Raw genomic sequence first — 66,280 nt, forward strand, 5'->3', positions numbered from 1 at the left:
TCTCTCTTATAAATAAACAAATAAAATCTTAAAAAGAAAAAAGACATGGGGCACCTGGGTGGCTCAGTGGGTTAAAACCTCTGCCTTCAGCTCAGGTCATGATTCCAGGGTCCTGGGATCGAGCCCCGAATCAGGCTCTCTGTTCAGCGGGGAGTCTGCTTCCCTCTCTCTCCGCCTGCCTCTCTGCCTACTTGTGATCTCTGTCTGTCAAATGAATAAATAAAATCTTAGGAAAAAAAAAAAAAGAAAAAAGACATGTAAGGAGCTAAGTACAGCACGTTGTTAGCCTCTTATGAGTGTTACCTAGTTATCATTATTATTGTTACCTCAAATTCATGTTATTCATTCAACCAACCTCTGAGCACTGCAGTTTAGCCCCCCAAGAGCAGATCAGGAACCCCCCACAAAGGGGTAGTCAGGGCTGTGACGCTGACAGGGCCCAGCAGAAGGGAGGGACCTAGCCTTGGGACCTGGGCTGATCACTGCTGCTTCCCAGAGGACAGAAAGTCAGTCAGTTCCCCACCTGTGAGGAGGAATATCTTTAAAAATACGAAGGCACAACCATCACTGTGGTAAAACCCTCAAAGAGCAGGGTCCCTCTGCTTAGGGAGGAGGTCCACAGACGCTTAAGGTCCCGGGAGGCTCAACTCTCCCCCCTACCCTGTCCATCACTCCATCCTGGCCTCATCCTTCTTCTCGAAAGTTCTACCCCTTCGAGCTCCACTGCCTCTGCCTGCTTCCCAGGCTGGGTCTGAGCCCTCAGGTGAGGAGGCCTCTGCTCTGAACTCACAGTGCACTCGTACACCCCCTCTAGTAACTCTCATCACCGCGTCACACCCGGGCCCCATTCACCAGAACATTCCAAGAAGACAGGGACCGAGGAGGAGAGAAACATGTGCTATGAGGGCAGCACTGAGACAGCTGGCATGGACGACAGGCACCTTAACCAATTCATGCCACGGACTTCGCTAGGCAGCCTCCACTTCCGGGAGGTTCTAAGTCAGGCAAGCCAGTACCCATGACCTTTGAGGGCAGACAACTGGCCAGTTAACCCCCCTGTGGTGGGGAAGTGCCTGTGTGCGGGCGGCCTCAGGCCACAAGAGTGGGGTCTGCCAGTGCCCCAATGACCTTTCAGTTGGGTCACCGCTGCTACCAACACCACTAATGCCACCAAACCACCAAAACACCTCCACCAAGACTGCAACCACCATCATGTCGGAAACAAAGACTGACTTCCCAGGAAATTGCCGTGGAGCAAAGAGGGGCAATGAAGAGAACAGACCTTAATCTGACATTTAAAAAAAAAAAAAATGCTTGCACAAGAGTAAGCGCTCAGTAAATATTGGGCATCACCATCACTAATAGTAACAAGGGCACCCATCACATAGGTACTCAGCAAACAGCAGCTTCCTGGACCTGGGGAGTGAGAAGTTGGAGGCGGTCGGCCAACAGCCACCTACACTCGTGCATGAGGAGTTGGAGCTGTAAGGAGAGGGACAGCCATGACCCTTCAGGACACAGGTGGGGAAGCTGGGGCCTAGACAGGGAGGCCTCACCCAAAGTCAGAAGCAAGGTCTGGGGGCGCCTGGGTGGCTCAGTGGGTTAAGCCGCTGCCTTCGGCTCGGGTCGTGATCCCGGGGTCCTGGGATCGAGCCCCGCTTCGGGCTCTCTGCTCAGCAGGGAGCCTGCTTCCTCCTCTCTCTGCCTGCCTCTCTGCCTGCTTGTCATCTTTCTCTGTCAAATAAATAAATAAATAATCTTTAAAAAAAAAAAAAAAAAAAGAAGCAAGGTCTGTCCCGAGAGCTATGATTTCCTCCGAGAGCCTTGATTTCCTAGACCAACACCTCATCCTCATGATAAACTCCACCTGCCCCCTGCCCGAGGAGGGAGGTGATGTGTGATACCCCTGGATTCCAGGTAGCCTACTCACTCCCAAGGACAGTTCTGTAAGGGTGGGAATTCAGGCTGAAGCTCGAGGGCCTTGCCAAGGCCTTGCCTCCACATGAGGCAGGTGCAGCTTCTTGACTTGATGGAGCCCGGGAAGCCGGCCATCCTGCAGATCAGGAAGGGAAAGAGGGCCCAGGGGAAGCCCAACCTGGCCCCTGGTTCCCTGCGCTTTTAGTAGCTGTGGGCATCAACATGGCCAGCTAGCCAAGCAGCCCCTGGCTTCCCTAAGGATCTCAGCCCTTGACACACGTCTGGTCTCCCTGGCCATCTTCCCTCAAGACCCTCTTTCTACTATCTCCACCCCTCCCCGTCGCCCACCACTCCTCGGGTCAGCGAGACCCTGCAGCATGGCAGTGCCATTCACCGCAGGCCTGAGTGACCCCTGAAGCCCACGCCCTTTCCACTTGGTTTCACTGCCACCTGGGGGTCCCAGCTGCTATTTCTTATCAGTGCCCCTAGACCTCTTCCCCAGGGACAGAACTTTCTGAACTTTCCGCCTTCCACACCCCCTTTCTGGAGGAGCCTTGTTCCCCAAGTGGAGATAGTGATGTCGAGGCCAAAGAACAGCTCCCAGGGCTGGAGGCCTTGGAGGTGCTGTCAGGCAAGGGCAACTGTCACAGCCAGCTCAGCCTGAGCACCTGCTTGGCAGGAAGTTAGAAGGGGACTTTGCTGGAAATCTGCCTTTAATCTTGGCTTCCTGTTTTCTGCCCTGGGGGACCGCCCAGAAGGTCTGAGTTTCAAACCATTTCACACCAGCTTCTCTAAACTGTCATCTCAGAGCCCAGGGGGAGGGGAGGAGGCAGGAGGAAGAGAGGAGAGGTCCTCCACCTTCTCAAGGGACCCTGGGAACACAGAACAGTCCTGCCATAAAGGTGCTTAAACTCTGGACTTCCGGCAACCAACCACCCATCCAACTCTGCGGAGAGCTAGCCTTGCTCACGTTGTTAAAATGTAGCCAGGAGGGCGCCTGGGTGGCTCAGTGGTTTAAGCCGCTGCCTTGGGCTCAGGCCCTGATCTCAGGGTCCTGGGATTGAGTCCCGAGAGCCTGCTTCCCTTTCTTTCTCTCTCTCTCTCTCTGCCTGCCTCTCCATCTACTTGTGATCTCTCTCTGTCAAATAAATAAATAAAATCTTTAAAAAAAAAAAAATGCAGCCAGGAGTCCTGAGCTCCGTGCTCCCCATCCTGCATTTCCAGACTCTCTTTTTTTACTCCCCCCACCGTGGAGACTAGTGGCCCAGCCTGGGAGAGCAAGTGCTGGAGCCTACCAAGCAGAGCGGGGGTGCTCCTCTTAAATTTCCTCCCCAGTCCTAAAACCCAAGGACCTTCCTCCTGGGATGATTTCCTTGCCTACAGTCTGCTGAGTTCTGAGGCCATTTGGAGCTCCTCAGACCGGAATCCCAGTCCTGGGAGGGTAGGACCCTGAGGAAGTTCTTTACTTCATTCAAGCCTCAGTGGCCTTGTCTGTAGAACTTGGCTCCAGACGCCAGCCCGACATCTCCACGTCTCACAGGGGCCTTACAGCTGCTTTGTTCAAATCAGCTCTTGAGCGCTCCCACACTTGCCCTCTCCCAAGTCCTCTGCACTGTGGCAAAGGAGTCCCATCTTTTCCCAGATGCTCCAGCCATACCCAAGGATTAGGCCTGCTTTCTCCTGTGGCCTCACTCCCCACCAACAGCACCCGAGCAAGAGCTGTCATGTGGCTCCTCTTTGTCCGTGGGAACCCATGCCCATCACCTCTGGGTCCTCACTGGCCTTATAATAAAATCCAAACTCTGGGGCACCTGGGTGGCTCAGCCAGTTAAGCATCTGCCTTTGACTCAGGTCATGATCTCTCCTGGGATCAAGCCCCACATCCGGCTCCCTACTCAGTGAGGAGTCTACTTCTACCTTTCCCTCTGCCCCTCCCCCTGCTTGTGTTCTCTCTCTTTCTGTCAAATAAATAAATACAATCTTTAAAAAAAAATAAAATAGGGGCACCTGGGTGGTTCAGTGGCTTAAAGCATCTGCCTTCAGCTCAGGTCATGATCCCAGGGTCCTGGGATCAAGCCCTGCATTGGACTCTTTGCTCAGCAGGGAACCTGCTTCCCCCCACTCTCTCTCTCTCTCTCTGCCTGCCTCTCTGCCTACTTGTGATCTCTCTGTCAAATAAATAAGTAAAATCTTTAAAAAAAAAAAAAAAAACTAAACTCATATAATAGGACACCTGGCCCACAAGGCGCCCCAGGATCTGGCCCCTTCCTCCAATACCTCTCTTCCCCACTTATGGACTGTGTCCCCTTGGCCTTCTGACCAACCTTCAAGCTGCTGAGCCTCTGTGCCTGGCTCCGCTAGTCTGTGCTCTTCCACCCAGCATTCATGACTTCCTGTCTTCCGCCACAGCATCTAATCACCCCATTTGCTTATCCTGCTGGGTGAGAGCCATGGGGGCCTTGCTTGTGCCTTCATCTCCAGCCTTCAGGACTGTAGCAAGCACTTAGTAGGTGTTCAATAAGGGTTTGTCAAGTGAGTGAATGCTAAGGGACTGGGAAAGTAGGAAGTTAGCTCTCCCCCTAGAGTGCACCCAATGGGCCAGGGTACTTAATTGGTTTGTCTCCTGGACCTGGGGTTCAGGGAGGGTAAAAAAAAAAAAAAAAAGTATTTCATTCTGCTGTGGAGAGGCAGAGCCAAAATTCAAATGCAATTCTATTTGACTCCAAAGTTCACACTCGTGGCCGTAGCAAACCAAGGGAGAAAATCAAATGTGTGGGGGATAAAGGAAGATGGCTTGGTGACAAAACTGGGACAAGAATTAGAGCATTTTCCCCAAATCCCCACAGTCCTTTCCCATTTCACCAGCTGACCCCATGGGGGGAGGGGAGCTGTCAACTTCTCCCTTTCAGAAGCCTTCTGCAGAGCTGCTACTTTCCTCCAGGCTGAGAGGTGGCCCCAAACAGCTCTCCCTTATCATTCCATCTTGACCTCAGAGGAAAGAAAGGGAAACCAACCAGGGCTGAGCACCCTCCCCGACCGCCACCCCCAGGGCGGTTATCTTGCTGAATCTGCAGCATCTCTCAAGAGCATTAGGATATTTTGAGCCTCATCTTACAAAAGAGGAAACTGAGCTCAGAGACCTTAAGTAGTTAGCCCAAGGTCACACAGCTAGTCAGTGGCTCAGCTGAGATTTAACTTAAGATTTGAACCCCCAATCCGTGCTTTTTTTCCATTACACCACAGCACTCTCTGAGACTGGATATCTCCTCAAAGGGTAGAGGTGTGACTACTACCTCCCCCTTTTTAAAAAATAATTAAATCAATTTTTGAGAGAGCTGGAAGACTGCCCATGTAGGGGGTGGGGGACAGAGGGGAGGGAGAGAGACTCTTAAGCAGGCTCCTCTACCCAGCACAGAGCCCAACACCGGGCTCGATCTCATAACCCTGAGATCATGACCTGAGCCAAAATCAGGAGTCGGACACTTAGCCGACTGCACCACCCGGGCGCCCCTATTTACCTCCTTGAAGGGCTAGCCCCTTACTGGGAAGCTGGCCCAGGGGTGCAGTGGGTCACAGGGCGAGCCTGTGGTTTGTCTGGGGAGGCACACCCAACTCGTGCTCCTGGCATTTGAGGCTCTTTGCACACTCAGCCACGCTGTCTCTCCAGCTCACTCTCCCCAGGGCCCATTACTGTCCCTCTCATTCGTTCAGTCTGGGTATACTACGCTTTGCCAGTATGCTTCATTTCCCCCACCAGACAGTGCCCCTCCTCTCTGCCCACCCAACCCTGATTCTTCCTCCAAGGCCCAGTCCCTAAGAAGTGTCTTGATGCCTCCTACCTACACCGGAGTCTGGTTTCTCCTCCATCACTAACCACCGCACCCCGCCCCCGCAACACACACAACCACACACACTGTCTGCTTCTATAGCTCAGAGCAGACCACTTCCCTGCTCCTCATTAACTATGACATGTAACAGTGGTACTTAGCTGAGGGCTGATCATGTGCCAACCAGTGCGCACTAAGCACTTTAAATGATTTAACTCATTTCCTCACCACAAAGCCTTAAGAAATTGGTGCTATTATTTCCCCCATTTTACTAAATGGGGAAACCATAGCACAGAGTTTAAGTAACTTTCCCAATGTCACACAGCTACTGCCAACAACTTCATTGCCTCCAGGCTGAAAATAAAGTCCAAGAAAGTCCCACGACGTTCGTTGGCTCTCTTGTCCCTGCAGAGACCCCCATCTCCCCCCACTCTCCTGAACCCACCCAGCAAACTGCAACCATACTGAGCTATTTAGGGTTCCCCCAGCCTTCAAGTGTTCTCATCATTCCCCGCCTTCCTCCTGGCTGTTGTTCCTTACCTGGGCTCCCAGTCCTACTAAGCCTTCCCGATAGCCCTCCCCTCTTTCCTCTTCCTGTGGACCTCCCACACCACCTCTCCACCTTTCTCAGCAGTTTCTTCGCACTTGTTTGTTGGCCTGTCAGTTATCCTACTGAGAACCCCCTGACAGTAAGGTGAGGTGGCCTAGCAGACTTCAGAGCAGAACCTGTCACGTTGTCAGAGCCAGGAAACATTTGAATGAGTGAATGAATGCTTACTAGTAGCCGCGAATGAGGCCTACTCTTCACTACAGATCCGAGGACAGAGGCCCAGGTCACGCCTCAATCGCCTCTGCATCGTGGGACCGGAGCCCAGAGAAGGCTCTGAGGTCGCCCCACTGCGGCCTGGTGGGCCCTCGCGAGTGGGACCTTCGCGAGCCTTCAGCGCGGGCCCGCAGATGGGGGCAGGGCGTGGGCGCAGACACACCCCCCGCAGTGCCGCCGGTGCCCAGCAGGGGGCGCCGCTCCTCCGGCCCACGCCCCGCCGCGCGCCGGGCAGGCCCCCTCGCGCAGGCGCGCTGCCGCGGGCGGAGGATCCGGGCCGCGCTTCCTCTCGCCAGGCCTGTGAGCTTCCTCCCCGCGGAGCCCCGGGCAAGCCGAGCTTGGCCGCCGCCGCCGCCGCCGCCACCGCAGCCGTCCTCCCGCTCCTACCCCACCCCGCACCCTGCCCGGGGGGCCTGCCGGGGTGGGGTCCGAGCGGGGCTACCGCCCCCCCCCCGCGCCGCCGTCGGGGCCGTCCCCCGGCCAGCCGTCCCTCCCGCCCCAGCCAGCCCGTGGTCGCCAGAGCCTCCGGGGCGTGGAGCGCGGGGAGCCTCCACGGCCCCCGATCCAGCGTCCGGGGCAGCCCCCGGCAGCCCGCGCGACGTTCCAAACTCGAACCTCGGTGGCGGCGTTCGGAAGCGGAACTCTGCCGGGGCCGCGCCGGCTACATTGTTTCCTCCCCCCGACTCCCTCCCGCCCCCCTTCCCCCGCCTTTCTTCCCTCCCCGACCCGGGCCGCGCGGCCATCCCCCTGCCTCTGTCTGGCCGTCCCTCCTCCCCTTCTTTTCGCACCAATACCTCTTTGTACCGCACCCCCCGGGGACCCCTGCGCCCCTCCCCTCCCCCCTGGCCGCATGGACCGTCCCGCAGGCCGCTGATGCTGCCCGCAGCGAGGTGGCCCGGACCGCAGTGCCCCGAGAGAGGTGAGTGCTTGGAGAGTCTGGAGGGGGTGGGCGTCTGAGTGCTTCCCGAGGGAGTGAGGGTGGAGGTCGCGCGTCCCGCTTCTATTGCTTCCGTTGCAGCTGCGGTCACGTCCACTCCCATCCCCCACCTCCCTTACCCCCCTCCTTCCCGGTTCGAATTCTCCCGGGAGTCACTGTCAGCCCGACTGGGAGGGGAGCTCACCAGGGAGGTGCTGCCCTGGGAGCCCCACGGACTTATCTCAGGCCACTCTGAGTCTGTCTGTCCGCTCTTTGCCTCCCCGTGTCAGGGCTGTGTGGAGCCTGGAGGGAGGGGGCAGCGTGGGTCAGGACCCTGGAGAATGGACACTTTGCCGTTCCCTGACTGTCCAGGCCCTCCCTGCAGGTCTTCTGGCCTGCCTTGTTCTGAACCCTCCCTCATTCCCTCACCGAGGAGCCAGATGGCTCTTCTTAGGAAGCCCAGGGCCCACCACCTCCCTTGAACTTGGCCAGAGGTTGAGCCTCTACACCTCCCAAAAGACCAGGCCTAAGCCAAGGGACCTGTGACCCTTGGGTGGGGAAACTGGGCAGGGCGTCTATGTGGGTGGACATAACACTGGGCATTAGGACGATGCCCCCACCTTCTGGCAGCCTGGTCATTTCATTCTCCCAGACTCCTCAGGGCCCAGGCCAGGTGTCAGGAAGAGGCGTGTCCAGCCACCAGAGCCTTGGAGCATAACTAGAGGTTCACCTCCCCTCCCATTTTGGGGACTAGTGTACTGAGGCTCAGGGGATGGAGTTGCTACCCCAGGTCTCTGGCAGAGTCAGGCTGTCTGTCCTTTCATTCTCTGCTCCACCGAGCTGGACTGCCGTGGGTGGAGGGAAACCAGGCAGGTACCTTCACCCACCAAGGACCCAGGCCCCCAGCTTGACCCAAGGGACCTTGTGGGGTGAACACGTGCTTCCCAAAGAGGGCTTCCGGGCCCAGCTCTGCCAAGGTCTGGGCTCAGGCAGCATCGGTACTACCCATGGGATTTCCCCTGGGTGCCCAAGGTGGGTCCCACCAGCAGGGGATGTGATGGGAAGGGGCGCCGTGTCTGGTGTGGCCCTGGCGCTCAGCTGAAACAGCCTGGTGGTCTGTCCTGCCCCAGGCCTCCCACACATGTGGCCCAGCTGGCCTAGGAACATGAATGGGATCCAGATGGGGAAGGTGAGAGCCCCGTTTCCACAGCCTTGGCACAGGAGTGTTGCCAGAGTGGGCACCATAGGGGCTCTTTTCCAAGCTCCCCACACTTGGGTGGTTCCAGTGTCTTTCGTAGTGGGGCCCTAACAAGAAAAGGGCAGAGGCAGGAGGGAGGCTGAGAGTGTGGTGGTATCCTCTTGCTCCCTGGAGGTTAGGAGGTTCCCTGGAGGATGTTGAACTGTGTCTGGGCCTGCTTGGAGCCACTGGTAGTTTTGTCCTGCTCAAGACTCTGCCCTTGATGTAGAGTTTTTTTCCAGTTGCCCCGACATGGGTGGTGGAGGGGACCCAGATGTGGTGGGCCTGTGAGGCTCCCCACACCCAGCCCTAACTTCTTTCCAGCCTGGGGCCTGGGGTTGAGGCCCGAAGGTTGGGGGCTTTCCTACCGACTATGAGCTGTATGGAGACGAACCCTGGGTCCCCAGGCCTTTGTAAAAAAGGGTCTGGCTTCAGGTTAGCACAGTTGCAGAGATGTGTTTTTTATCTGGGGAGCTTGGTGTCTTCCTGCCTCTCGGAAGTGGCTTCGCTTCTCTCTGTGTTGGCTTCTGGGTGAGGAAGGACCAGATGATGGTCCCCAGGACCACTGCAGGGGGCACCGGACCTCAAGAGGCTGAGCCACTGTGGAGCAGCCCCGAGTACAGATGGGGGCTGAGGCCCAGGATTCACAGTGTGGGATGCAGCTGCCCGAGCAAACTGCCAGCTGGCCTCATAGGGCAGAACAGCCTGGGTCCAGTTCTGGCCTCTATCTTTTGAGGCATTTTGAAGCCTTGACATGTAGTCCCCAAAGAAAGAGGTGTTTGGTCCGAGGGTCTAGGAAAGAGAAGGTAGGGAGAGCCCTGCAGGTGCCTGAGGGACTGTTCAGTATCTGAAAGGCCGTCCCATGGAAGATGTCCCAGAGGTCATGGCTGGATCGGGGTCGGGGGGCAGTCAGATCCCAGGGAAGCAGATGTGAGCTCAGGAGAAAACTATGTACATATTACTTTCTTAATGCATAAAGTAGCAACACAGCACCACAGAAAACTTAGAAAACACCACAAGAATCACAATTTCTTCATCAGAGGAGCAACTGTTTGCATTTTGGAGTTCCCTCCCTGTCCTTTCCTGACATGTTTTTTCCTTCCTTGCTGTTGTCATTTGAATATGTGCACCATGATACCTTTTTTCTTTTCAGTTCTGTGTCTCTGGGCCTTTTCTCATGCTGCCACACAGGGTGTAACTTTGCCACTGGATTCCAGGCCTCCCCCAATCCCCCTGACTAATAAGCTCGTTGTTCTACACCGCAGTGGGCGCTCCAGCTGGTGGGACCACAGGCCCCCAGAGCAGCCTGAGGTATGGCAAAGGGCGGGCAGCTCGGCACCCAGCCGATGTGGTCCTGAGCCCAGCGCCACCGTTAAGGCTGGTCACCTCAGAGATGGGGATCCTTTGTCATGGGGTGGCCATACACGGGGCAGAAGGCGATATGAGGAGTCCGAACGAACTAACCAAGGTACTAGAAGGTACCCAGCACCATCCCTAGCCTCGGGTAAGCACTTTGTAAGGAGAGATTGTTGTTGTTCACAGAGTACCCACTGCGGGCTCCCTCGGTGTGTAGGGACGACACCTGGGCCAGGGAGGACTAGTCTTGGTTCATGGAGCCCTTCGAAACCCTCTGTTCTTGAGGTACTGGACTACACCGGCCAGTGCCTGTCCCACCTCCTTGGCCTTCGCCCCCCATCAGCACGGCACTGGCTGGTCCAGGACTTGGACCTGACCCTCCCTGTCCGCCTTTGGTCTCCCGGCTCCAGAGCTGACTGGACAAGGCCTCTCCTCTGAGAGCCTGCCTGCCTTCTGCCCCAAGCGAGCTAATGCTACTTCCTAGGCCACCCCAGATTTCCCTAGCAGAGCTGGAGGCCTACTTAGCTTGGGAAAACCACTACTTGGGCAATGAGCCCAGGCATCCTGAGCCCCAACCCAGGGATGGCATGCCAGCCTCATCTCCCTACCCTCTCCCAGTGGCGGGGGTAGGGCGGGGAAGGGAAGAAAACTGGTGGTGGTTGGGGATGGGGTGTCAGGGTTTCTGGCCTCCCAGATGGGAGTTGGAAGGGAGCATAGGTGCTCCACAAATCAGTGGGGAAGTCCTGTGTGTTAGCGGCCTCCTCTTCGCCAGGTGCTACCTGGTTCTGACCTGAGTGTGTACAGCTGTGACATCCCCTGCTTCCTCTTGCTGGGCTTCTGCGGAGACCAGAGTAACTGGGAGTGCCCTCCTGGAGCCATGCCTTGGGCAGTAGGAGGAAATCAGTCTCACCTTGGCACTCCTGGGCTTGAGAGGCCATAGCCCCAGGTGACCTTAGGGTAATCCAGGACTAACCTAGGCAGGGCCATGTGGCCCATTCAGTGCAGAGATCCCCCAGGCACCTGATCTCAGATTCTACCTGCTAGAGTTCGCCTGTGGAGTGTCTCCCTCCTCCCTGGTCTTGGTGCAGGGGAAGTGGGCATTACAACTACCCTCCTGTCCCACAGCTTAGGCTGGGATGAGGTCACTGGGTGGGGTCCCCTCCAAGATGCTGGCCTGGCTGGGGCAAGCCCTTTGGGTGTTTCTTGGTCCCCCCGCCTTGGTTGGGGACAGGATGGGTGGAGGAGCAGGCTGCCCCCAACAGCGGGCAGGGAGCACTGCCTTCCTCCCTCCTCTCCTGTGGGTCCCTTCATTCAAGGGCTGGAAATAGAATCCGCTAAGTAATGATTAAAGTCAAATTCAGACCTAAAAATAAAGAGCTGGTAAAGGAAGAGCTAGTGTGCTCCCTGCGTGGCTGAGGGGAGAAGCGAGCAGGGCGAGGCTAGCTTCCTGGGAGAGGCCAAAGCCCACTGGGGGATTAGGACTCCTCCACCGGTGGGGAGAGGGCATCTCTTTTATCCGGCACCAGTTGGGTAGTCTAGCCACACCAGGGAGAGAATCCCATTTTTCCCCTGGGGAGACTGAGGCCCAGAAGGGGGAAGTATTTTGTCCAGCCACTGCCCAAGAGCTCTCTTTGGCAGGCACCCAGGGACCCGAGGGCCCCACGCAGCCCAGTTCGTCCTTTCTGCCTGTTCAGTTTCTCTTCCTGGTTTTGAGGTACTGTGATGAGAGGAGCTTCTCATCACACACCAGCTATGCACGCCTCGAGGGTGCTGGGCCTCTGACCGCAGCTTCCCTCCGTCCCCCTGCCCCCCCATCTCCGCCCCTTCCGTGATCAGGGCCCAGAGCTGCAGGAACAAGCAGAAGAGAGGCACCCCCCCCACACCCCTGCCTATGCTGCTCTCTGCACAGTTGGAAGTTTTGTAGGGGTGAAAACCTGGGTGTCATCTGATGCCTGCCCACCCTGCCCTGGCTGCTGCTTCTCAGGCCTGCCCAGCCCCACCCCGGTCTCTGTGTTGGTTCTGGGCACCTGTGCTGGCGTCCTGTGCCGTAGGGAGACTGGAAGGGAAAAGGAAGGAGGAACCCTGAGAGCTCCCCTGCTTGCCAGCAGAGACCAGACTCAGAGAGGAGTCGGGGGAGCCTGTGGTTCAACTTCCTGTCATGGCTGGTGGGGAGCTCAGAAGCTGGGGGGGGGGGAGGGTCTGCGTAGGCTGGAGCAGCCAGGAGAGCTTCCTGGAGGGGAAAGGCCATGAAAATCAAAAAGTTTTGAGCTCCTTGCTTGGAATTTCTGCCTTCTCTAGAACCCTAGGTTGCTGGCTTCACTAGTAGCTAGATGGCCGTGGGCAAACTCTTGGTTTCTCCGTGCAAAGCAGAATATGGCACACGATTAAAGAGTGGGCGCACGAATGTAACCTCTGCTTCCCAGAGCAGGAGGGTCAAGCTCTAGGCAGATCTCTCTTCAGCTACCTGCTCTCACCTAGCTGCCCATTTTCAGAGGGTCATTTGTCCTGCGCAAGGAAAGGCTGGGGTTTTTCTCCTGACTAAGTTCAGACAGATCGGAGTTCAAATCTCTACTCTGCCCCCTTGGAAACTGGACAACCTGTCAGCCTGGTTCCTCCTGAGTCAAACAGCGATCAACAGTAAAACCTCACAGGGATTTTTGAGGATTAAGTAAATAACACAGGGTTGGGCCATTGGGCCGTCATCCCCGTGCTTTCATTCCCATGGTCTTGTGCCCATTTCATTTCATTTTCATCACCCATCCTGCCAGGGGAAGGTGTTGATGATCTCCTTCTCCATCAGGTGTGTAGCAAGACTATAAGTCCTTTGTGTTGGGCCCCCATAGTTTTATCTTTTGAGCTATGTGTTTTGTGGGTCACAGTCCTGAGACAGACCAAGAATCTGGGGGCCAAAGTTCTAGGCAGTTCCTGAGCCTCTGGGCCTCAGCCCCCCACCAGTAATGTGCATGGGAGACTTCAGGATAAAGCACAAGGATACTCATGATTAAGTGGCTGTTGGAAGTCAGCACTGAGAGGCTGTATGTAAATGTAGGCAAATGGCCATGCAAAGCCTGCAGCCTGTGCTGGGGGACAGGGGGACAGAGGCCTGTGTGAGGGCCCTGGGGAAGGCCCGAGTCCCTGCTGCCCAGTGCATGTAGGTAATTAGGCTCCTGTGCGGTAATTAGAAACCTTTCTGGGCCAGAAGTGTCAGCCTCACACCGCAGCAGTGCCCGGGGGAGGCGGCTTCCCATTAGCCTTCTCTCACGCCAGCCCCCATCTCTCCCAAACCACTAGAGGGGATTTCCGGTCCCAGGAGTCACTGGGGGCAGGAAAAAGGCAGTGAATTGCTATAATTTCATTTCAAACATTTTTTAGCAATTAAGTCACCCCTACCCATAGGGCAGGGGTCCTGAAGACTGAGGGAGGCCTAGGTTAGTGGGGAGGGAGGGCAAGCAACACACCCAGGAGCCAAAGCAGGGCCATCCTTCCAGCCCTTCCCTTACCCCCAGGGACATTTGGGCGTCTCGGAGGGTCTTGCGTGCCAGACTGCAGTGCCTGACCCTGAGACACGTGTGCAGTGGGTATGCTGAGCGCTCTGGGCCGCCTTCCTGGGTCAGCGGGCCCCTCCAGCCCCACAGCCTCACGGCGTGGTGTGTGGCCTGGGCCTCATGGTGCCCTTAGCTTGAGTGTCCTTTGCAGAACCAGAGGTGGGGCTGATCTTACTGCTGCCAAACCAGCCCAACTGCTGGGAGCCCCGCCCTCCTCAGGTGCTCCGCTGCCCTATCTGAGGGGCGTGCCTGAATCTGGAAGCTCAGTTTTGCTTGTTATCTGTTCTGTGACCTGTCAGAACTTCCGGGCTGGTCAGAACCTTGGTGCACCCCCACCGTGAGCTGCCTTCTGCCGACATTAACTCTTCCATACCACAGTTTGGGTAGCTTAATCCTGGCCTAGTCTAGCACCTGCTCCACGCCCTCCCCCCTGCAATTGCTTCCACTGAAATCCTCCCAGTTCCAGCTCCCCTCCCCTTCTTCGTGGAAGCTTTCCCAGATTGCCCCTGTCTCTTCTGTCAGTGGGGACTCCAAGTACCCCTGGCCATGACTGGCTGTCTGGTAGCCAGGAGGACAGAAGTAAGGCAACATTTTGGTGGTGGCCTTAGGCTGGGCCCACAGGGGAGATAGATGAGTGGGTCCTTTCCTCCTTTCCATCCTGGCTCACCTAGCAGGGGCTCTACCAGTGAGGCTCCAGGAACCTGGCTCGAAGAATAAGGTAGAGTGAACCTGCTTGTTGCTCTGGCAGCTGCCCCTGCCCCCAGACTCTCCAGCTGGGTCCTGTGGCAGAACCAAAGTCTCTGGGGGCCACGGCCTGAGTTCCCCCCAGGTCTCTTGTGTACTTCCCTTTTCAGTGGATATTTTTAGCTGGGTGTAAACAGTTACTGAAGGCTCCCACGCCCCACTGGGCAGTGGAGTTTTGGTGAAAGGGGCAGGGCAGGAGACCCTTGACCTGCCCCAGCTTCTGGTACATGCTAGGCCGTGGTGGTCCATGGCTGCCCCCAGGGCAGGGCAAGAGCAGCCTGGGAGTTTTTGGGCTCCCAGTACTCCTCTCTTCCCCCCTCCCTGCCAGCCCAGGCTACCAAGAAAGGCCTGCCTGAGGCTGCAGCCACTGACCTCAGTGCTTGGGCACAAAGCCCAGCCTGTTCCCGGGACCCCAGCACAAGGGCTGCTGGGAGCAGAGTTTGGGGCAGGAAGTCAGAGTGAAGCGCTGACTTCACAGAGTTCCAAAGCCCCTGTCCCCTGGTCCTTGGCGGGTGTGCCGACAGCTGCTGTCCCTTTGGGGTTAAATATAGTCCCGGCAGTTAGGGGACCTTGGTGTGGCATGGCCTAGCTTCCTCCTTTCCTTTGTTGGTTCATTCATTCATTCGTACTCATTTACTGAGCAGCCACTCTGGGCTCAGCCCATGCTGGGGACATGAGTCAGCTCCCAGCCTTCCCCCCGCAGAGATCCCAGGCCAGGATCAGTGAGGTTCTCACCAGAGCTCAGGGATGTGTGAGAGGCCTGGAGCCGCGAGCACAGCTGGGGAACCAAGGAAGGCTCTTGGCAGGGGGGTGGGGTTCAAAAAGTGGTTTATTTTCAATCTTATTTTTAGGGAGAGGTTAGTAATAGATACATGCGGTTTTCGAAAAAAGAGAAAAAAAAGTCCAAAAGGACAAAATAGCAAATACACAGTGAAAAGTAATTTTCCCTTAAACTTGACTCCCCCCACTTCCCAGCCCAGAGACAACTCGTGTTGCCAATTTCCTGGCTTTCAAGGATAATCCGTGTGTATTTGAGTTTAGGGATGATTTGTATGTCCCCTGCACCGTGTCTTTTTTCACAGCCTCGTATTCGTAGTATTTAAACCTACTAAAAAGCCAAACTAGGGCGCCTGGCCAGCACTGTGGGTGGAGCCCGCGACTCTTGATCTTGGGGTCGTGAGCTTGAGCCACGTCTGGTGTAGAGTTTACCAAAAAGATTAATAATAATAGGGGCCCTGAGTGGCACAGTTGGTTGAGCGGCAGACTCTTGATTTCCACTCGCGGCTATGAGATCAAGCCCCTCTTCCCGCTCTGTGTTCCACGGGTAATCTGCCTGTCCCTCTCCCTGTCCCCGCACTTGTATGTGCCCTCTCACATGGTCTCTGAAATAAAGAAATAAAATCTTTAAAAATAATGACAATTATCATAAAAAGCTGAAATAGTCATATAAGGAGTACCCACACATCCTTCACGCATATTCACCCGATCTTAACATTTGGCCGCATTTGGTTACCTCTTTTATATACGTACATGTGTAATCATGGGGCTTGGCACTGGTTCGTTTGAGTGTCAGTTACAGCCATCTATCTTTCATTTCCAAGTCCTTTAGCATGCACTGCTTACATAATCGGAGCACCGTGATCACGCTTAAGAAAATTGCTGTTAAAATTCCCTAATATTACCTAACATTTCCATTTTTCCAACTGTCATCCACTGATTTTTATAGCTACTATTTTTCTCCCTCTGAGCCAGAATCCAATTCAGGATCATTCATTGAATCTCGTTGTCCTGTTGCCTTCTCCCTTTTTTCCAGCTTTATGGAGCTATAACTGACGTACGGTATTGTGTGAGTTTAAGATTTACAGCAAGGGGAACTGATGTATGTGTGTTGCTAAACAGTTACCTCAGTGGGCTTGGTCAACACCTGCTCACCTCCAGTAAATTCCATTTTGTTGTTGTGTCCTGTGTCCTGTTTCATCAAGAACATTCTCTAGCCCCTATTCATTAGTTTTGTCTTTTCTTTAAAGATTTTATTTTTCATTTGTCAGAGACAGAGCATAAGCAGGGGGAGCAGCAAGTAGAGAGAGAGGGAGAAACAGGCTCCCCGCTGAACAGGGAGCCCAATGTGGGACTCGATCTCAGGACCCTGCCATCATGACCTGAGCTGAAGGCAGATGCTTAACCCACTGAACCACCCAGGTGTCCCCTTTGTTTTGTCTCTCAAGACACTAACTTGGAAAGTCCCGGCCAGTTGTTGAGTCTGTGCCTGATGGCATCTTCCTGGTTTTAGTCAGGTTGACGGGCACTGCGGGAATCCTACCCCGAAATCCTAGCAGGAGGCACTTGGCATCATTTCTTTAATCATGGGTGATGCTTAATTCGGTTGCACGGTTAACAGTATATCTGCCAGGTCTGCCTGTTGTGCAGGGGCTGCTGCTTTCTGAGTAATCCTGAGTGTCCCTGTCTTGTTCCCCCCAGAAGCTTTTTCTTAAGCGACTTCAACTGGCTTTTTGCAGTTTCCACTTGCTTCACCGTCTGGTGCACTGTGCTCTCAGCCCCTAAAGGTCTGTTCAGGCTCCGTCACCACCAGAACTGTCATTCCCTCTTAGGGGTAGCTGGCTGTCTTTTCACGTGGTCCCTCACTGATGGACATAAAGATCATCTCCCAGTCTCTTGCTGCCACAGACAAGGATTTTGTAGGCACACGTGAAACAGAAGCAGTTCCTCAGGTGCGCCCCGGAGGTTGAGAGGAGGAAGGAAGTTCCTTGGGGTAGAGAAGAGGGAGCGAGTGGAGAGGGATAGCCAGGCAGGGAGGTAGGAATAGCAGGCAGGACACAGGTCTGGCTGAGGTGTTGGAGAGCCAGCCAGCAAGTCCCAGAAGAGTCAAGTGACTTTCCCAAGGTCATATACACACAGGAAATTGGTGGCAGGTCCAGAAACAGGACTGAGAGTTCCCCAGTCCCAGAACAGTGTTCCTGTACTGCCTCCCCAAAGTGGCCTGAAAGGCACACAGAACCCTTGTGTGCCAGGCCCAGGCAGGCTTAGAGGCCTAGGTTTGCTGCAGCCCCTCCCAGCCATTCTGGCTCTTCTCTCTGACCCGGAGGGGCTTGGCCCCCTGCTGCGGGAGGGAGACTGCTAAGCCGCCCTGGGCTCAGGCTTCGGCTTGGGACTTCACCAGGGAAGAGCTGTCAGGGCCCACGTCTTGCACTCGCAAAGGCAGGTCTCGCTCCTGGTGCAGGAGATGCCCACTCCAGTCTCCTGAGGCGGCCCTGATTGCTGCAGGGTTTTCACCAACACATTGTACAGATGAGAAATCAGGTCCTAAAGTTTTAGCCAGCAGAAAAAAGGGGAAGGACCAGCTCCTTCCCCTGTTTTCCAAATCTGTGGTTGCAGCCCCCTGAGAAACCCCCCTACCACCACTGCAGCCGGCCTTGTCCCTCCTCTGGGCCCCGCTTCTCTCCTCCCCTGCGCTCTCCCAGGCCCACAGCAGCTCCTGGGGTGTGGTGCAGGGGGCCTTGGGGCATCTGACACCTGAGCAGGACAGGGCACTTGCTTAAGGTTTAAACCTCAGGCAAGGCCACCTTGCCTCCTTGACCTTGCTCAGGGTCCTTGTTGGTAAAATGAGGTAAGAGTAGCCTCCGTCTTACAGGATTTGATGAGCTGTAGTGTGCTAGGGACCGGGCCTTGCACAGAATAGTGCTCAGAAAACAGGGCCTATTATTATTTGTATTATTATCATCAAGTCAGTGGGGAGGCGGCCGCTGCAGCTGCAGGCTGGGAAGGCAGTGTTTGCAAACTGACAGCCAGGAGGATGACTAAGGGTGCCCTGCCCTCCCTGGTGGTGCAGTGGTGGTGAGTCTGGGGATGGAGGAGTGGGGGAGACATGGGGATGTGGAAAGCTAGCAGAGCCCCTGTTCAGAAGGGCCTGAAGATCAGGGACCCAACCAGCCCTCATTCGGGAACCCTCATTTGGGTTCTGGGCTGTCCATCCCTAACTAGCTATAGGACTTTACCCAAGCTGTTCAACCTTGTGAGCCTCAGTTTCTACTTCTATAAAATGGGGGTAAGAAGAGCTCACAGCTCACCACAGTTTGTGGACCACAAGAGCCCAGCGGGTGGTTCCTGTCCCCAACTCAGTCATGTGAATGTGTGTTTGGGGTTGGGGGGGGTGGGGAGGCATATCTGCTCAGCCTTGTTGGGCCCCAGTCTCCCTGTGCAGACAGCAGAGATCCATGGGCTGGCCTCTGGGGACAAAAAGCACTGTGTATCCTGGGAGGAAGGGTCGCCTTTTTGTCTGCTGGGGGCAGGAGTTATGTCAAGCCCTGCGCCAGACCTTTTCAGTCCAGGGGTCTTGTTCTGCTCTGTCCGTAGCCTGCGTGCATGCGGGGCCTGTCCCTCCCTGCCTGTCAGGGTGAGGGATCTGAGGCTCAGAAGGGTTGAGTCATTCTTCCGAGTTGCAAACTCAACAGAGCCAGGTCTGCCTGACCAGAAGCAGGAGCAAGGCCTGGAAGGGGTGCTGGTTCTCCCCAGCCTCTGCTCTCCTCAGCCACATGCTTCTCTGCCAAGGCCCTGGGAGCAGAATGTGATTCCTCACTTAGGCGTTTGAAGCCCCTACTGACCTGCAGGGTTGATGCCAGGCAGGCCACCCACCACCACCACCAAACTAGCCCCCGCTAGCAGACTGCCAGTATGCCTGGATGGTCGGGGTGTGCTTGCCAATCCCTCCCGTGGGCTCACAGCCGGGCCCTTTTCTCTCAGTGGTCCCTGTCTACCTGACCCCTTGCTCTGCTGTCACCCCAGACCGGGGCCACCTTTTCTGCTTGTCTCCTGTCCCTAAGCTCTCCATTCTTCAGGGCTCAGTTCTGGGGCTCCCTCCTCCAAGAAGCCCGCCAAAGCCCTGCAGTCCTTATTCACCTCACACGCCCGGGCACATGCGCTCAAGCGTTGCCTCCCCCTACCTGGCCTGGGGGAGGTGGCATTGTAGCCTGGCCCTAGACCTTGTCCATCCTGTCCGATGAGCCTGGGAATGGGACTCTTGGAGGTTTCCTCCTGACATACTGCAACCGTGGAGGAATCGGCAGCCTGTCTGAGCCTCAGCCGCCTCAGTCTCCTGTCTGGCAGCAGAGAGCAGGAGCCCCAGGCCCGCTGCTTCCTGAGACAGGAGCTGGGGCTCGGGGCTGGAGGAAGATGGCCGTGCTGGGGGGGCACCAGGCTAGGGCCACAGAGTATGTGCATGCGGGACAGTGTGGCTGCTGCTTTTGGAGTGTGGCTGGGCTGGAGGCTTCTTGGAGGGGCTCCGCTTTACTGGAGTAAACCTACAGTCCCAAAAGTGCCCCCATCATAAGGATGCAGCTCAGTGAGATACCACAAGGGAAACTCATCCCTCTTCCGGTGGCACTAGCCTTCCCGAGGGCAGTTGCCATCCCGCACCGTGGACTTGGCCAGATTTTGAACTTTATGCAGTATAAATGGGATTTCACTGCCTGTGTTCTTCTGACCCGCTTCTTAGTTAATACCACTCGGGAAATTCGTCATCATGGTTTCGTTACTCAGAGTGTTGGTGTTTGCCACTGAGCAGAGTACCGCTCTGTGAAGCTGCACGGTTTGGCAGCTGACCCCCAATGAGCGACTGGGCCGCCCCCAGTGCGAGGCTGGCAACAGATTGTGCTGCGCGTGTGCTCTCATGCCCATGGCACTGGACACCTGCCCTGTGTCTGCTTGGGTGTGTACCTAGCAGTGGGGTGACTGGGCTGTGAGGTCGGCATACCTTTGACTTCAGACATATTTCCCAGGCACGTTTTTACAGGCAGCAGAACTCAGAGGCTCACAGAGAACAAGTGATTTTCCCAAGTCACATTGCACCTTCCCCAGCTTCACAGAGCTGCCTCGAGCTCCCTTCCCCCGCAGACCACACAGCTCACATCCGGATCTAGGGCTGGGAGAGGGGTCAGGTGGCACTGGTGCTGACCCCCCCCCCCCCCCGCCTTCCTTTGCCTCTGTTGGCCAGTCGGTCGGGCTGGAAGCCTCCATGGGCCTAGGGTTGGGGACCCCTCTGTCCCTGGCACGCTGTAGCCTTCATGCTCCTGCCTCTCCCTATCCAGCGCTCTCAGGCTGCTGAGGCTGGAAGAGAGGATGGATGGCCCTTGCCCAAGTCCCAGCTCTGGAGGTCTTTGGTGCTTGTTCACATCTCTGCGGGGAAGGAATGGAAGCCCAGTGATTGGGTGGGGCCAGCTCCTCACCCCCTCCCTGGTCTTTCCCTTCTCCCTGCAGCTCTCATGGTACCAAGTGGCAAGGTGGCCTTCCTGTGACACGGGGAAGCCAGATCTTCTGAGAAGATGTCAGCAATCCAGGTACCACAGGGGTAGGGGTCTAGGGCAGTTGAGTGTCCCCCCACCTCTGGAGGGGTGCTGAGTGGAAGAGAGAGAATGAGGGCTTGCTTCAATCTGCTCCCCTTGGCCCAACCCTGGCTTTCAACAAAGGAAAATTCAGGGGGCGCTATTAGACCCAGGGTTCTCAAGATGGGAGTAAAGATCTGGGGGTGGTGGGGGAATATCAGCTGGAAGGCACCCAGAGTTCTTGGGGGTAGGGGTGGGGAGTGCCTCTCTTTGGCTCAACAAAGGCAGGCCAAGAGACTCTAACCTTGAGCGTGGGTGGGCAAGTGGGTGGAGATAGCCTCCGGGCTGCCTCCACCTGCCCACCTGTCCTATCCTGCAGGCCGCCTGGCCTTCCGGTACAGAGTGCATTGCCAAATACAACTTCCATGGCACTGCTGAGCAGGATCTTCCCTTCTGCAAAGGAGATGTGCTTACCATTGTGGCGGTCACCAAGGTAATGGGGGGGCCTCACATGGCCACACCTTGTCTGGCCTCCAGGCGTTCCTGCTGGGTCTGGTCTCCCCTGCAGGTGACGGTGGGCCTGAGAGTGTGTCTGGGCTCCCTCTCCCCAGGACCCAAACTGGTACAAAGCCAAGAACAAGGTGGGCCGTGAGGGCATCATCCCAGCCAACTACGTCCAGAAGCGGGAGGGCGTGAAGGCTGGCACCAAGCTCAGCCTCATGCCGTGAGTACTGCCCAGGAGCGGTCGGGGTCTGAGGTGTGGGGTGGGAGGAGTAAGGGAAGCCCTGGTTCCCCCTAGAGGAGTCAGGGAAACAGAGAGGCCGGAGTAGGAGTGGGAATGTGTGAAGACTTCGAGATAAGGGGAAGGGCATGGGTGTTTGACCTCAGAGGTAGGGGGTGGGCCTGGGAGGACCAGAGGAGGAAGTGTGGGAAGCAGGAGATGAGGGCCTCCTATGCCTGGCTGAGCTGTTGGGGGCTGTGGTGAGGGGCGGGGCAGAGGGAGCACCTTGGAGAGTGGAGCCTGGAGGGCGCATGTGGGGGCTGGTGACCTCGAGCCGCTGTGAGCCATGATCTGGCCTCCCCCCAGCTGGTTCCACGGCAAGATCACACGGGAGCAGGCAGAGCGGCTTCTGTGCCCGCCGGAGACGGGCCTGTTCCTGGTGCGGGAGAGCACCAACTACCCCGGGGACTACACGCTGTGCGTGAGCTGTGATGGCAAGGTGGAGCACTACCGCATCATGTACCACGCCAGCAAGCTCAGCATCGACGAGGAGGTGTACTTCGAGAACCTCATGCAGCTGGTCGAGGTGAGCCTGGCCAGCCTTCCGGTTCCATCCCACCTCTCCTGGCCCCTGGGAGCCTGTGTGTCCTCTGCCTTGACAAAGCTCCTGCTCCGTGCCAGGATTGCCCTCTGACCGCCCACAGTGCTGCCGTAGGGAGAGTGGCACTGTCTCCATGTCACAGCCTAGGAGACAAGTTCAAAGCAGTGCAGGGATCTGCCTCAGGTCACACAGCTATAAATCAGCGGTGCCAGGACTAGAAGCTGAGACTGGCCAATCCCAGGGCTAGGCTTCCTTCCAGGCCTACAGAACTCCATGCCTGTCCTCCTGAGTTGCACCCTGATGGCCCCAGGCTCCTGCACCCGTACCGATCTGCCCACATGGTCCTGCATCTCCCAAGGCCAGTGCTGCCAGCCCTGTTGAGGCCATATCTGGCTTCCAGAAGCCCCAGTGGCCCCCCAGATGCCTCCTGCTGCTGGGGAGGGTCCCGGGCACATCTGTACTGAGCTAGGGCTTGCCTTCTGCCTCAGGATGCTGATGAGGCCCGAGGCCCGGAATAGTAGCAACAGCCCCGTGTCTGTCCAGCATCTGGATGTGACTGGGAAATGGGTCACCAATCTTGAGTCTGGGGCCTCCCAAATCCTTCCCCTGGCTGGAAGTGAGAAGCCCTCCTCCCAACACAAAGCGACTCCAGGCTGGGTGGGCTCGGCCTCCACCGCCCTCTGGTGGTTAGAGACGGGCAGTGCATGGGAGTGGCTGGTGGCCCTCATGGCTGGCCCTCAGTGCCTGCCCTGCCCTCGCAGCACTACACCTCAGACGCAGACGGACTCTGTACGCGGCTCATCAAGCCAAAGGTCATGGAGGGCACCGTGGCAGCCCAGGATGAGTTTTTCCGCAGTGAGTGCCATCCCCGCCCCCAGTCCTCACTTGACTCCCCGCCTCCTCCCACCCAGGCTCCCTGGCACTGCCCCCATCCCAGAGGCTCTGGAGACCTCCAGGGAGCGCCACACACACGGTCCAGGCTGTGACCGCTGTGAGCCCTGCTCTGGCTTCACCCCTCACTGACACCCCCTCCCCCCGCCAGGCGGCTGGGCACTGAACATGAAGGATCTGAAGCTGCTGCAGACCATTGGGAAGGGGGAGTTTGGAGGTGAGCGGGAGGGGGTGGCAGCGTTGGGGGGGGTGGGCAAGGGCCTGCGGAGAGTTCCGGGAACAAGCTCCAGCCCTCCTTCCCCAGATGTGATGCTAGGTGATTACCGAGGGAACAAAGTCGCTGTCAAGTGCATTAAAAATGACGCCACTGCCCAGGCCTTCCTGGCTGAAGCCTCTGTCATGACGTGAGCCGGGGCCAAGGGTGGGTGCGGAGGTCACCCCGGGACAGGGAGGAGATAGGGAGGCTCAGCAGGCTCTGACCACCTGCCTCCTGCCCCAGGCAACTTAGGCATAGCAACCTAGTACAGCTTCTGGGCGTGATCCTGGAGGAGAAAGGCGGGCTCTACATCGTCACTGAGTACATGGCCAAGGTATGCACCTGCCCGGAGGGCCCGCCCCCATTCTGGAGCTGAGCACCTGGGCCTTCCAGCTGTCCCAAACCCCTCACTGTCCTCGGGCCCCTGCTCCCTCAGGCCCCTCTCTCTCTGAAGTCAGCTTTTGTCCTGACTTGTCATTTATTCCGTGTGACAAATTGGGTAGCTTGCCAAGCCTCAGTTTCCTCATCTGTGAAATGGAGATAGTATCAGAGTTCCTCTGAGAGATTTATGAGATTTAAGGGCGAATGCATGAAAACAGCTGAGTGTGGTAGCCGGCTCATAGAACCTGGTACCCATTCAGCACTGAGTCCCGGCCTCTCTGCTCCTCCCCCTGCTCGTATCGCCCTCATGTGTTCACCCAGCCCTGCCCATGATTCCAGAGGGCTGGAGGGCCAGTCTGACCTGGGGGGCCGCTTGGTCTGTCTGTCCTGCCCCAGGGGAGCCTGGTGGACTACCTGCGGTCGAGGGGTCGGTCGGTGCTGGGCGGAGACTGTCTCCTCAAGTTCTCACTGTGAGTGACGCAGCACCCACTGGGGGGGACCCTGGCCTGCTGCGGGGGCCCTGTCTGAGGGGACACATGTCCGGCTCTCTCCCAGAGATGTCTGTGAGGCCATGGAGTACCTGGAGGGCAACAACTTCGTGCACCGGGATCTGGCTGCCCGCAACGTGCTGGTGTCAGAGGACAACGTGGCCAAGGTCAGCGACTTCGGCCTCACCAAGGAGGCCTCCAGCACGCAGGACACAGGCAAGCTGCCAGTCAAGTGGACAGCCCCGGAGGCCCTCAGAGAGAAGGTGAAACGGGCCTGTCCCCAGAGCCTGAGGAGTGGGAGGTAGGGGTCCTGGGTTCCCCACCCCCCACCCCCACCACCTCCCAAACTCCCAGGATCTGACACTTCTTCTTCCACCCATGTGGCAGAAATTCTCCACCAAGTCTGACGTGTGGAGTTTCGGAATCCTTCTCTGGGAAATCTACTCCTTTGGGCGAGTGCCTTATCCAAGAATTGTAAGTCGAGTACTGGGGCTGGGTCATGGCTGGGGCTGACGGGGAGGCTTTTGGAGCAAGGAGGAAGGGGTGGGCCAGAGAGGCAGCCTTTCTGGGCCCTGCCTTCCATTCTTAGCCACAGAGCAGCCCTCAGGACTTTCCAGGAGCCTCCCGGGCCTGGCTCTGAGGCCTGGGTCTGAAGGGGATCCCTGAAGCTGAGTCGAGGTCCACTGGGGAGTCACTCCCTGCACAGACTGACCCCACCCGCCTGCCCGCAGCCTCTGAAGGATGTTGTCCCTCGGGTGGAGAAGGGCTACAAGATGGACGCCCCCGACGGCTGCCCACCTGCAGTCTACGAGGTCATGAAGAACTGCTGGCATCTGGATGCCGCCACGCGGCCTTCCTTCCTGCAGCTGCGGGAGCAGCTCGAGCACATCAAAACCCACGAGCTGCACCTGTGACCTCTGGCCCCCTTACCCCCCGCACCCCCTGACCCAGGTCGGGGACCTGCAGGGACTGAACCTGGAGAGATTGTGGACCTGGTGCCCCCACTTGCTGGGCCCAAGCCTGAACTGAGCCCAGCAGGCCAGTGGGCCTCTTTCCTCTGCCCCAGCCTGCGCCCCCTCTGGCCCCCCAGAGACCCCGCCTAGGCCTGGCACCTTTTCTCATGGACCCACCCAAGGGGCTTCGGGAGCCCCACCAAAGGGCCAAGAAGGGAGGAGGCTGGGGAGCGTGAGGCAGATGCCTTCTGCCATGGTCAGGCTTCTCCTGGCCTCCCATCTCTCGCCTTCTTAGAGTTTTATTCCTTTCCTTTTTTGAGATTTTTTTCCCGTGTGTTTATTTTTTATTATTTTTCAAGATAAGGAGAAAGAAAGTACCCAGCAAATGGGCATTTTACAAGAAGTACGAATCTTATTTTTCCTGTCCTGCCCAGGGATTGGGGAGACCAGGCCCCTCTCTAGGGACCCATCACCCCAGCCTTGTTCCCCATTCCGTGTTCTGTGTCCCGTGTCGCCTCGGTCGCCCCGTGTTTGCGCTTGACCATGTCGCACTGTTTGCATGCGCCCGAGGCAGACGTCTGTCAGGGGCTTGGAGTTCATTCGTGTGCCGCTGCCGCCCACCCACCTGCCTTGTGAGATGGAACCGTAATAAACCACTCCATGAGGACACCGCTGCCCAGCCTCGGCGCTTCCTCCGCCGAGCCTGCCTGTCCCGCCCGGCCCCCTGTCCCTGTGCCATCTTGTCCATCCCCCTGTCTCTGTGAGTGGGGCTGTGCTTGCCCTGGGAGTGGAGGGAGGGGCGTGGGGAGCACGGCCGGGAGATGTAGCCGCCGCTTTGTGTCAGCTGCACGAGCGAGTGTCCTGTGTCTGCCGTGGGGGAGCCCTCATCACCAACCCTCCCCCACCGTCCTGTTGTGGCCCGGGCTGGGCCCCGGGGCCGTCCTGAACTTGGGACCCCGTCCACAGGGTCCTGTGTGTGGGGCCTAGCTGCCTCCCCTGCCCTGTTGCTCTAGCTAACAGCACAAGGAGGGCTGGAGCCAAGGATGGGCAAGGCAGCCAGGCCCGGCCAGATGGAAGCAGGGAGCCCCGGTTGGAGGCAAGATAAATGTCTCATGCCTCAGAAGGTGCTGCCCATAGAGAGGGAGGGGAAGATTCTGAGCTGCTGGCAGTTCTCACGGTTCACCCCAGATGTAAGAGCACCGCCACCTCCCAGCGCATGCCCAGCCTTGTGCCTGAGGATACAGAGGTGGAGACCTTCCCCACCCCACCTCGGGGGCCACAGATGGAGAATGAGGACCAGCCTTGGCATGTTCTCCCCTCACTCAGGTTGTCCAGGGTCGGTGGTCAGTGTAGAAGCTGTAAAGAATTGGGGAGGCTCATTTCATTCACAGAGACAGGCACTGGTGGTGTGGGGAGGGTGGGCAAGGGGGTCCCCTTGTCCGGTTGTGGCTTTGACCCAGTCCCAACCAACAGGCCCTGAAGTCCAGGGAGGTCTGAACTTCGCTGTGTGTCTCGTGTCTGTGCCTCAGCCCCCTGCAGCCCAGCTGCTGGTGTTGGCCCCAACCCCCTCAGCCCAGAGCAAAAGCCTCCTTGCCTCCCCCAGTCCATCCTGTCTGCACATCGCCAGCCTCGTTTTCCAAGACCAGACCATTCATTCAATAGGAGTTACTTGAATAGCTGTTTTGTGCCAGGACTGGGGCTCAGCAGCGAAACAGACCTTGTGGAGTTTCCAGTCAGGAGGAGTCACACGGACAACTACAAACTGAGAAGTGCCAAACTGAGAAGTGCTATGGAAAAAACGTGATGTGGGAATGGGATCTTGTCTGTAGGTCAGGGAGGGCTTCCTGTAAGAGGCAGCATGTAAGCTGAGATCAGGGTAAACAGGAGGTGTGGGGGTTGGGTAGCAGCATTCCAGGAAGAGATGCTGGGACTGGAGGGAGGCAGCTCCATCCAGGGTCTCTGGAAACATGGTGAAGCTACACAGGGAGACGAGGTGGAGAGGGGAGGCCAGAGGAAGGGTTGGCTTTTGTCACCCTTAGAGCCATGGGGTGCCAATAGCAGGTTCTGAGCAGGAAGGAACAATCACCTGGGCTGCTGATGGAGAAGTTCCAGGGAAGACTGACAAGTGCAGGAGGGGATGGCGGGAGTGGACAGCCTCCAGAGGGACAGGAGAAGCAGCTGAGTGAGCTTACCAGTGGCTTCATGTCATAGGTGAAAAGGGGCCAGCCAGCAGGTCCTTTCTTCCCAGAGGACCGGAGCTTGCCCCTGGGTAGCCACAAGGAGGCCGCTGGGGACTTTAGCCAAACCTGAGTTTGTGGGGCTGCAGATTCCAAGCCTGGCTAGGCAGTGAGTGATGCGGGAGGGTCACCAATCTTGGGGGACTGAGCTGTAAGAAGAGGAAAGAGGATGAGTTAGGGGATTTGAAGGCAGCAGAGGCGTGAGCAGGGCGTGAACAGGAAGAACGTTTATCTGCAGGCGGAGTCTACATGCTGAGGGGACAAAAAACAGGTGCGGGCATGGCAGTGATTGAAGGGGGAGCCTTCCTTAGAGTGGGAGGGGTGGCTGACGCCTGCCAGAGCACAGAGGGTGGGCCTGCAGTGGGAGCCAGCTCCCAAGGAGGGAGCCACAGGTAGCACCGTGGTGATGGTCATGGTCAGCCCTGGGGAGGGTGGCAGGGAGCTCTGATTCAGATTTGCTGACATGTATCAAACCACCAGCCTGACTTTGCTGGCAGGGCATTTTGAAAACTGGCCTGGGTTCAGAGCCCTGCAACAGTGTGTGGCCATAGAATTGGAACAAAGAACAAGTGGGGGCAGGTGGACAGGGACCCGTGGGTCTGCAGCCCAGATAGCCAGGTGCTTCCCATCTTTCCACCCAGTGGCACTCGAGTCTGCCCCATTCCTTCCTTGCATTCTCTCACTTGGCCTATGGCATTTCTGTTCCCTCCTTCCTTTTCTCTCATCCTTCTGCCATGTGCTGGCTGCTGGCTTAGCATAGACAAGGAAGACACAGTTCTTACCCTCATGGAGCTTGTGATTAATAGGGATCCCACTCAGGCTCAACCTGGTGCTTGGAAATCTGGTGAGGTGGAGGGGGCAGGAGCCGCAGGGGCAGAGAATGGGGTGCTTCTGACAACGGAAGGGCACTGCCAGGGCAAAGGTGCTGGGGGGCTCTAGCCTGGTGCGTCTGGTCCTCAGGTGCCAACAGGGGGCTTTCAGGAACACACGAAGCTGGAGAGAAAGCAGGGCCCAGACCCCACCCAGCCCCGCAGATCCCATGAGATTTTGCACAAAGATGGCCAGTGGTGAGGACCAAGGAGTGATGTGGTCCTCTCTGCATCTTAGAAAAATGATCTGGCTACAATCTGGCCCTGGGAGTGGGAGTGTACGGAGTAGAGACAGGGAGACAGTGGGGAGGCAGCAGCTGGCCAGGTAGGATGTGACTGGCGACGGCCTGGGCTGGAGAAGCCATCAGAGGTGGAGAGGAATGTGAATGCAGTTAGCATTTTACTGATCTGAGCGCTCACTACAGGCCAGGCCCTATTCTCAAGACCCTAGAGGTATCATCTCATGTCCCCCATCTTAGCATGGAGATGTATGCTGAAGAAACAGGCTTGGCAACCAGAGGATCAGGCATGGCGGTCTAGGGGTAGCAAGAGGAAATTGAAGTGGTGGCTCTAATTTGACCGGGGCAGGGGAGGGGCTGCCATCCCTGAGACCCTAGCCTAGGACAAGGATGGGCCAGAGGTTGGAGAACAGGAGAGCTGGGGATGGGTGTATTGTCTGGGGGCCTTCAGGACATCCAGGTAGAGATGTCCCCTGCAGGATTAGGCATTCAGGCCTACAGCTCCAGGAGAAGCCTGCTTGATAGCAGAGGTTTGGGGATCAGGAACAGAGCAATGGCACTGGAAGCTGTTGGCCTGGGCAAACTTGGCATGGACGCAGTTGGAGGGAGAGGAGAGGCACAAGCGCAAGAAGCTGCCGTGTGAGGGACCAGGGAGGAAGGGTGGTGGCAGAGGAGCAGCTAAGGCCTCCAGGAGCAAGCAGGGGAAGGGAACAGAGAAAGTGGATGTTCCGGTGCCTTCCACAAGGCAGAGACAGGTGGAGAAGTGTCCACTAGAAACAAAGAACAGGGTTATTGTCAGGCCTTGCTGGAGCGGTTGTCATGGGGCAGTGGGGGCAGGAGCCAGAAGGACTGAGTGGCAGACCAGGGAGCCGGGCTGCATTGGGGCCTGCCTTTCCACAGCGTGGCTGTGGCCGTGCTCGCAAAGCTGATGGGGACAGCGGGTGGAGGTGGCTAAAGGCTTACTGTTGAGAAATGAAGATTTCCTTTTAGCATGTCCTAAAATTTTCCACTTACTGCCTTGATTTTAATTAATTTGTAGAGCTTGGGTAACTTAATCCTACTGGGAACTTACAAAGTACAGTGAAACTTCAGCTAGCCAGAATTCTTGGCAAATGAGCCAGCCACTCTGGAAAATGAGCATTTATTTGAGTGAAAATATTTAAAATGTAGGATTTCTTTTTTAAAACATTTTTAGTATGGAAATAATCACATAAACATATGTAGTAGAGGGAAGATTCTAATGAATGCCCACATCCTAACCATCCAACTTGAACAGCAGCTCCAGACCAATCCTGTGTCCTCTGTGGCCCCTTACCTGCCACCAAGCTCTAAGCTCCGGGACCTGTGGAAGCAGATCCTAGACATGATATCAGTTCATTGGTACAGCTTTCCTATGTTTCTCTAAAAGACAGAACATTTTTTTAATACTTTAATACTTATTTTATTTATTTTAATTCATTTTAATTAAATTTAAATAATTAATTGTTTAATTATAATTTAATAATTATATTATCAATAATATATAATATTATATATTATATAATATAGGGCCCCCAGACAATACACCCATAATTATATTATCAATAATATATTAATATATAATTGATAATAATTAAATATAAATTTAATTTAATATTTATTTATTTGACAGAGACACAGCGAGAGAAGCAACACAAACAGGGGGAGTGAGAGAGGGAGAGGGAAAAGCAGGCCCCCCACTAAGGAGGGAACCCGACATGGGGCTCAATCCCAGGACCCTGGAATTACGACCTGAGCCGAAGGCAGATGCTTAACCAACTGAGATACCCAGGCACCCCCAAAACACTTTTTTTTTAAATATATTTTTAAAAAGAGTTTATTTATTTGACAGACAGGGATCACAAGTAGGCAGAGCAGCAGGCAGAGAGAGAGAGGGAAGCAGGCTCCCCGCTGAGCAGAGTGCCCGATGCATCTGGCTTGATTCCAGAACCCCGAGACCACAACTGGAGCAGGAGGCAGAAGTTTTAACCCACTGAGCCACCCAGGCACCCCCCAAAACACTTTTTAAAAACATGTAACCACAATACCAGTATTACTCCTAAAGTCTTTAACAATAATTCCTTATTTTAATCAAGTATTCATTGTTCAGATTTCCCCCAATAGTCTCATTTTTCCCTAATTGGTTGTTTAAAAGGAGGCTCCAAACAAGGTCCACACACTGCATTTATTTGCTCTGGTGGGACTCCCTTTCTCTTCCTCATGTAATTTATGTGTGGAGGAAACCAGGCTGCTTGGAGGCCTGAGTGTCAGGAATGTGGGACTGCGCTGAGCGCCTCAGCAGAGCGAGTGGGACAGGGAAGGCTGGGGGTGGGTTGGGGATAATGACCAGACAGGTCGGGACTCCTGTCTGCAGGAAGGAGGCAGGAGGTGGAGGCTCTGAGCAAAGGGAGAGGCTAGGGCTGCTGGGGGCCAAGGCCTGTCCTTATGATCCCTGATGCCTCTCGGCTGCTGGAGCTGATAGAAGGTGGGAAGATGGCCTGAGTCCAGGAGCAGGGGCAGAACTGGGTGGGTGAGAGGCCAGGGGACAGGCTGGAGATGAGGGAGGGGCTGGGCCTGAGGTCAGGCCTAGAAGGAACAGGATGTCTGTGTCAGGGATGAAGGGAGAGAACAGTGCCAGAAACCAGCTCCTCCCCACCTGGCCCTGTCCCCGGAGCCCCTCCCTGCCCTGCCAGCGGCAGCTCCTCCCAGGGGCCCAGACAGCAGATCCCTTCGCAATGCTGGTGGTCAGTGGCCCAGAGCCCTTGTTCTGCCTTCTCCTCCTCCTGCTCCTGGGCCCCTATAGCTCTGCGGGGGCCAGTCCTCCTCACAGAAGGTTTGAGTACAAGCTGAGCTTCAAAGGACCAAGACTGGCGTTGCCTGGGGCAGGAATACCCTTCTGGAGTCATCATGGAGGTGAGGGGTGGGGTTGAACCCTCTGGAGGGGCTGACCAGCTTTAGATGGCTGTGACTCAGTGGGGAATGGGCCTGCTGGTACCAGCTGCTGTCCAAGATGGAGCCAGGCCTGGGCAGGCAGTGGCCTCAGCCCCAGGAGCCCTCCCAGGCCTGTCTTCCTTCACCACAACACCTCTGCCATCCACCAGTCTCCATTTCTTCCCTCTGCCTCTCTTTCTATGCCCTAGGACTTCTTTCTTCTCCTTTTGCCTCTCCTCGGACCCCCTCTTCTTCCTCTGCCTGCTGGACCCATAAGCACACACACACGCTTGCTCACATGCTGAGTCCCAGACACAGATGCAAGGGCAACTTGGACGAGCAACTGCCTCCCCTCTCCCTGCACCTTGCTGCCAGGCCTGTGGATGTCCGTGAGAACTGGGGGCTGCTGGAGGGAGGTACCCTCGTGGCCAGCTGTTTTGTCTGTGTTGGTTGGAAGCAGGCGTGAGAGCATGCTTCAGAAACTTCCTTCAGATATTTCAGAAACTTCCAAGCCAAGGCCTCCATAGTCTGTCTTCTACTCGATCTTGTTCAAAAAGGACTTTTTTTTCCCCCTGAGGCAGGGCTCAGTATCACAACCCTGAGATCATGCCCTGAGTCAAAATCAAGAGTCGGATGCTTAACCCACCCAGGTACCTGTCAAAAAGGCTTTCCAAGGACTTACAAGGACCCATGTAGTACCAAGGAGAACAAGACTCAGGGTTAAGGCTGAGGCAGGACATGAGTCCAGGAACATGGCTTGTCACCAAAACAGGCCATGGGGTCTGCCCGCCTTTCAGAGTTCGGCCATGGATCTGGTTCAGAGCCACCCAGCAAGCAAAGCAAAGAGAGAAAGCAGATCCACTATGTACTTCTGTGTCTGTGAGAAAGGGCATGATTCCTGACTGAGACCAGAACGAATATCCCTTTAAGATGACAGGCTCTGTCTGAAGGGTCTTTGGACCAATTTTCCTCACAGACACATGGGAGGTAAACAAGGAAAGGGGCCAATTCTCACAGCACCAAGCCAGACCCTGCCTCAGGCCTACGATGGCAGGGCCTGTAAAACACACCCTGCTCTGGGCCCGGTTGAGTCTGGAGTGTCCCAGACCCTATGGGGGAGCAGAGGCACATTCTCTGAGATCACGTGGTGATATGTGTCCTGTCCATTCATGCACTTCCTCATCCTTATACCAGACTTCCCCCAGTATGGCCCTCTGTGCCCAGCCCAGAGACACGGGGCCGTCAGCCTCAAGGAATCACAGTTTGAGGGTGAGGTCTCACGGACAAGCCAGGTAAAGCTGAATGCATTAGTGCCCTGTACAGCAGACCATCCTTGCCTCCTGCAAGTCACTTCAGAGGCAGTGGTGGCTTCTAAGGACTCCCAGGGACATTTGGCCTTGCTGCCTCTGAGCCTCCCTGCCCCCAGCCCTGGCCTTGCTGAGCAAACACCCTGGATTAGCCGTCTCCGGAAAGTCCTGGCAAGGCCTGGGCCTTGGGCCAGGTTCCAGGCTGGCAGGCCAGAGAGGTGGGGAACCAGCTGGGGTGAGGCCTCTGATCTCCTTACCCCTGATTCCTGCCAAGCCTGCCTCAGTTTCTCTCCCCTTTCCCTCCTCCTCCCAGACAGACCTCCCCCTAGGCACAGCCACTGAGAATTCACACACACTCTTCATCCTCCACCCTTTCCTCATGGTCCTGCCAGCCAGTTCCCACCTTTGCTTTCATGCTTTCCCCTAGGTACCCTACCCCGCCCTCCCCCCACCAAGAAGTCCCCGGCCTCATTTGGCCACACCGGAGTCTCTCCCCACTTCCCCAGCCTGGAGTCCTGAACCCCAGCGTGGCTGTTCTTGCAAAGCACTCTGCTGTGTCCTCTGGCCTCGGGCACATCCTTTTCCTTCGCAGGGCCTATTTTCTCACCTGAGACGTGGAAAGGGGTGACACAAATCTCTCCTGTGGTAGAAAAAGCTGACGCTTGAACAACACAGGGGCTGGGGAGCCAAGCCCACACACAGTGCAAAATTAGGGTATAACTTATGTCCCAAAACTTAACTGTTCATAGCTTGACCAGAAGCTTTACAGATACCCAGATGGCCAAGTAACACATATTTTGTATGTTACATGTATTATATACTGGATTCTTATAAAAAGGTAAGCCAGAGAGAAGAAAGTGTTATCAAGAAAATCATGAAGAAGCTGGGAGCTTGGGTGGCTAATTCCGTTAAACACCCAGTCCTGGTTTTGGCTCAGGTCGTGATCTCAGGGTCCAGGGATCAGGCTCCACACTCAGCACCACAGAGTCTGCTTAAGACTCCTTCTGGCCCCTTTCCCTTCCCCTCTGCTCCTCCCCCTGTTCCCGCTCCTGCTCTCTCACACTCTAAAAACATTTTTCTAAAAGAAGAAAAAAAAACATAAAGAAAAAAATACATTTACAGTATCATACTGCATTTATCAAAAACATTTGCATATAAATGGACCTGCACCATATGTGGCCATGTTGTTTAAGGGTCAGCTGTACTTGGAATCCTATGGAGCCAAGTTTGAATCCACTTAGTTCCTTAACCGTTCGGAGCCTCGGTTTCCTTGTGTAAATGGGGTCTTTAAAAAGCAGGCCGTACAGGCGTGTAGGGAGGCTTGTGTGAGAAGTTAGGTAAAGCACCACCCCGTGGGTCTGGGGTCCGTCGGCCTCCCCTGGCAAAGCCCCCCCCCCCACCCGGCTGTGCTGGGCTCCAGCTCCCCCTTCCTCAGTGGGTTCCCGCATCCAACAGGCCTGTTATTTACTGGCAGGCCTTGATGTTCCCTCCTTTCCCCTGCTCCCCGGTCCCAGCCCAGGCAGAGAGATAATGATGGGAGAAACGGGGACGGTGGGGCCCCAGGCCTGAGCTGCCCTGGTCTGCAGATGCCATGCTGGGCCTGGAAGAAGTGCGGCTGGTCCCGTCCATGCAGAACCGTAGTGGCGCCGTGTGGAGCAGGGTCCCTGTCCTCTTCTCTGCCTGGGAGGTGGAGGTGCAGATGCGGGTGACTGGGCCAAGGCGCAGGGGAGCCCGGGGCGTGGTGAGTGGCCCTAACCAGGGCCTGGCAGAGGGGGTGAGACAGGGAGATGGGTGGTGAGCCTAGGTTCTGTTGTCCTGAGGAACCCCGGGGACTGAGCCGCTGGGGACCCGCAGGCCGTGTGGTACACCCGGGACAGAGGCCAAATAGGCTCCGTCCCGGAGGGGCCGACCTCGTGGGATGGCATCGGGATCCTGTTCGACTCCTCAGCTGAGGACACCCAGGTGAGAGTAATTTCCCACCCCCCACCATCCACACTGTCCCCCTCCTCTCTGTGCCCATGGCTCAGGCTGCCCATCACACACCCCCGCCCCCGTGCAGAACAGCCCCGCCATCCGTGTGCTGGCCAGCGACGGACACACTCGCTATGAGGCACGTGGGTAAGGCCCTGTCTGGACAGACTCCTACCCCTCTCCTGGGCCACGAGGGCCTCAGCGGTTACCCACACCGCCGACTCAGGCCCCTGCCCCAGCTTCTGATGGGATCCCCCCACCCCACCCCACCAAGACTGTCCCCTCCCCGAGGGCCTCTCATCTGAGCTGCTTGCTGCTGCCCTGAACTCCCTCCCGCTTGGTCCCAGATGGGCCCGGTAACTGCCCCACTGAGTCCTCAATTCGTACAACCTAACAGCCCCCACTTGGGGGGAGTGCGGGGTGTGAAAGGACACAGGGCAGAGCCTGTGCTGAGCGCTCTCACTCACATCTCACCCGGTCAGCAACACTCCGGAGAAGGGGGCATTATTAGTCCCCAGCTACAGGCAAGGACCCTCAAGCCCAGAGAGGTGGAGCGACATGCCGGAGGTCACACAGCTCTGTGCAGAGCTGAGATTTGAGGCCAGATGGGCCACACCCTGCCCCTCCACCCCGCCGCCTGCCAGCCAGCGCCTTCCCTTTCTCCCAGATGACGTGGCTGCCCTTCCCACCCAGCCCAGCTGCCTCCTCAGTGTTTCTCAGCAAACATCCCTTAGCTCATAAGAATTAGAGTAATTGCGGTGTTTATAGAGCACAGCTTACCTGTGTCCTGGGCACAGCGCCAAGCACTTTGCACTCACTGTCTTAGTTAACCCTCATAACAAAGTTATGAGGTAGTTTCAATTATTATCCTCATTTTAAAGATGGGGCAACTCAGGCCTGGAAGGACCTGTTAATTTGCCCAAGGTCACACGGGCCGCTGCTCAAGCTGTGGCTTCTGTCGGCTCTGGGCTGCCTCCCTCTCGGCTGAAGACGGCAGTGACTGCCTGGTCTATGCGGCTCTGGGCCCAGAGAAACTCAGGACCTCGGAGGCACACAGAACTCGCCTCGTGCGGCCTGGCCTGAGTCTGTCCTGCTGCTTCAAGCTTGGAGAAGACTTCCCAGAAGCGCAGGGGGACATGGAGGTTAAGGAAGGGACGGTGGGAGGATGTGGAGGGCCTGGGGGACTGAGGACGTCCCAGGCTGTCTCCCTGAGGGAAGAGTCACAGGAAGGCCCCTTCGGTAAACTCTGAGAGGTAGCTCTCTGCCTGGCCAGGCTGGCTTCCCTGCTCCTCGCTGTCTCCTACTAAAGAAGCAGACTACATCAAGAGAGACTCAAGCTAGACATAGGAACATGTCCTATTCCCCGGGTCACCCAGTGGGGGTCAGGGGGTTGCTGTAGGCCCATGCAGAGTGGCCCCCACCCCTGCCACTGCCCGGCTGGATTCCAAGTGCCCACAGGGACGGAGCTGGCAGCGAGCTGGGCGCCTGCCGCTGGGATTTCCGCAACCTACCACACCCCTTCAGAGCACGGATCACCTACTGGGGGCAGCGGCTGCGCGTGAGTACCCCTTCTGCTTTTGCTGGTTCTCTGGGCAGGGAGGGGCCGACCATAAGGCTCAGAGCTACAGAGCTGCTGTGAGCGCACCCGTGACCCCAGCAGACTGGTGCCTGTGACACCACGCGGGGTCTGTTGCACAGAGGGGCTGCACTCTGGTCCCTGCACAGACTGCTAACTCCCAGAGCACATGCTTAGGGGAGCTAGCGTGAGACCAGGTGAACGTGTCCCTCCTTGCCACTCCGACATCGGGCCCCGTGGCCGCCTTTAGAACCAGGAGAGCCACTGGATCAGAGGTGGGGACGATGCCCACTGCTGGGATCAGGGGGTTCCGGGTGCAGGGGGCTCAGTCCTCTGTGCCCCTCAGGTGTCCCAGAACAGTGGCCTCACTCCCGGTGACCAAGAGGAGGTGTGCGTTGACACGGGGCCCCTGCTCTTGGCTCCTGGAGGTTTCTTTGGGGTCTCGGCAGCCACTAGCACCCTGGCAGGTAAGGGTCCTCTGGGCAGGTAAGAGCAGAGGAGTGCTACCTAATGTCCCATGACCCACCCTGAGCACACCCTCTAAAGAGCTCTGGGTGTGGGTCAGCCACTTCCTCTCCATGTGGCCTGGAGAGTCATGCACAAGCCCTCTCTGGGCCTCTGTTACCATCGGGAAGCTCATGTTTGCCTTGCAGAGTTGCCGGAAGTCTCAAATAAGATAAAGCACAAGAAGTCTTTATTCCAAGGATGGCCCTATAGGTGCCTCTAGCTGGGAACTGTGGGGCAAGTGGAAGAGGGACATGAGGGACATTTAGGGGACTGGAGCAAAAGGACATAATATCATGAAGAGTCCACGGAGGGACCCACAACTGGAAATCAGGGTGCAATCTGAGAGTAGCAGTTCTTCAAGGCCAGGACTTTTGTCTTTAGACTGTAGGCACTAGGGAGCCATGGAAGGTTTGTGAGGAGAAGAGTGACATGGTTGGAGCCATGCTGAGGACGTGGCCATTGTGTGGTTGCTTCTGTCAGTAACAGCCACGCTCTGGGGTCTGAGGGTGTCACTCAGCCTGTTGCTCTGGCTCTAGCCATTCACCACAGGCCCATCTTTGGCTCTGTGTGTGGGTCAACCCTCACAGTGCCCCCCATCTGCTTGTCTGACCCTCACACATTTCCTATGAAGTGAGCAAGAGGAGGGCTAGAGTTGCCCAAAGCCACCCAGATCTCCTGCCTACCTGGAATGTAATGGAGCCTGGGGGAGGAGGAGGGCTGAGTAAGTGGGCCACTGGGTGAGGGGACGTCTTCCTTTCCCTTCTCTCTTCTCTTTCCAGATGACCATGACATCCTGTCCTTCCTGACCTTCAGTCTGAGTGAGCTGGGTCCAAAGGTGATGCCAGCTCTGGGCCGGCCTTCAGGGGAGAGCTGGGGGAAACACAGCCCAGGGACACTTTCCTGCCCCAGATGCTTCTGCTCACGCCATGTGCAATCAGTCCTGTCATTCCAGCCTTTATCTCTAAGGCTATCTCTCTCTCTGAGCTTTGCTCAGACCAGGCCTTGTTTTGGGCAGTGCTGGGGGCCAGAGGTGACCTAGAGCTAGGCCCTGTCCCAGAGCACGTCCACAGCTGGCTGCGGGCTGTAGGAGCACCGAACGGTCCTGACCCGCCAGGGGGAGCAGGAAAGGCCACCTGGGAGAGATGAGCTTGAAAGGGCAGAGAGATGTAGCTGAGCAGAGGAGCAGCAGCGACAAAGGTCTGAGTCCTGAGAGAACTGCTGGGGCCCAGGCAGCAGCAGGAGGGAAGGCTGTGGGGACTGGCAACAGCAGAGTGGGACAGAAACTGCAGGGCCTGGTGGCTGAGCTGAGGGAGACCCAGCTGGGGTGCTCCAGGAGGGGGAATGGAGACCTGGTGGGAAAGCTCCCCTCACCCACCGATCTCCCATGGATTTCAGGCCTGAGTTTTGTCTTCTTTTTCCAGCCTCCCCCCCAGCCCTTTCTGGAGATGGAGGAGCTCCGGCTGGCGAGGCAGCTGGAAGGGCTTTGGGCAAGGCTGGCCCTGGGCACCAAGGAGCACGTGATTCCACAGCGGAGCTCTGAAGTCCAGGAAGAGGGTAAGGGAGCAGGGAGGTAGGGTAAGGGAGCAGGGTCCCATTTGAGCATCGCAGGATCCTCTTCCATTCAAAGCAGGAGCTTTTTAACTAATGGGGAGATGAAGATTTGAGGAGGGCATATCTAGCAGGCCCTGGGTCCCAGGAACTCTGTCCTATCCCCACCCCACAACCCAGACATAGCTTTCCAGGGGAGAGTCTAGGAGGCAGAAGCCATGCCTTTCTGCTCCCCCAAAAGAGCCCCCAAAAGATAGGATCTGCTACCCTGTCCCAGCTGGCTGCCTGTTCCAGCTCTGCCCCAATCTCCAGGGGAAAGAAGCTTTGTGCTGGCAGAGATGCTGGGCAGACACCGCCAGACCCTGCAGGCTCTCCAGGGTCTATCTGAACAGCTGGCCCAGGCTGAGAGACAATGGAAGAAGCAGCTGGGGTCCCTGGGCCACACCAGGCCTATGGGAACTTGGGTGAGTGGCCCCTTGGGCACCCATGGCCCTGCCTGCAGGTCTGGACAAGACAGCTCCCTCAGGGACTGGGTCCCTGCCCCCAGGGGGCTCCCTCTGTCCAGAAAGAGGAGGGAGCACTCTACTTAGGAACACATCTCCCCCAAGCTCTGGAGGGGAAGGAGAGCCAGGGAATAGTGCTGCAGGGGGCAGGGTAGGGCGGACCTGCCAGGCAGGGGAGCATGAGGGAGGGTAGCCCACAGATCCACACGGCAGGGCTTGGGAGGGGAGACGCTGGGCATTTGGACGCGGGCTGTAGACATGTGCCAGAAATAGACTGGGTGCTAATTTGCATGTAGCTCCACATGTGATTTGGTTCACACATGGCTTGCTTCATGCTCAGATGGACCAGAATCCTCGTTTCATCCCCACTGCTCTCTCCTGGCTTCTCCTCCAGGGAGCCGTGTCCCATGGCACGCCCAGCCCAGGGCCTGAGAGCCCGGGACTCATTCAAGCTGTGAGATGCCGGGCAGAAGAGGCCCGTGGCTCCTGGGGGCTTGGCTGGGCTCTGGCAGCTCAGGTCTTTCATCTCGTGTCCTCAGGCCAGGCAGCTGAGGCTGGGCTGCTGGAGGGGGGAAGTGGGGATGGGGCCGTACTCCAAGGCTAGGCCCAGAGCTCCTCCTGCCAGAATCTCCACCCCAGAGAGGGGATGTCACTTCTCCAGGCCACTCAGCAAGACAGAGGCCCAAGCACTGAGAGTTGTTCAGCACTGGTCCCATCTTGCACTGTGCCCCGGGGGCTGGTGGGGTAGATAACAGAGGATTGGACTGGGCCTCTGCCTCCTTCAGGGGCAGAACCACTTCTGCAAAGGGCAGAAAGCCTGTGACCCCCAGGGGGAGGGGTTTGAGAGGAAGAGGAATCCAGAAGCCCAGCTGGACAGGGGGGGAAACTCAATGTGTCAGGTCATGTCCAAACTGACGAGGGGCCAGGTAAGCTGGCAAGGCCTTCCAGAAGGAAGGGGCTACAGTGTCCTTGGGGAAGAGGGACTTTAGGAAGAGAAGGGCTGTGCTCTGGGCCCTAGAGGACAGGGCAGCATTCCTGCAGGACTTGGCCAAGGTCAGCGCCCTGCTCCGTGGACAGAGGACTCTTCTCCAGGACCTGCAAGAGATGAGGTAAAGACACCTGCCAGGAGGGGTCCGGTAGAGGGGGAGCAGAGAAGCCCTGCTTCACCCACTTGCTCAGCCTCAAGTCCCTCCATCGGTTCCCTATTCCTTTCTTCACTTCCTGAGCATCCAGCACAAAGTCTGACACATGGGAAGGGGCTGGGGCAGAGTTAGGTTTGTCCAGTGGACCTGAACTTAATTGTATCAAGTTTAAAGTCTGAAATTCCTAGTTTAAAAATAACTTTCCGGGGCGCCTGGGTGGCTCAGTGGGTTAAGCCGCTGCCTTAGGCTCAGGTCATGATCTCAGGGTCCTGGAATCGAGTCCCGCATCGGGCTCTCTGCTCAGCAGGGAGCCTGCTTCCTCCTCTCTCTCTCTCTGCCTGCCTCTCTGCCTACTTGTGATCTCTCTCTGTCAAATAAATAAATTAAAAATCTTAAGAAAAAAAAAAAAAGTAACTTTCCCTGGGAAGAACCCCTCATGAGAGCCCCTATCGGAACCCCGTCTTCCCAGGGAGGGCAGGTAAATCTGAACCCTCCTCCTTCAGTGATAGGTCCTGGAAAGACGGGATGTTTTTTGTTTGGCTGGTTTTTTGTTTGTTTTTAAGATTTTATTTATTTATTAGAGAGAGACAGAGCACAAGCGGGAGGAGCCAGGCAGGGGGAGAGGAAGAAGCAGGCCCCCTGCTAAGCAAGGAGCCCCACAAGGGGCTTGAACGCTGGACCTTGGGATCATGACTTGAGCCAAAGGCAGACGCTTAACTGACTGAGCCACCCAGGCACCCCATGGAGTAGATGTTTTAATGGCCCTCTTGGAGGAACCATAAATAAGATCAGGCCCAGCTGAAGAGGGGGCGGTCCCTGACTGCTTTTTGCCTGCCACCTTGCCTCCCACCAACATCCCACCCTGGGCCGAGTCTCAGGAGCTACCCATAGAGCTCGAGGCACAGAGAGGTCACCTTGATGCCATGGAGGAGGGATCAGGCTGGATGCTGGATTCTGGGTCCCTTACCCACATCTAGACACTTAGGTGTGGGAAGATGGAAAGAGGAAGAGGAACTAAATCCCCTAGGGACTGGGGATGGAAAGCAAAGTCCAGGGAGCCTAGAGTTGAGACGACAACTTTAGGGAGACGTTCCTCTGACCTAAAGCTGTCTGGGGATGCAGAATGAAGCTTTGGGGGAAAGAAGACCAGCCCCTAAGAAGGGGCCCTATGGATGATGTCTGTTTCCCACCAGGTGCTGCCGTTAGAGATTATGATTATCCACTTATTACTAGGATTAAGTGGTTAGGGGGGTTGGCTGCAACTAGAAGGCATAATGAGTCATCTCCCTTGGTTTCCATCCCCCACCAGAGATGCAGCTGCCCACGTGGCCTCAAGAGCCCAGCTCTTCTATCTGCCGGTGGGCACCAAGCATCATTTCTTAGAGCTGGCCCAGATCCTGAGCTTCCTGCAGAAGGACCTTCAGGGCCCATTGGTGAGTGGGAAGGAAGGGGTACCAGGAGGACCCCATCCTTGAGGTCCAGGCTCAGCCCCCTTCCTCCAGCACTGCAGGCCCTCATGCCCTCATGCTCCCCTGTTGGGACTGCAGGCAGGCACACATATGTCTGTGTCTGTGATATGCATGTGATCTTCTCTCTGCCCGATCCACTCTCTGGAAGCTCCCATAGACTCTCGATGCCAGCAGGGCCCTGAAGACCCTTGGCTCCAACCCCCCTCAGTGACCAGAAGGGAAATGGGAGTCCCCAGAACTCAGCAGTGAAGCTCTCCCTTCCCTGTGCCCCATCTTGCTCTTACCTTTGTCCTCACCCTCACCCTCACCTTGGCTTTCACTCTCTACTTCTTCTTTCTTAACTCTAGAGCCTTCAGAGCCCTGAAGATCCCAGGCCCTAGGCCTTCCCAGCTGTTCCCACAAACAGAGCCATGGGAGCTAGGGTGGGGGCAGCAGCTTTTTACTCTGAACCTTCTCCAAGTTCCCTGGATGAGAACCAGGGTGCCCCAAGCCTGAGGAAAGGAATTAGAGCCCACACAGAGCCCAGATTCCAGGTCCCCTCTTCCTTTGGGTAAGAAGCTGATCCAAGACTTTAGAATGTACCCTTTCAGAAAGCAGCAGCCAAGAACGCTCACCCACCTGGCCAACTCCCAGGGGCCTCCTCGTGCCTACGGCCCAGAATGTTCTTGTTTTTCCTCCTCATTCAGACTGTTGGCTTCTTCTGTTATGTGCACTTCAGGTGGGTCTTCCCATGGGTAAGGCATCCTATGCTCACCTGGCATTCCTTAATTCTGGGTCATAGCCACCCAGTTTGAGAGATGGTGCACTGAGGCCCAGGAGGAATGTGCCTGGTCTACCAGCTGGCAAGGAGTGGCCCTCAGGCTAGGACCCATTTTTTTCTGATAGACTCTACTGACCACCAGGTAGCTACTGGCCCCATCTAAGTCCTGCCCTCACAGAACTCACTTGCTGGTGTAAGAAACTGACGGGTAACTGATAGTTTTGTGGTCGGTGCCATGATGGCAGGAAGCTCAGGGGCTATGATAGTACAAGAAAAGAACACTTGACCCAGCTTGGGGTGATCAGAGCATTGACCTGGAAGGGACCTTGGATATGGGTCATCAAGATAACTAGAAGTTTTCCAGCCTGTCAAGATAAGTAAGGGCATCAATGCAGAGAAAAGACATGGAAGCATGAAAAAGGCACAATATTCTGGAGAAAAAGTGGCAAGTTCAGTACTATCAAAGCAAAGTATGGGACCAGTTTGTGAAATTGGGCAAAGAGAATTTAAAAGAGGGAGGAGGTCACTAATTCTGATTGGTCGGTGTTTGTGGAATGAATGAAACATTTAGATATGGAGAGTGTGCTAAGATGCTCAGAAATGGGACTGACAGTCCTTATTGGTGAAATTTCAAGACAAGAAGAATCAGTGTGGTCTGGAGTGGTCCCGGGGGAGAAGTGAAATGTGTTGAGCTTTAAAAGCAGAGTAGAAGAGAGGACAGCCTCCAGGTGAGAACAGCACACGTACAAAGTGGAAATGATGACAAGCTTATATGCATTATGTAGGCTTACAATGGTAGCCATAAGGCTGGAGCCAGCTGGACAGACCTTAAATGCCAGGGGAATAATGTGGTCCTGATGGGACAGGCCAGGGGAGCCATAAAAGGTCCTAGAACAGGGGAGACTCTGGGGGAGAGATGCTAGAGAGGTGAATGTGGGAGGCTGTTCTTAAAAGCCCCAAAGGCAGAAATCCAAGTAACCTTCTTCTCCTTTCCCTGACAGTAGGCAGGAGCTGGACAAGAGCCTTTGGGACTGTTTGTCGGCAGGCAAACGGTTGTGTCCTGCACCACGAAACCCTGGGGCTCTGGGGGTTCTGAGGAGGCAGCCTTTCTCCCTTAGCATTCATGCAAGACTCACCTGAAAGCCCTGAAGGAGGGGGTAGTGTCTGGGGGTAAAGAGCTTGGTCAGTACTCTCTCCTTTTGGGTGCCCAGCTCCTGCTCACACCTTACTTTTGGCAAGCGCCAGTCTTATTAAAGGTGATTTACATCTCCCAGTGCTTTGATATGCTCATTTACCTTAATCTTTCTGAAGGCTTCCACTTTCTCTGGACAGGTAGCTGGCAGTGGGCTCCAAGCAGGCAAGGGGCTCAAGGACTGACTTGATTACCAAAACCCAGATACCCCACAAGGCTTGAGCCCTAGAGGATGGAGGGAGTAGAAGTCACAAACGTGTATAATTCTATCCCCAAATTCCTCCAGAACAAAGAGTGGTACTTCCAGGTGTCCTTCCTGGCTCAGCCCAGCTAGCATCACCATGAACAACCCTCCCCTTCTCCACTTTTTGCAGCTCTAGAGTTCAGCGGGGCTGGCGGGGCTGGCGTGTGAGGGAGAACTCTGAGGCAACCCGTGGAGACATAATTGGGATTCCCGCTTTCTGGTCTCCCGCTCTTTCCCCGCGTCCAATCCAGCTCATTGAGCAGCTGTTGGGACAGCGGGCTGGGGAGGATGGGGTACGGGCCAGGGCAGAATCTTTGCCCCTTGCTACCACTTGAAACAGCTAGCTGAAATCCTGGCTGTCAGCGACCTGAGAGGGGAGGGAGTGGGGGGAGACTGAGGAGCAATGTTCCAGGCGCATCAGTGCAGCCCCTTTCCCTGGGGAGCGACCCCACCCCCACAGGCCCTAATCTGTTGTCAGCAATGCCCAGGCGGAGCTTGGCGTGGTAGGAGGCACGTGGGGGAGGCGGGAGCGCGGAGCGGGCACGTGGTCCAGCCTCCTCAGCCCCGTGCATGCCCCCCGCCCCCCGTGAGGAGGGGTTTGGGGAGGTGGAGGCGGGCCTGGGCGGGGGCGGGCAGCGGGAGGCTCAGAGCGTGGGGCGCCTGCCCGCGGCAGGAGCTGTCCGCGAGACCTAGTGCTGAAGTAGGTGCGGACGTGCCTGGCTCCCGGAGCCCGGTGCCAGGGCCAGCGAAGACCATGGCGTTCATGGTGAAGACTATGGTGGGCGGCCAGCTGAAGAATCTCACCGGGAGCCTGGGGGGCGGCGAGGACAAGGGGGACGGGGACAAATCGGCGGCCGAAGCGCAGGGCATGAGCCGAGAAGAGTATGAGGAGTATCAGAAGCAACTGGTGGAAGAGAAGTGAGTGGGATCCTTTCCTGGCTCCAACGACCTTCCCCCACCCCCTCCAGCCACCTGGCCGACCTCTAGGGCGGTTTCAGACCCCGAGTCCCTTACCCTACTTTTCTAGACACGGTAAGAGGCTGGCATGTGCTTTCTAGGCTGCTCCCAGAGTCACCCTATCTCAAACCCAGGACCCCGTCCCAGCTTCGCACTCCGGGCCCAGAGGGAGTGGGGGCAGGGGCAGAAAGGCTGTGGGATGGGGTGGGGGCACGTGCATTTCTGATGAAACAGGTAATCCCTTAATCCGATCTGGTCCTAACCGTCTCCATCTTCCAACTGGAGCTCCTCTGAGCCTGAGGTTCTGAGAAAAGCGATGCCGCTGAGGGGGGTCAGAGTCACGGAGACAGATCTTGAGATGGGGCATTCATAGATACTGAGTCTCAATGTCTACTTGTGTGTGGGCAGTGCTGGGACAGAGAGGCAGCTGGGGCTGGCCCCCAGAGCTAGACTGCTTAGGTTCAGATCTAGGTTTGTCTTCTTTTTAGATGGGTGACTTTAGACAGGTTACCTAAACCTTTCTGTGCCTCAGTTTCCTCTTCTGTAAAATGGGGGTGGTAACCATAAAACTTGCCTTATATATTTATAAGGATTAAATTATTTAACGCATGTAAACTGCATAGCACAATGCCTGGCACATGCTATATCATTAAACATTAGCTATTATTTCGCTTAATCCTGATAATAGTTTTGTGAGTTGCAAAAGAGGGAAGTAAGTGGCGTACCAAAAGTGGCAATGCAGCCGGGACGCAAACCCAAGTCTGTCCCGAATACTTTCCCCCACACGACACAATCTGTCAGGAAGGGAAAAGACAGACGGAGTTGGAGCCTGCGAGGGACACGTATTAGGGTCTGCAGAATGAGCGAGACAGGCTGAAGCTCCTGCCGGGAGAGTCCAGTGGCAGGTGCAGAGAAAGGGCCGCGATGATGTGGGGAGAGGCAGCAAAGACTGAGACCCAAGACCCGTCAGGTCGGAGCACACAGCCACAGCCGAGTCAGGCAGGATGATGTTAGCGCCCCGGGAAGGGATGCGCAGAGACCCCTCGGCCCTTCCCTCGCAGACCCCGCCCATTCTCTCAGCCCCTGAGATGACTCCGCCCCCGGTGCCCCCGCAGGATGGAGCGGGATGCGCAGTTCACGCAGAGGAAGGCTGAGCGGGCCACGCTGCGGAGCCACTTCAGAGATAAATATCGGCTGCCCAAGGTAAGCTTAGGAGCCTGGGCTGCTAGGCACATTGGGACCCTGAGCTTGGGGCTCCCCACTCTTCCTCCAGACTCTGGACTCCACAACTCAGCTCCTGGAACTCAGGGAGTTCTTGGTTGGATCCTTCTTTCTCAGAGGAAAGAAGACTCAGAGGCCACGGCTTGGTGCTGCAAGGAAGCCCAGCCTTCCCAAGACTGATAGGTTTGTGTTTCTGGAGCCAGTTCAAGCCCCTTCTCTCCCCCATGTCCCCTTCCCCCAAACCCTAATCAGGCCCAGGCAGAGGAAGAATCGGAAAGCAGTTGATTTTACTGCAAGGTTGCGTACGAGGTTGAGGTTGAGTACTGAGCTCCTGCACACGGGGTGGGGGGAGGTGGGGGACAGGGACAGGGGTAGAGAATGCAGCACCCTCTGTGGTTCAGGTGCTCAGTCTTCATCCCCTTATGTAGTCCCTCAATAACGTTTCCAGGTGGCTATCACCCACACTACAAATAAGGAAACTGAGGCTCAGAGAGATTACAAGATGACAAGGCCACACAGCCAGCTAGTGTTGGAGCGGGGTCAGAGCTCAAGCCTGTGAACATGGAACCTCAGGTTGCTGTAGGACCCCAGCTGCCATCCAGGGTAGGAGTCCCTCTGCAGAGAGCAAAATGCCCCTTGGTTGGTCAACAGCCAAATGTCTCCTACAGGCATTACAGCACTGGATGGGCATGGAATTGTTGCCTAAGGAGGAAAGTGAGGCACAAAGTACTCCCAGTGCCCAGAATCTTCCACTTAAATTAGAAGATCAGACATGTGAACATCACATTCACTCATTCAACAAATCTTTACTGATCCTTTGGCTGCCTCTGACTCTCCAGAGGGCACCAGTCTCTCAGAGGGAAAACCAGTCCAGGAAGCCAGGAAATGTAATGAGTTAAACCCAGCTAGGAATGGAGTCATTGCTCAAATGCTTGCACTAAGCCCGTTAAGAGACACAATTCCTGCCATCAGAGAACCTGCATCTAATGAAAGAGGCAAGACTGGGTGCCTGGGTGGCTCTGTCAGTGAAGCGTCCGCCTTCGGCTCAGGTCATGGTCCTGGGGTCATGGGATCGAGTCCCGTATCTGGCTCCCTGTTTGGCTGTGAGCCTGCTTCTCCCTCTGCCTCCGTCTCTATCCCCTGCCTGTTCTCTCTCTCTCTCAATTAAATAAAATCTTTTTTAAAAAGCGGGGGGTAAGGTGGAGTGGAGGGAAGTCTTGGCTGTAACTGAGTAGGACATAGAGTGGAAAGGGCCAGGGTCCCCAAGGGGGTAGAGAAATACAATGGCAACCAGTAGGTGTGCAGAGAGAGCACAGATATTTGAATCCATGATGTAGGTTTTTTTTTTAAGATTTTATTTATTTATTTGACAGAGATCACAAGTAGGCAGAGAGGCAGGCAGAGAGAGAGAGGAGGAAGCAGGCTCCTTGCTGAGCAGAGAGCCCGATGTGGGGCTCTATCCCAGGACCCTGAGATCATGATCTGAGCCGAAGGCAGAGGCTTTAACCCACTGAGCCAACCAGGTGCCCCATAGGTTTATTTTTTTTAAGATTTTATTTATTTATTTGAGAGAGAGAGAGCACAAGCAGGGGAAGAAGGAGAGGGAGAAAAAGCAGACTCCCCACTAAGCAGGGGGCCTGACACAGGACTCGATCCTGGGACCTTGGGACCATGACCTGAGCCGAAGTCAGCCCCTCAGTTCAGCTGACTGAACCACCCAGGCGTCCCCATGATGTAGGTTTAAAACAAGTGCCTCTGCTTCCTAGTTGTGTGACTTGCACAAGTTACTTAAGTTGAGTAATTTGCTTACTTAAAACTTAGCCTCAATTTCCCCTTATTTGTAAAATAGAAATAGAAAATAGAAATAAGAACACCTACCTCACAGGGGTATTTTGAATGTCAGTCATACAATAGGCACTTAATAAATGGTACACATCACCTCGATCAATACATCCTCCAGCGTAGGCAATGAACGCCAGCTTATGACCTAGCTGCCTGGAACAGTTTGACTCCTAAGCATTTCCATTTTGCTTTATTCACTATGCGAGTGTCTTTGGTATGTCAGAGTGAAGTTAGGTGGTATAAAATGCAAGGCGTGGAAGTGCAAGGTCTCCATGTCCCAAGTGTCCAAAGCTCGATACTGGGATGTGCGGGTGGGGGCTGAGCTCACCGGAACATGTGGCTCGAGAATCTAGGGGCTGGGAGCCCAGGCCAGGCCTCCCCACTGTCCCTTCAACTCTGGGTCTTCCTGGGCCTCCAGCCCCACTCTGCCTCTTCCCCTCTTCCCTTCAGAACGAGACAGATGAGAGCCAGATTCAGATGGCAGGTGGAGACGTGGAGCTGCCCCGGGAGCTGGCCAAGATGATTGCGGAGGACACAGAGGAGGAGGAGGAGAGGGCCTCTGTCCTCGGGCAGTTGGCCAGTCTCCCTGGCTTGGACATCGGCTCACTCAAGGACAAGGCCCAGGCCACACTGGGGGACCTCAAGCAATCAGCTGAAAAGTGCCATATCATGTGACTACTCCCCCGGGGTTGCCACTGGGGTGAACAGAGGGCTGGGCCCACGTGAGGGTTAAGAGCACGTCTCAATGCCCAGGGACCCACACCCCATCTTAGTTTTGTTTCCCCCCCATCCCATGTTAGTTCAGGACCCTTCTCATCCATGGCCCAATCCTGCCTTCTGGTCTTTCCTTCTCCACTGGGACCAAAGTCCCCATTCCTCTCTTTCCCTCAGGACCCACCCTCTCTACTCAGCTTGGAGAGGCCTCCTAAGATTATAGGAATATGCCCATCCCTCTCTGGCCGTGGCCCTAAGTTCCTGCTCACAGGAGCGCCCATAGAGAGACCTAGAGAGACGTGGAAACCATGGCATGGACGGAAGCTTGGGCCACAGACACATCCTGGCAAACACAGACACACACACACACACACACACACACACAGGCCAGCCCCTCCAGACACCAACACTCAGACATGCTTAGAGGGGTCTTTGGGCAGACACCCTCAGTAGACCAGAAGCCCAAGGTTGAGCCTCCATGTTCATTCTCTGTGAAAGCCACTGTTCTTTTTGGTCCTCGCTGCATCATCTCTAAAATGAGGATGGACTGGGTAATTTCTAAGACTCTTTCTGGCTTGGCCTCCTTGGCCCTCAGAGCCAACCCCGCACTCCTCCTTGGGCAGGACAACAGCTGCAGCCATAGCCAGGAGCGGCTGCCACTGTGCCGTGGGCTCTGGCTCTCGGGAGCTGAGCGATGCTGTGTGAGGGGCTGAGTGCCAAGGATGAAGCTGGCACTGAACGGTAGCCCAGGCGGCTCCAGGCCTTCTCTGGACCTAGGCCCAGGCAATTTCTGTTCTGTTCCTGTAGAACTCTCTCTGGATTCCATAGCTGGATCTCCTCCGTCAGCTCCGTGAAAAATAAAAATTTGAAATGATGTACCTATCTTCCCACTTCTTACAGACCTCCAGGAATTTGGGGGTTAGTAGCCCCACAGTCCTCCTCACCCATAGTTTCATAACAATGCCAGCCTCTGTAAGATGTTCAAGCCCTACCCTTCTGGGCCCCTGGGCAAGGGCGGGGTTCCTGCATAGATGGAAGGTGCCAGGTCCAGCCTGGGGCTGGATGAAACAGGTCTGGGCTTTGAGGAGAGGGTGTGGTAGCCAGCTGGATGGGGGTGCACGTGGACAAGGTCGGGCCTCTAGGCCATTACTTGGGACCCCAGGAGGGGCTCTGGTTCGATCACAGCTGTCTCTGGCACCAACGCCTATCCCCCCTTCTCACCTCGGAGATGGAAGGTGTAACTAAGAGAAGGCAGGACAACCGCCTCCCAGTCTGGGCACCGCTGTATGGCTTTGAGCAGGTCTCTTTCCCTCTGGAGTCTATTTTCCCTGCTGTGGAATGAAGAATTAACCCCTCCTAAGTAATAAGGTTTCAAAGGATGACTGTTTGTAAAGCCTTTGGCGTGTGGCAAACCATCAATAAATGACAACTGATTCCTTAGAAAACAAAGACAAACAAACAAAAATAAAGAGCACAAATCTCATCCTACTTACTTGTGGGGAGGGAGTCCAGGAAACCAACCGCAAGCTGGCCACCCAGGGTCCTGAACAGCAACAGGGTGCTACAGACCAAGCCCCGGTGCCCGCTGCCTGGTACCAGCCTTCAGAAGCCAACCAAGGTTTACAGGCAGCACGGCTATAGGAGGGCTTGGTTTCAGGGCTAAGTTTCCACTGGGCCTCCCTTGTAAAATAAGAGCACGAAACATAAAACCTGTTCAGTAGGTAATGTGGGGAGAAACAGGTGGAAGAGGGAGGAGAAAGAGAGGACGAGGCACGAGGAAGGTGAAGACAGGGAGGGGGACACAGGCCCAGGATGGGAAGACTTGAGCTGTCACACCGAGCCTTCTCTCCTGAGCGTCTCTCGGGAAGGGGCCTGTGTCTCTGAGCTGCTCCTAGGCTGCCCCCCTGGGCAGTCTCTGGACAAAAACCCCTCCTGACCTTCCAGGAGCGGGAGGAGACCCAAGCTGGAGCCCCAGGCTGGGTGTGTGTGTGTTGGCGGGGGCGGTGCGTGGGCCTCCTCGACAGCGTCAGCAGCAAGGCCCACGTCAGCACTCCACCCTCCAGGGGCCTTCTGCTTAATGGGATTGGACAGACCCTTTTTCCCTCAGTGGTTTGCAGGACCCAGATGAAAGAGGCAGAGAGCCAGGCCGTGGGGGAGGCTGGGGGTTAACACTCACTGAGTCCTCACAAACCGAGCTGACTGGGGTCAGGGAGTGGGGGGAACTGCTGAGCCTCCACACTTGTTTCCTTCTCACACCGGGAAACCTCATGAAGCCCTGGTCTGTGTGTCCCTGCACTGGAGGGAGGTGGCTCTGGGGCAAAAGGAGCCAGCTCTGGGGCCCAGGCAGAGGTGGGCAAGGAGGACAGGCTGAGGGGTCTCCAGACTCTGTTGGCCTCTCCCTGCCTCCCCTCTTCCTTCCCCTGCTTTCAGGGCTTCTCTGCTAGTCCATGTCCTTCTCATTTGTGTCCCCCACCCACTTCCACCCTGTTCCTGCCTCCTACCTGGCCTATACTCCTACCCTCAGGTGGGGGGCCTCCTCTGTACCCGCCCCAGTCCCAAGCCCTCAGGGCGTGTCAACGGGACTACTGGCCCACTACTCTCTCCCTGGCTGGTTTCTGCTTCCACTTATTCACACAGTCACTTGGTCTGTGACTGGTGCACCCGCCTGATGTGATGCGAGGGCCACAGAGAAAGCCACTTGCCCCCCAACTTCCCTTTTACCAGCCATTAAAACCCTGCCATCAGTACAGCATAGTCTAGAAAATAATTCACCTCCCTGGTCTTTTGCTTTCTCCTGTTTTTTTCTTCCCTCCTCCCTTGCTCTTTCTCAAGCTGGCAGGCGGTCTGAGGATACAGGAGAGCTTGAAAGGGGTTGAAACAGCCCCCGTGTCCGGACCCCCTCCGCACTTTCAGGAAGAGAGGCATGGCAAAGATGGCCAGCCTGCTCCCCTCACCCCACCCCCATTCTCTGGCCCTGTAATCTGGGCGATTTCAGGAAGATGGGTGACCCTGCCCTGCTCCAGTCCCCTTCTTCTGCCTTCTATCTACCCAGACAGCTCAGGCCTGGTTGTCAGAGGGAGAGGGGCGCAGAGGGAAGCAGTGACTTTCCAGAGGCCAGCTGGTCCCCAGGGAGGATTTGGGAGGGTGTTGGGGTTTGGAGTTCAGCGGACTTCCCCTTCCCGCATTGGCCAGATGGTACCTCCTCAGACACAGATGCCCCCTGGCAGGCACTGGGGACATCTGGGGGAATGTTCACTTGCAGAGCCCGAGGTGCTGGCAGTGCCTGTTGACCCAGCTGATGCCTGAGGTTGGGTTAGGACCGGGGAGGGGAGCTGTGCGAGGGGAGTGGGAGGGAGCCATAGAGCCTGCTGCCCTGCCTCTATCCCCGTGCCTGGGGGCAGAACTGTTCCCAGAAAATCCTGTGGGGCAAGGCTCAGGAAAAGCAAGGGAGCCGGGGTGGGTGAGCTGGGGGAGCAGTGGAGTTAAGGCTGCCTCAGCCTTATTCGCAGGACCTGTGCCTGTGTGTGTGTGACCACGAGTGTAAGTCCATATCTGCACGCATCTGTGAACCTGAACTTGGCTTTGTTGTTTTTGTGTCTGCTGCCCATGGCCTATTAGTGTCTCTGTGTTAGTGTGTCTGTGGGATTTCAAGTGTGTGTAGGGGTTACTCTAGAGAAGGTGATGTGCCCCTCCCCTCATGTCCCAGCCTCAGGACTGGGCCATCTCCCATGTCAGGGCTGGGACAGCAGCTGGCTTCTGGTGACTAGAGTTCTACTAGGTAGGGGCACCTGGGTGGCTCAGTGGGTTAAAGCCTCTGCCTTGGACTCAGGTCGAAGGGATTGAGCCCTGCGCTGGGCTCTCTGCTCAGAGCTCTCTGGGAGCCTGCTTCTCCCCCTCCCCTCTCTCTGCCTGCCTCTCTGCCTACTTGTGATCTCTATCAAATAAATAAAGTCTTTAAAAAAAAAAGAGTTCTTCTAGATGACCTCCTACAGGAACCAAAGTTCTTGGTCCTTCCACTTCTTCCTACTTAGCAGAAGAAAGGGCAGAAGAAAGGGCAGGCTGAGCACAGGGAACCCTCAGTCTGCTCAAGTGGCCCATCTGCTGCTCCCAGGGCTGGCCCCTTGGGAGGCAGAGGGACCCGAGGCTCAGCTTGGCCTAGTGCTGGCTCTGGGCTTGGGGAACTGAGTGTAAGTGGGAGGATGGGGTGGGTAAGGCACGCGAACGCTGGGGCATGTCTGCTCTGTTTTGCGCACTTTCAAAGTGTTAAATGTGAGAGACAGAAACTCGCTCCTAGGAGGAAAAATATGTATTTTTTAAAGCAGATTAGCATATTTCCTATACGTCTCCACCATTCGAAGAGAACCCTAGAGAGCGAAGCCCACCTCCTCTGGCTGAGCAGCCTCCTTCCTTGGCAGGTGGCTTAGACACGACCAGCCTGAGGCCCCAAGAAGTTTCCTTCTTCTGGGCCTCCTCCACTGGCCTCAGCTTCCCCGGCCTTTCCTGTCCCTGAAGTGGGGTCCTCCTCCCCACCCCCATCTGTAGGAGTTTTGGGCTCTTGTTTGGGCACAGCCAATGAAGCACAATGCAGACATCACATACACACAGTGGGGTCCGCGGGCCAACGCTTGAGCCCATTATCCTTCTGTTCCGTTGGTCTTTCAAGCCCGCCCTTCCTTATTCCCACTCTCCCTCCCATCCAGTCTTCTCCATCCGCCCGCCCACTGGGTCAAGTCACTCTCCTTCCTTTCCCTCATTTTTCTCGAGGCTTTCTTGAGCAGCCTACTCCCAGAGATAACCTGAAGTACATTCCTTTCCCTAAATCTGAAAATAACATTGTGTTGAACTTGTACTGTGTCAGGTTCACATACAGGAACTCCTTTCATCCTTACAAACCACCACCAGCCACTTACCTTCATCCTCATTTTACCAAGAAACCAGCTAATGGGTCCCAAGCTTCAGAGCCAAAGGGCAGAGCCAAGATGTTGGTCTTGCCTTCTGCCCTCTAGACCACTGCTTGACACTGCCCCCTAATGGCCAGGCCAAGGGCTGGGGGGGGGGGGGGGATTAAGGCCTTCCCAGTATGGAAGCCCTTCCCTGGCCACACTGGAGGCCCCTCAAAGGGAGGCAGCTCCCCCTCCCTTAACTCCCCAAAGATGCTCCTGGCTGCTGTTCAGACCAGGACATGGTAGGGGGACAGCAGGCTGATGGAAACTGTTTCAGCTTGGGGTCTGGGGAGCTGGGTTTGGGCACTAGACCCTGGAGAGAATGCTCACTGCTCTAGCTCACTGCTGACTCACCAGTCCAGAGGACAAGGGCATGGGGAGGCTGGGGACCTTCCCTGCTCTCCCTCAAGTTTCCCAGCATTTCCTGGGGTCCCTCCAGCCCCAGCCTGTGAACCAGGAGATACCCTATTTTTTCCAGGGCAAGAAGAGAAGCACAAGTTCAGAAAATAATTTAATAGAGAAACCATGAATTACATTCTTTATACCTAGCCTCCTGCAAAGACGACGCCTCCTGTCCCAAGGAGGCACTAAAGAGCACAAAGGTTACGTATCATCAGCACCCTTGTGGACTTTTAAAATTAAAAGAACCCCCAAATAATTCCACTGGGTGAACACTGTTCTCTAGATTAGTCACTTTGTCCTCTTAAAAGCCCATGTGGGGAGCTGAGGAGGTATTAACAGTGTCACTGGAGAGCTGGCGAGGTCGGGCCCAGAAAGGGGAAAGGACTTGCCCAGGGTCACACATGGGGGTGGGGGGTAGCAGCAACATCAGACCCAGAACCAGGTCCCTGGATTGCTGGCTCTTTCTTAGGGGGTCTGGCAGCCTCCATGCCTCCCCACTCCAAGCCAGGACCAGCTCTGAGGCAAGTAGGGGTGAAGGATGAAGGCTGCAGACCACTCCCCTTGTGCCCCCTGGGCCAGAGCAGGAACAAGGCATGGCTTTCTTAAATCGACCCCACCCCTGAAAAGTACATTATTTTCACGTCTGAAGGATTATCTTAAAATACTCAGAGGGTGAGCGAGGGTCAGCTCCCAGGAAAACTGGGCACTCTGTGGGCCTGAGTCCACACCGAGAGGTGGGTGGTCCCTGAGGGTCTTGGGAGTGTCCTGGTCCCATGCAAGGAGGGAGGCGAGTTGCACTAAAGGTTTCCAGGAAGGCAGGGGTGGGCACAGGGCACAGCTGCCTGCTGAGAGGGAAAGAGGCAAGAACAGAAGTGCCTGCGGAAGGCCCCCTGCCCCGTTCTCAGAGCAAAACTTGAGGCCTCATGTCCCCAAAGTGCCAGGCTCAGGATCCAGCAACCACCACATAACCAAAGTCACATGAAGGAATCTCTTCTCCCAGAGTCCTGGTCCCCTTCCCCCAGGGCCAAGGCCCAGTGCTGCCAACACCGACATGGGCCATCAGACCTCCTGGGAAGTGCAGAAGATCTTGAGGGGGGCTGGGGATCCTGGGATGTGTGTGGGGGGTTGTCTAAGAGTTGCCCATCCAGGAAGCCTGCTCCATAGTGTTCCGGAGGGCCACAGAATTCTGGGCATCAGTCTAAGGGAGTGTGTCCCAATTAGGGGTGGCTGTGGCCCATCCAGTCATCCCTCCAGGGTCACTGCAGGGTGCACGCTGTGGAGAGGAAGGGGGGGAAAGTCCATTTTAAGCCTCTGGCACAGAAGCAGAATCCAGGGCCGCCCCCAGCCCTTCCCTCTCCTTGGTAAGGGTCCGACTCCAGGGCAGGACTCACAGCTTCGAACAGACTCCGACAGCCCTTCTTTGTCCAGGGTCTCAGCGGCCCAGTGAGACTCCCTCATCTGTGGAACGTAAAGGCAGCGCAGGGGTGAGAGACAGCGAGATATGGGCACAGGGCCACACTGAGCAGCCGCTAAGCGGCTGAGCATGAGTGCCAAAAACAGAGACAGCGATGGGGGGACCTTCAGAGGAAGACGGAAGGGGGAGACATGTAAGGGGGTGCAGGGGACAGGCAGCCGCAGGCAGAGAAGGGCAGGACGCAGCCAGCCTGCAACAGGGGTGCAGGGGACAGGCAGCCGCAGGCAGAGAAGGGCAGGATGCAGCCAGCCCGCATGCCCACCTTGACCTGCTCCTTCAGGTATTCAGCTCGAGCCATGAGGTTCTGAACCTGCCGGGGGAAGACACGTCCATGGGGGTGTGGGCTGGAGGGGCCTTCAAACTGCTTTCCTCCTCATGCTCGATGCTCTCCAGAATCCTCCACACCACCCAAACCAGGCCCCCTGAGCTCTTTATCCGCTCCCTTCTCCAGGAGGCCTTTCCAACCAAAGCAGCGCCGCCCTGTCTGTCCCCGTGCCCTGACCCCCGGCACCTGAGCCCCTGATGGAACGCGCAGAGCCCCTGGAATTCCCCAGGCTGTGAGGTCTGACTCCCAGCCTTGGAACACCCTGCGGGAAGCTGAGGACTCCCAGCACGGGAGCAGGGGGAAGAGGGGAAGAGGAAGCCTCCCAACCCTCTCAACCACAGCAGGCACCTCAGTGTGAAGCAGCTCCCGCCTCCGGCCTGGGGGCTCCGCTACAAAGAGAGGGAGGGTGTGTGGTGAGCAATGGGCAGCCCGTGGCCTGGGGGCCAGTGGTGATGGTGGGGATGCGCTCACCTGCCAGCAGCACCAGCAACTCCCCCAGGCCATGCTGGTACAGGTCCAGGGCATCCTGTTCCCCACCGGCTTCCTCCTCCTACAACCACGGGGACAACAGGTCACTTCATGTCATGCCCTGCACTTTTCCTGCCCTCGCACTGTGTGCCTACCTTGGCTGTGGCGGCCGAAGCCACTTCCAGGGCAGCAAGGAGGCGAGGCTTGTCCCGGGCCATCTCTGGGATGAGGACAAAGGCTCAGGGTGAGGAGGAGCAGCCTGCTTTCCATCTCAGGGAAACTACCCCATGCTGCTGCCCCCTTAGGCTGGAGGGAAGCTGCTGGGGCCTGAGGCCAGGAACCAGGCCTACCTCTGAGCAAGTCACGTGCAGAAGTCCCCTGCTTCAGCAGGGCCTGATTGGAGGAGGAGACGATGGCTTTGAGCTCCTCAGCCCGGGACACGTACTGCCTCACCTGTAGGAGGGGAAGGGCTGATAAGGTGCTGCCCCAACCTCACCTTCCTCCCCGGCACCCACCTCCAGGTTCTGCCCCATGCTGTAAGGACAGGGGGCCACTGAGATGGACCTGACCCTCCCTAGGAATGAAGTTTTGGTTCTTAGTTCTAAGAGAGCCGGTTTGCAGAGACCCCAGGATCGCCCACCCCAGGAGGGTCCCTCACCTACCTTTGCCTTAATTGCCTCCTTCCGCTGGGCATCCACTTCATCTGCAGATAGTGGGGGTTTGCGTGAGGTGTCTGCTCTGCCCCCCCACCAAATCCTCTGGGACCCTCAAAAGGACCAAGTGCCAGATTTACCCTCAAAACTGCCTTGTCTCCCACAAAACTCTGGGTGGGGAGCTGCTTCTGGAATCCATCCACTGCAGCTGGGGCTCCCCCCCCCCCCGCTGCACCCCAAGGCTCAAGGCACTCACAGTGAAGGGCAGGCACGAAGAAGTCCAGTGCTTGGCAGTAGAGGGATAAAGCGGCCGCAGCCTCCCCGTCCTGGTCCTTCTTCACAGCCTGCACCACAAGGGCGGTCTGGGGGACAGGCAGGTCAGGGGTCAGGCCCATCCCCAGGCTCAGCACGAAAGGAGAGGGGCAGATCCCTGGTGCATCACCGAATGGGGTTAATGAGCGCCCCCCTCAACCTGCCCTCCTCCTCCGCCCTCCCGCTGGCCCTTTTACCGCACGAGCCAGGCTCTCCCTGCTGGGCATGTGCTCCAGGTCCACCCAGGGGTGGGCAAAGAAGTCCTGGAAGGAGATGCGACGATTGGGGTCCCGCTCCAGGAGCCGCTGCAGCAGGTCCCGGCAGTCTCGGGAGAGCGGGGGCCGCAGGGGGAGCTGCAGGGAGGGTGGGAGCCAGATCACAGGGGGCCCCAGCACCTCAGCCCCCAGCTCAGGGGCCGGTCAGGGATGCCCCAGAGGAACATGTGTACAGGGGGGGAATTGGAGCCTCGGGAAGAACAGTGACAGGACAAGGTGCTGGGTGCTGGGGGGGAGCCACGCCCTCGCAGGAAGCCTTGCTGTTGTGAACCCCATGTACTTGCTTCTCCTTCCCCAATCCCTCTTGGTAAGGCTGGGCCTGGCCTGCTGGCTTTGCTCCCACAGAGGGCCCGCACACAATCAGTGGGGCAGTCCCTTTACATCCTGTCTGGAGCTGATCCGGGTTCCCAGAACCCTCTAGAGCCCCAACCTCCCCTCTAGAGCACGTCTAGCACCACAAAGCCAGCCTGGAGCCCATGCCCCAGGCTGTGCAGTGGCAGCGAGGGCACCTAACTCAGGGCCCCAAAGCCCTCTCCCAACAGGTTGCCAGGGCTTTCCTGAGACCCACCTCGATAACCCGGTTGCTCCGGATCTTCTCCTCCAGCTCTGAGAACGACCTGGAGGCAAAGGGGGGCTGCCCGAAGAGGGCTTCTGTGGAAGGGAGGCAGAGGGCAGGCTGGGAGGGGACAGGGTCAAGCCTGGCCTGGCCCACACCTTGGGGTCGGGGTGCTGACACCTCTCATGGCAGGGACTCCGGGCCTGCAGAGTCACATTCATTAGAACCCCTTAAGAGGGGCCCTAGAAAGGTCTTGCCTGAGGACACATGGTAGAGGTCCGGGCGTTGGGGCTGGGGACAGAGCTCTCACCGTACAGGATGACCCCCACGGACCAGAGGTCCACACGGGCATCGTACTGCCGCTGACACACCATCTCGGGGGCCATGTATAGTGGGGAGCCACGGAGCACGTGCTTCTCGTCCCAGGGAGACATGTGCTGTGCAAAGCCAAAGTCTGCGGGCAAGAGGCCGGGCAGCAGGGCCCTGATTCTAGCTGCTGCATCTCCTGCCCTTTAAAGCTTCACCCTGTGCTCCAGGACAGGGCTCCTCCCCACCCGCCAGGCTTGCCAGGCTCACCGGGATCAATCCTCCTCTGTGGCTTTTGCTCACCCCCTTTCTCTCCAAATCCTAAAGCCTAAAACACCCTCCTCCATCTTCCTCTGGAAGCCAGCCCCCTCAGGCATCTTTTTCCAGGAAGCCCACCCTGATCACATCAGCTATGAGAAAAAGGGCCCACTAGGAGTTAGAAGCTGAGGTTTTACCTTGCTTTCTGGCCTCCCAGCCTCAAGTCCATTCTTGGCCACAGCCACCTCCACCCCCCCATCCCCCCATCCCCAACACTGTCACAGACTGAGTCACGTGTTGAGCCCCAACCCTGGGGACAGACCAGTTCCCAACCCTGCTCACACGGTCAGTCCTTCCTGTCATCACTCATGGAGTCCTGACCCTGACCCCAGACTGAGCCCTGGCCCCATCCAGTCCATTGCTGGAGTGGAGCGAAGGGAGCTTGAGAAACGTCCTGCCTTTTGGTGGCGGGCCTATCCCTGCATTTCCCAGCCTGTCATGGCTTGATGACTCAATAGAGGGTATCATGAGAACTAGGGCTGCTGAGCGAGTCTGGGCAGCGTGAGGCCCCTGCACACCCACCCTCCAAACCCCATCCCTGATGTTCCAGACTCACACCTGCCAGTTTGAGATGGGGCTTCTCCAAGGAGCTCAGCAGAATGTTCTGTGGCTTCAGATCCAGGTGAGAGATATTCCGTTCATGCAGGAACTGCAGGGCACTAGCTGGGGAACAAGACCCACATGGAGAAACAGGGGTCAGAGAAGGCCATCCCTCACCTGCCTTTCACCACCCCGCCTGCGCCCCTGCCAGCCTTATATCTGCCCCTTCAAGCCTGCCCAACTGGACTTCTACACTGGCTGCTCTACCAAATGTTTTAATACTTAAATATCAGGTTCCTGCCACTTCTAAGAATTTGCCCCCTATCCCCTTGACCCGTTAGCAAGTCCCCTCCCCCTCCTAGAAGCCTCCCCAGCCCCCCAACCCTTAAAGTCTTGTTCTTTTCCTTGGCAAAGCACTTGAGTCCTACCCTTAGGCCCTGGAAAATTCTATGAGTTCCTTATATTATGTTCCATGTGTGGAAACCCGGACTCCCCACAAAAGAGGGTTCCTCTCTCTCTCTCATGTCATCCTTAAGCCAGGATAGGCACGTGGGAAAGATGGGGCCCTAACAATACAAGCTGAAGCAGAGACAACTACTAAGAATGGTTCTACGCCTGCAGTGGGAGGTTGAGGGGGGCAGAGATCACGAGAAGGGGCGTCAGGAGGGGGTCCGAGGCTTTTACCCAACTGCTGCATGAAGACACGGGCCACTTTCTCAGGCAGAATTCTGCGGGTATGGATGAAGCGAGACAGGTCACCCCCTGCGCAGAACTCCATGATGAGGTAGATGTTGTCGCTGTCCCACTGCGGTTATAGAGGCAGAGAGGCAACTTGAAGAGAATGCCCCTTCTCTAGCTCCCTTTGGGGGTGGCCCCACCCCAGGTCCACACCTGGAAGTCTTTCAGCTGTACAATGTGGGGGTGTCGGATGCCCTTGAGGATCTCAATCTCTGTCAGGAGGTTCTCCACAGATGCCTTGTTCAGACTCTTCTTGGCCACACACTTTATGGCTACCACCTCACGGGTGTCCTTCTGTGGGGACAGGAGATTTGAGGTTTCTGCCTTGAGAGGAACAAGAGCCCATGCTGGGGCCCTCCTGCCCCATCACTGGGCCTCCCCACTCACATCAGCCTCCAGGCTTCCCAGCTTCCCCTTCCCAGGCCAGGGAGGCACTGGGCTTCTGGAATCCCGGGCTCCCCACCCAGTCTAATGTTCTCCATAATCGATTTCATTGTATTCTAGAGCGCCCCCACGAAGGTGTGTCATTCGGTGTTCTAGAGCTGCGCACTCCGATTCCTAACTGGGTCCAGCCTTCTAGAACTCTGTCCCAGACTCCTTCCAGCCCACCAAGGATCCTCCCTGTTCTGCTCCTAACCTACGCCTATCTGCCTGTGACACCGAGCTTCACCGAGGCCTCACCTGCTTCTCCAGACAAAACAGAGCTGTGTGGGCGTGCGTTTTTGTTTTTAAAACCTAAGGGTGGCAGTCAGCTCCCAGCTCCTCCACCGAAGCGCGGCCGGCCGCGGGCCATTGCTCGCACGCCGCAACTCGCCTCTCTCGCGCCCATCCGGGCTCGCTCGGAGTCTGGCGAGCACACGGGCCGGGCCCTCACTAGTGCCCCAGCCCCGTCCCTGCCCAGCGCGGGGGTCCCCAGGGCGCCCTGCCCCGCACCCACCTTGGCGTAGGCTTTGTACACCGTGGCGTACGTGCCGCTGCCCAGGCGCTCAGTGAGGATGAAGCCGTCCAGCCGCGGGGGACCCCAGGCGGGCCCCGCCATCCCCGCCGCCCGGTGCCCGCCGCTTCCTGCTTCCCCGCGCCGCGTTCCGGCGCGCAGCCCTGCGGTCAGGGCGCGCGGCCGCGGGCCGGACTCCACGCTGCCCCCAGCGCCGCCCGCCGGGACTGCAGCGCGCTGGGCGGGGCGCTATCCCGCCCCGCCCCCACGGTCCCGCCTCCCCCAGGTGCTTCAGGTGCGCTTCAGGTGCCCTTCCGGGTGCCACGCCACTGGAGATCACGTAGTGGGAGCACCGAGTCTCCCTGCGGTCCGAGGCCCGCAAGCGAGGTCGCTAGGAGGGGGTACGGGGAAATCCCACCCAGAGTTTATGGCTCACGTGAAGGGCAAGGCGGGAGGAGTCCGGCAGAGCAGGTGTGCCCGGTAGGGGGTAAGAGTCAAAGAGGCTCCCCAGGCTGCCCCTCGGGCTCAGAACCAGCGGCTCTAAAGCAGAGATACTGGGACAAGGTGCTTTTGGCTAAGTAGTGTCAAGAAGGCGCTTGGCCCCTACCAGACCAGCCAGAGCAGGGGGGCCAGATGTGGAATCATTGAGTCTTCACACTAACCGCTGCCGCAACTCAGTGCAGGCTCTGTTGGCCACTCCCATCCTCCCAAGTCCACCAGACAGGAGGCCCAGTATTGTCTGAAAATGTCTTGTTTTTATTTAAAGCACAAAAATTGAGACATAACATATACATTTGTACATGAAAAAAATACCAGAAAGTGTACAAAACCTTGGTCACTGCCATGATCAGTGGCTCTGGGGCTGAGTGGGCGGGCAGTCTGCACACTGCCTGTGGTGAGCCCCAGGTCCCAGGCGCAGGCAGTTGGCCAGCTTTTTGAGAAGTCCCCTCAGACCACACATCCGCCCCTGTAGATGGCTTTTAGAGGACAGGGTGGTTTTTATCTGTGGACTCCCAGGTGCCCATCACACGGGACACACCTGAGGAATCCACAGGACCAGTGACAGGTGACCTAGGTTCCATGAGGCGGGGGAGGGCGCCTGGGTGGCTTAGTCGGTTAACCATGAGGCGGGGGAGTACAGGGAAGCCCTCAGTAAAGTGGCTCATCAGTCCAGCATGAGGGATGCAGTTCTGGACTGATTCTTCTGCCCCCCCCCCCCCGGAAGAGTCATACACACGAGATATTGCTAAGGGGAGAAGGCAGAGTGAGGAAGAATCTGAGGCCACAGCTAAGGGCCACTGTCCCTCAGAAGGAGAGGATATCGAAACAAGGCCAAACCACACCAGGATAGTCAGACTCCACCCCCCTAGACAACTGTCAAAGGTTGGGCAAAGAACTACTTGGGGTCAATGTCCTCCATCCCTCCCCATCCCCGAATCCCAGCCAACCCCACTGCACATTTAGTAAGTCAACAGAGAGGAGAGGGCAAGGGCTCAGAGAGGGCCCCAGAGGGCACACATGCCTCCCACACCAGGAAGGTGCAGGGGGCACTAAAGGGCTATAAATGTGGGAGAAGCAGAAGGCAAGGAAGAGCCTGGGAGTGACCATGTCACAGGCACTGGAAGCCCAGAGACCACCTCAGAGTGATCTGGGGAAAAGAGCTTTCCATCCACCTGGACTGCAGCTCATCTAAAGGGGGGCCTGGGGAGACTACTCCTGCCTAGGCAGGAGAGAAAGGCAGGACTGTGGAAGCCAAAGGCTGGGCCTGTGCAGCCAGATGCAGGCCAGGCCTGGGGGAGGAGTGGAGTCCCGGACCCTGGCAGAAATAAAACTGCAGCTGGCATGGGCCCAGGTCAGCTGATGATCCCAACTGTGTACACCTATGTGATGTGTGTGGGTATGTGTGCGTGTGCACGCGTGCATGTACCTGTGTAAGGGGAAGTGAACTACAGTCCCAGTGCTTTGAACCTACACCACCAGAGAAGGAAAGACAACTTTTTTTTTTCTTTTTTTCTTGTGTAAAAAAAAAGTCCCTGTCCCTCCCTTCCCTTCCCTCCCCTCGGGCAGAATGGAGAGCTGGTAGCTAAGGAAGGAGGAAGGACTGTGCAAGACCCTCCCCAGGTCTGTGCTGGGCATAACCACTGTTTAAGGCACCCATGGAAAGTGCAGCTAGAAGGCAGGCGAGAGAAAAGGCTGGGGTAGAGGAAGGAGAGTCAGGAGGGCTAGTTCCCCTGGAAGGCTCCTCGAGCAGCAGATGAGGCAGCACTGCGGAAGGTCCTGTTGCTGAAGATGCCCTGGGAAAACTCCTCCTGGGCCTGCTGGAAGCTAGCCCCCGTCCGGCGGTACAGGGAGTGCACCTGGGGAAAGAGGCTGCAGTGAGAAGTGCGCCCTGGGGACCTGCCTAACCTCCCACCCAGAAACTTGGTGAGGACAGTCACTGGACCTCCGGGGCCCAGAAGGGGGTAGCCCAACTGCCTCCAGGGATGGGCATCCCCGAGGCGAAGGCAGGAAAGAGCTGTCTGCTTCCTCCGGCTGCTGTTGGCCCAGCACCCACCACTCACCCGCTTCAGAAGGAAGAGTGAGAGCACAGCGCACAGGGTGAAGAAGCCAGCCACCACCATCATGATGATAGACACAGCCAAATGGTCTTGCTTCAGCGTAGACAGGGCTGCGATCCAACCACTGCGAAGGCGGGGAGGAGGAAGCCAGAGGGGACACAGTGAGAGGGGGCCCCAGAGGTCCCCATGAGGGGCTCTTTAAGTGGCCGCTGTAGACTGACCGGCCACCACCAGGCACCTCCCTGTGGCACAGAGCCATGGGCCAGAAGCCCTTGGGCTGTGAGAGCCCAGGCCTCTGTGAAGGCTGACAGGCCCCATGCTGCCCTCAGACAGGAGTGGTCCAGCAGAGGGCCTTTTCCTGCCGCTCTAGGGGACATGGAAAGCCTGGCTGCTCACTCCCAAAGCCCACCCCCGGGAAGGAGGACCACTGGCCAACCCACTGCATTCATCCTGTCACCTCAGCAACTCCTGCCAGGACCCAGGGCAGCCCCTCTGCCTCCAGTCAGTCATGTCTCCTTCCCGAGCCCCAGTGTCCTTATCTGTAAGAGGGGACAGTCTCCCATTTCTGGACTACAAAGCCACAGTTCTCAAAACAGTGCTGTACTGGCACAAGGACATACAGATCAATGGAAAAGAACTGAGAGTCCAGAAACTGATACATCGACCATCAACTGATTTCTTTTTTTTTTTAATTTTTATTATCTTTTTATAGATTTTATTTGTTTGACAGAGGGAAAGGGGGAAGCAGGCTCCCTGCTAAGCAAGGAGCCGGATGGGGGGCCTCAATCCCTAGACCCTGGGATCATGACCTGAACCAAAGGCAGAGGCTTAATCCACTGAGCCACCCAGGCGCCCCCATCAACTGATTTCTGACAAGGGTGCCAAGACACCGGTCTTTTCAACAAATGGCGCTGGGCAGCCACACGCAAAACAATGAAGCTGGATCCTGACTTCAGCCAGGCACAAATCTAACTCAAGATGGATCAGAGACCTAATAGGAGCTAAAGCCAGAATGCTTAGAAGAAAACTGTTCACTCTCCATGACTCTGGGTTTGGCCCTGGTTTTAGATATGACATGGAAAACATAAGCAACAAAAGAAAAAAATTGGAGACTTCATCAAAATTAAAACCTGTGCATCAAGTGACAGTATCACAGAATGAAAAAATAATATAAAGAAGGGGGGAAAATGCGTTAATCTGGTAAGTTAGTATCCAGAATATATAAAGCACTCAAAAACAAAATGGCAACCCAATTATCAGAGAAAGATCTGAACAGACATTTCAATGAAGAAACACAAATGGCCAAAAAGCAAATAAAAGATGGTCAACATCATTAGTTATTCAGGAAATGCCAATCAAAAACCACACTTGGGGTGCCTGGGTGGCTCGGCTGGTGACATACCAACTGAGTATGGTAGACATACGGGTTTTGGTCTCAGGGTTGTGGGTTCAGGCCCCATGCCAGGCTCCATGTTGGGTGTGGAGCCTACTTAAAAAAAAAAAAAAAAAAAAAAAACCCACCACAGTGAGATACACCTCTAGGTTGAGAACACAAAAAAATAAAATAAGCACTGGTGAGGCTTCAGAAAAACAAGAGCCCTCGTATACTGCCAAAGGAAATGGTGCGGTCATGAGAACCCTCCTACACTGTGGCTACCCCACCAGACTTAACATGTGACCCAGCAATTCCACTCCGCATACCTACCCTGAAAGAACCCAAACCAGGTATTCAAAGGTTTGTACAAAGATGTACATAGCAGCACTGTTCACGACAGCAGAAAGGTGGAAACTACCCCAGGGTGTGTCCACTGATGAACGGACAAGCGGACGGAAGAGTACTTCGTAAAGAGGAGGGAAGTACTGAGCCATGTTACAGCGTGAGCCTTAAAAACATCACACTGAGTGAGGCCGGCGTAAAAAGCCCCATACTGTATGGTTCCATTTGACAAAATGTCCAGAGAAGGCAGATCCAGATAGAGAGAGCGAGCGAGCGCGCATGCACGAGAGCAAGAGAGCAGCTTCATGGCTGCCAGGGGCTCCAGGAAGGACGGAGCAGGATGCCTACTAAGTACAGTCTCCTCTCAGGGTGATGCAAATGTCCTAGAACTAACTAGTGGATGGGGCCACCTAACACTGTGGACCTACTAAAAGCCACTGAATTTTTTACTTTAAGATGTGTTAAGGAGTCACTAAAATAAATTTTATGTTCTGTGTATTTTATACTTGATAACAAGAAAGGGGGGTTCTATCCACCCAGCCGCGGGGTTCGGGAGGTGAGGTGGGGAGGCACTGGGAAGCCGGAGGCTGCCGAGCTTATGAGGGGGTAGGACGGAGGGGGGGGCAGACCAGAATGCCAGCCTTCTGACTCCCGGCCTGGGAAGCAAAGAGCACTTACGGCACAGCCTGTCTTCTAGGATCTCACTGAGGGTAGTGAGTGATGACATTTTCAAAGAGAAAGGGGCAAGCCCAGAAACAGCAGGGCGAGATGGATGAGGGGCGGCGGCAGGGCAGTGGGCACGCTCGGAGCACAAGGTGAGTCAGGCCCCTCCCTCCGGCCTGCATTTGCCAGCTCTGCTGGAGGGAAGGGACCAAAGTAGTGCAACCCTTCCAGGCTCAGGCTCTCAGCCAAGCGGCTGCCTGACCTTTCTGTAATGTCCCCTGTGCACTGGGGCAGAAAGGAAAACATCAGCCAGCAGCTTTTCTTTTTGAGGCTAATTTTGAGCTGAGGACTCCAGCACCCAGGAAACTCAATCCAGCTCTATGCTCAAAGCCAGTCCAGAAGAGGCTGGGGCTCCACCTTCTGACATTACAGGGTCTCTGGACAAAGTCACAGCACCAAGTCCACAAAAGACCAAGGCCTCTCTTGGCAGCTACCTGAACCCAAGGGCATGCCTGGGGCCTGTAGAAGCAGCACCAGCCTCTGGGAGGGAACAGCCAGAGGAAAGGAAGAGGATGCAATTCTCCACAGGACGTAGTCCTGGTAGCCTAAGGGTTTAGGGCCAGTCCACCCACAACACCTCAGAAAGCGGTGAACAGGTGAGGCAGTGAGTGGTGACCCGGGAAGAATGGGAGGGGCAGAGGAGGACACCAGGCAGCCTGCCCCCGACCTTCCCGGCCAGAGTGGAGGATGGGTGCTCTCGGAGGGCTCTGTGGGAGCAAGAAGTCAGGGCAAGGGAGGTCAGGCCACCTCCAAAGCATCACCCCCTCATGCTGCCCCAGGACTCACCTGTCCCCCAGGCC

General features: G+C 56.4%; 5 protein-coding genes across 21 annotated transcripts in view; 3 read left to right on the forward strand and 2 right to left on the reverse strand.

The window, feature by feature from the left end:
• The first annotated feature begins 6,781 nt into the window (after positions 1-6,781).
• On the forward strand, positions 6,782-25,658 carry CSK (C-terminal Src kinase). Of its 2 annotated transcripts, none has more exons than XM_082735882.1 (13): positions 6,782-7,486; positions 20,636-20,715; positions 21,080-21,193; positions 21,312-21,424; positions 21,788-22,007; positions 22,784-22,877; positions 23,065-23,130; positions 23,218-23,317; positions 23,413-23,503; positions 23,947-24,020; positions 24,106-24,301; positions 24,426-24,512; positions 24,770-25,658. In XM_082735882.1, the coding sequence occupies exons 2-13, from the start codon at positions 20,701-20,703 to the stop codon at positions 24,950-24,952; spliced, it is 1,353 nt and encodes a 450-aa protein (XP_082592008.1). In that variant the 5' UTR covers positions 6,782-7,486; positions 20,636-20,700; the 3' UTR covers positions 24,953-25,658. The 2 variants fall into 2 exon arrangements, with proteins under 2 accessions (XP_082592008.1, XP_082592009.1); XM_082735883.1 differs by having other exon boundaries at positions 6,829-7,486; positions 24,106-24,339.
• A 5,206-nt stretch (positions 25,659-30,864) lies between these two features.
• Positions 30,865-43,341, forward strand: LMAN1L (lectin, mannose binding 1 like). 11 transcript variants are annotated; one of them, XM_082736558.1, is made up of 13 exons: positions 30,865-31,267; positions 34,179-34,333; positions 34,447-34,554; positions 34,652-34,710; positions 36,013-36,121; positions 36,486-36,606; positions 37,426-37,481; positions 38,068-38,200; positions 38,507-38,658; positions 39,739-39,806; positions 41,149-41,272; positions 41,899-42,026; positions 43,070-43,341. In XM_082736558.1, exons 1-13 carry the CDS (start codon positions 30,955-30,957, stop codon positions 43,206-43,208), a joined length of 1,665 nt encoding a protein of 554 aa, XP_082592684.1. In that variant the 5' UTR covers positions 30,865-30,954; the 3' UTR covers positions 43,209-43,341. The 11 variants fall into 11 exon arrangements, with proteins under 11 accessions (XP_082592684.1, XP_082592687.1, XP_082592688.1 ...); XM_082736561.1 differs by having other exon boundaries at positions 43,073-43,341; XM_082736562.1 differs by having other exon boundaries at positions 36,022-36,121.
• An 800-nt stretch (positions 43,342-44,141) lies between these two features.
• On the forward strand, positions 44,142-49,553 carry CPLX3 (complexin 3). The gene is made up of 3 exons (XM_082734248.1): positions 44,142-44,422; positions 45,577-45,664; positions 47,975-49,553. Exons 1-3 carry the CDS (start codon positions 44,259-44,261, stop codon positions 48,197-48,199), a joined length of 477 nt encoding a protein of 158 aa, XP_082590374.1. The 5' UTR covers positions 44,142-44,258; the 3' UTR covers positions 48,200-49,553.
• Positions 49,554-53,679: 4,126 nt separating this feature from the next.
• ULK3 (unc-51 like kinase 3) lies at positions 53,680-60,675 on the reverse strand. Of its 4 annotated transcripts, none has more exons than XM_082733697.1 (16): positions 60,486-60,675; positions 59,702-59,842; positions 59,500-59,615; positions 58,829-58,929; positions 57,957-58,100; positions 57,659-57,741; positions 57,013-57,168; positions 56,760-56,865; positions 56,513-56,553; positions 56,201-56,303; positions 56,006-56,070; positions 55,854-55,932; positions 55,731-55,771; positions 55,320-55,367; positions 54,975-55,041; positions 53,680-54,856 (listed from the first exon to the last, which is right to left on the reverse strand). In XM_082733697.1, the coding sequence occupies exons 1-16, from the start codon at positions 60,585-60,587 to the stop codon at positions 54,840-54,842; spliced, it is 1,410 nt and encodes a 469-aa protein (XP_082589823.1). In that variant the 5' UTR covers positions 60,588-60,675; the 3' UTR covers positions 53,680-54,839. The 4 variants fall into 4 exon arrangements, with proteins under 4 accessions (XP_082589823.1, XP_082589825.1, XP_082589822.1 ...); XM_082733699.1 differs by having other exon boundaries at positions 57,013-57,078; positions 58,829-58,933; positions 59,495-59,615; XM_082733696.1 differs by having other exon boundaries at positions 58,829-58,933; positions 59,495-59,615.
• A 542-nt stretch (positions 60,676-61,217) lies between these two features.
• Positions 61,218-66,280, reverse strand: part of SCAMP2 (secretory carrier membrane protein 2) — a 22,577-nt gene continuing 17,514 nt past the window's right edge. For 2 of the 3 annotated variants that reach the window (XM_082735923.1, XM_082735924.1), the window contains 4 exons: positions 66,267-66,280; positions 63,044-63,164; positions 61,622-62,839; positions 61,218-61,581 (listed from right to left, as the gene is read on the reverse strand). The exon at positions 66,267-66,280 is cut by the window's right edge and continues 88 nt beyond it. In XM_082735923.1, coding sequence (XP_082592049.1) covers positions 62,705-62,839; positions 63,044-63,164; positions 66,267-66,280 — 270 coding nt within the window. In that variant the 3' untranslated portion in view covers positions 61,218-61,581; positions 61,622-62,704. Of the gene's footprint in view, positions 61,582-61,603; positions 62,840-63,043; positions 63,165-66,266 lie in introns of those variants that run through there. The other variant, XM_082735922.1, reaches the window with a different exon arrangement.

Source organism: Mustela nivalis (assembly GCF_964662115.1).
Source record: "Mustela nivalis genome assembly, chromosome: 6".
NCBI classification, from domain to species: domain Eukaryota; kingdom Metazoa; phylum Chordata; class Mammalia; order Carnivora; family Mustelidae; genus Mustela; species Mustela nivalis.

Bases quoted from the DNA above. Each gene is read 5' to 3' on its own strand.
- CSK (XM_082735882.1), top strand. The intron at 23,318-23,412 runs GTGAGCCGGGGC...CTCCTGCCCCAG, and splicing joins GCTGAAGCCTCTGTCATGAC to GCAACTTAGGCATAGCAACC. The intron at 24,021-24,105 runs GTGAGTGACGCA...GCTCTCTCCCAG, and splicing joins TGTCTCCTCAAGTTCTCACT to AGATGTCTGTGAGGCCATGG.
- LMAN1L (XM_082736558.1), top strand. From the start codon at position 30,955: ATGTCTGTGTCAGGGATGAAGGGAGAGAACAGTGCCAGAAACCAGCTC. The intron at 36,122-36,485 runs GTGAGTACCCCT...TGTGCCCCTCAG, and splicing joins ACTGGGGGCAGCGGCTGCGC to GTGTCCCAGAACAGTGGCCT. The intron at 39,807-41,148 runs GTAAAGACACCT...ATCCCCCACCAG, and splicing joins CAGGACCTGCAAGAGATGAG to AGATGCAGCTGCCCACGTGG.
- CPLX3 (XM_082734248.1), top strand. From the start codon at position 44,259: ATGGCGTTCATGGTGAAGACTATGGTGGGCGGCCAGCTGAAGAATCTC. The intron at 44,423-45,576 runs GTGAGTGGGATC...GTGCCCCCGCAG, and splicing joins AAGCAACTGGTGGAAGAGAA to GATGGAGCGGGATGCGCAGT. The intron at 45,665-47,974 runs GTAAGCTTAGGA...TCTTCCCTTCAG, and splicing joins ATAAATATCGGCTGCCCAAG to AACGAGACAGATGAGAGCCA.
- ULK3 (XM_082733696.1), bottom strand. From the start codon at position 60,587: ATGGCGGGGCCCGCCTGGGGTCCCCCGCGGCTGGACGGCTTCATCCTC. The intron at 57,169-57,658 runs GTGGGTCTCAGG...CCCTCCCTGCAG, and splicing joins GGAGCAACCGGGTTATCGAG to CTCCCCCTGCGGCCCCCGCT. The intron at 56,071-56,200 runs GTAGGCCTGGTT...TCCTCATCCCAG, and splicing joins TGCACGTGACTTGCTCAGAG to AGATGGCCCGGGACAAGCCT.